Below are 57747 nucleotides of genomic sequence, written 5' to 3'. Positions count from 1 at the left end.
AGGGCTCAGCTTTCCAAATTTGTTTTCACCACCATATGAAGTAGTGCTACTGGGAAAAGGTTTTGAACATGCACAGAGTGTTTTCTGCTTTCACAGCCTCTCATCATACTTTATGGATCAACACACTAATCCAAGGACAGGTGATTCTGGCCTCTAGCAAGTTTTTAGTGGGTGGGTGTGTATGTGTGTGGTGTGTGATGGTGTGTCACTCCTTTCTTGCCACTTAAAAAGAATGGAAAACATGAGCATCGGAAGAGCTTATATTCACCAGATGGTGGCCCTATGAATCGGAAGGTCTCTTCTGTGGAACTGCTGGAGCTGGCATCTTTTGGAAAAGCAACAACAGGGTTTTTTTGTGTCTGTAATACGTATGGGGTATCTTTAAAATATCCACACCCTCAGCTCATGGAAGAGAACATAGGCAGGGGAGGGGATGAAAAAGAGATCCTAGATACTCTTCAAGGTGGAATATTCCCAGAAAGATTTTTAAAAAGCATGGGGGTAGGTGGGTCAGAAACGTCATACCTTGAGAAGCATCATCATCCTCAGCATTTTTGGTAAGTCTGCATGTCTTATAACTGTGTTTGTCCCCAAACTGTTCCTTTGCTCTCACTGCCATTCAGCTGTCTTGCAGAGTGGTAGGGATGGATTTGTTTGTTTCCCTCAAACCGTATGTCTCTTTTGAAGAAGTGGAGGCAGATAGTGGTTTTTCAAAAGAGCCGGTGAAAATTAGCAAGGAATCCATGTGGGAGAGAATGCAAAAGCTTAAAGGAAATTTTTGGAAATAGCCAAATAACAAACCCTCACACCATCTTCCCATACTGAATTGATGTGTGTGCTACAACTAGGTCTTGACAGCAACCTGGGATGCAGAAACAGAGCAAGTGAATTGCTTGGTGGCAGGAAGATAAAAATGAGGGGGAAAGCTTTCCCTGCTTATTATTTTACTTTTATTTTATTTTATTTTATTTTAATTTTTAGCATTAAAAATGTGGAGGACCAAGGCCGGTTGCTCTAATGCCATGCCTTGTGGCATCATTGTGAGATGGAAGGAAGAGGGGAAAGGGGGAAGATGAGGAATATCAACCAGTTCTAAGGAGGTGCAGGGAAAGGAGAGGGAATTGCCAGGCATACAAGAAGAAAGCAAGAAAAAGAGACCGAGAGGAGCATGCAAAGTGAGCGATATTAGAATAATTCAGTAGACAAAACCAGTGCTAATGGCCTTCCTTGAATCCCTTTCCTATTTCTAGGGCAGAGATAGAGGGGTCACCATAAGTCAGAAACAACTTGAGGGCACACAGCAACAGTTGGACAAGTATTGTTGGACTGGAACTCCCATCATCCCTCTCTGCAATCTAGGCCTAATGGGATTTGTAGTCCAGCAACACCTACACATCTCCCTATCAGTGGGCTATCAGCGCTTCCCAGACATTGATCTTACAGATGTTAAGGCCTTTTGATCCCAGAATTTTTGACTATTGGTGGTCCTGTCTATGGCTTTTGGGGATCAAAGTCCAAATCATCTGGAGGACCAACGTATCTACACTTAAAATGTAAACAGGATTGACCATCATGGCTTCAGCTGTGAAACCATGGGAAGAAGCATTGTCTTAACAGAAACTTTTCTGCATCCTCACAAAACTTTAGAACCCGCACCCAAGTGGTCTATGTTTGAAGTGTCGACCCATCGATAGACTGTAGGAATCATTAGCCTGTTTCCCCCCACCAGCCAAAACCCCACCAGCATCTGGCCTGGCATGACAGAAAAAGTCTGAAGAACAACTGGTGTATTTGGATCATTTCACATGCTTTATTTCAGCAGTCAAAATAATTAAAAACATCTCAAATTATTATACATATACAAAATAGGTACAGAATCTTCGGTCGCTCACACTCCCTAGAACATCTGCCTCTTGTTAAAGAGAGGAATGGGTTTGCTTGGAATGGGAAACCCACCGAAAGACAGAGGGGGGGGGGAACCAGAGTCAAAATGGGGGGTAACAGAGGAGATGAGGTGAATGAAGAGAAGAAAGATGAAGAGATGAATGTGTGAGCAGCAAGTGAGGACCATGAGAGAAGGAGAGAGGGTTGGTGCAAGAGTTTGCTTTTGCAGAATGAAAAGAGAGATGGAAAAGGAGAGAAGGATGGTGGAGGAGAAGAACTGGATGAATAGAGTGGAGGGAAGACAAGCCAACAGGGAATCCACACCTGCTTTACAAGAGAAAGACAGAAACTGCTCAGACCTCGATCCCTTGTAGCAATATTTGATTTGTTTGTCTCATCCTGGATTGATTTTTATTTTGCTTGTTTAAAAAAGAAGAATAAAAATAATTAGCACCTTTTGAAAAATTCACAAGTATTGTTGGGCAGCAAGGCACCAAATTTACTTCTCCCCTCCACTAGTCTCATTCCTATAGCACCAAGTGGCCCCCTCTTAGCAACACAATCGCTTGGGGGGGCGAGGTTTTTCTTAAAAAACAGAGTTCACCACCTCAAAAAAAGATTTCCATGGGACCTGAAAAGGATTAGCATAGCAGACAAAGTTAAAATAAAAAATAAAACTAGAAGACACAGTTAGCACCTTGATCTAAACTTGGAACCCTGTTCACTCCCCTCCTGCCCTATGGCAACCTGGTGCCACTAGTCTTTTTTAAAAAAAAACCCAAAACTACCCCAAAAGAACGTGAAAATGACAATGGTGAGGTAGCCGTCCATACAACAATAATATACATTTAACATTACATTTTCTCTGCTTTCTGGTATTTTTACTGGACATTTTTTTCCTTCAGTTGTTCACCAACAAAATCTCTGTAGCTCTTATAAACCTATTTTTTCCTCTTTCCCTGTTTTTTTTGACGAAAAAAGTAACTTTGATCTCTTTCACAGGGACATGCATTATCCACATGTTCTTTTCATCTCCACAATTTCCTGTTTTGAAAACTGCTCTTATTAATATGGGCTTCGTCAAATTTCTATTGCCGATTGAACAAACGAGGGGAAAAAAATGTACATTTTAAAAAGGCTGAAAGAATAATCTTTTCAGTGGTATTGCTCTGTGAAAAAGAAAAGAAAAATCTTTCCATATCATGGTACTGGCAGAGAAAGATGGCTTGTAGGTAAATTTTGGGATTTTTTTTCTCCAACTCCAAGTTAAAAGGGGGAGGACTTATTTTTATAGGGTTGTGATGGGCAGGATCTATGACTAGTTAGCATTACTCATGTTGTTTTGGAACAACAGTTTTTTCAAAACCGGTAGTAGAAATACACAAGGTGTTGATTGGTTTGAACTGATTTGGTCATTTTGGATGGTTTTTATATATGTCTTTCTGGAATGTGCAAATAGTGGTCCCAAGATATTACATGATCTTTTTAAAAAAAGAAGAAGAAGATAAAATTAAACCGTTCTGTCTTCGGGGATTTTTTAATTAAAAAAAATCAAGCAAGTGGATGCATTTCCTTAATTATTTTTGAAAAGTCATTTATTTTTATTTTTTTGGTTTAATGCTTTTTTTGTTTTTTTAACGGAAACGAAAATAGTTTTAGAGATGATGGATAGAAAAAGACACAAATTCAAGTCCATGTGAAATTTCCTTCTTTTTTGGCTGTTTTTTTATTTTATTTTTTAAACTGTCAGGTTTCCTTTTGAGTTTACAAGAAGCAGACGGGTCCAACATCAAAGCCGAATTCCTGGTCTGGGGCACCAACGTCCATGGGAGCCACGTCAATGACGGGCAACCGGGAAGTTTTTGTTGTCTTGTATTCGATGACTGTCTTTCCCCAACTGCCAGTGTGACTCTGCGGAGGAAGGGGAAATAGGAAGAAATCAGACTTCTGTGTACTGCAATAACAGATTTTTAGAGCTTGGGGGAAAAGAAATGGCCTTTGCCCAAACCTGGACTTTTGTGTTCTTAAAACATTGGTTCTATGTCAAGCAGACCTCCCCCATCATGTTTGCCCATTCAGTTTACCCTGCATGAAATTGTGTCATTTTGCATATATTTAGGAATTTTTTTGGAGCAGACATTGGTAGGCTGGCAGTCAGCCTTTCTTGCTCTGTCTGTCAAAACTCTCAAACCACCATTGGCTCCTAGGCCAGACTTCTGCTTGCTGGTTATGGGCCACACAGTTGCTTTAGTGTCAAAAGGCAATATGTGCATTGAAGTTAAATACCATATGTATATCTATATCTACAGAGAGGGGGGGGGGATCCTGTCCTGACCCAAATGGTGGAAGCAATTAGAAGGTCGAACAGGTGCTGCTACATCAAGATATACACAGCATGGGCACATGGTAGTCTCTCATGGGTTCATTCAGGGAAATCTAGAGAGGCTTTCCCGCCATGTGCCATGCTGCAGTGCACACAAGAACCCAGTCTACCTGCTTGTAGAGAAATATTTCATCACAGAGACTGCATTTACTGGAGAATCTACCTGCTGCAACCCCAGCTTTTCCACTCACTGCCTATCTTTGTTTTCCTAGATTCTGCCTTAGTTCTGATATACCCATTGCCTTTTCCATGGGCTTTACTTACTTACTAACCTCAGTTCAGAGCATGAACAAAAGTTTTAATAATAGGTACTGAGGTGGCAAGGAGGCCCTCCTCCATTATTGAAAAACTGTAGCCTGCATCAAGACTTCTTTTTATGTAGGGAACAACTGAAAAGCAGTTGGTGGCATCCCATCCACCACATCTTGCTCCAGTCTGACTGACCAAAGGCCCAAGGACTCACCGTGCAGCCATCCTCAGTAACTCCATAGGTGAAGCGGCTGTTGCCTTCTGCTCTGATCTCAATCTCGTTGGAGCCCTGGAGGAGCAGAGCCTTCTTCAAGTTGCCAGTCTGTTGGTCCATGTAAGCCACACTGTTCTTGCAGTGGTAGGTGATGTTCTGGGAGGCTTCAGTGGACATCAAGCGCAAGAAGGTCAGTTGGATGGCAACATCGGCTGGGTTGGAATCTTCACCACCATATTCGAACTGCCAAGAGCAAGAGAGAAAAGTAGAAAGCAGAAAGTGGTTAGTGGTTACGTCATCTCCTCTAAGAATCTCCCTGCAAATCTATACATTTAGTTGGCCTCTTTGCTTTCTACCCATCCAGGGTGTCCCTGGTGATAGAATAGGAAAAATCTGACTTATGGGAAAAGCCAGAAGAGGTCTTAGTGTCATGTAGAGAAAGATAGGGCAATGAATGGCTCTTCAATCTCCCTTGAGAAAGGCTCACTGACTTTCCCTGTTGCATCTTCTCTAAATTAGCCTACTCTAGCATGTCAAGCTGCATTTTGACAACTGACTCTTCTTTGCCTTGTGAGACAAAATAAATCTCTGGAATCGATTGCCTGAAAACTGTTCTAGGCCTACTTTTGATTTCTCCAACACCCCTTCCATCTGATTTTTTTCTTCATAGAACCCATAGAGTTGGAACTGAACACATGGTTTATCAATCCTAACCTCCTTCAGACAGCAAATACTCTCCTCAGCATTTCTTGATCCATAGCAATCATCACTCTTCAACTATTCCAATCTACTGTTATGGACAATTCAGGATATATGGCTGAGAGTGACTTCAAGAGATCACCCAAGCCCTTCTACTGCCTCAAAGGATCAAATCTACCTTGTTTAACCTGATTGTAAAGTAACTGGCCAATGCCTGTTTAAAGTACAAGTTTCACAGTCCTAGCCAAGCCCTGCCTGTGTCACTGATTCCTGGTCTCACCTGGAAGCCATCGGTCATTGTCTCGCCGAACCAGACATGTTTCTTCTCCTTGGGGTTGTTGCTGATGTACCAGTTCTTCTGAGAGATGGTAGGCTGAGATGGGTAGACACAAGTCTCTCCAGTCTCCATGTTACAGTAGACCTTGATGGCATCCAGGTTGCAGCCTTGGTTGGGATCAATCCAGTACTCGCCTGGTGAGGAAAATTAAGTGAGTATGTTGATGGAGAATGAATTGCAGAAGAAGCAAATGGACTGCTGAGTTCAACCTGCTATACTAGAAGGGGACCAACCAACCTTTTGTCCCCTCTGCTCTTTCATCTGCCACTATGCTAGGAATTTTCAGACGTTGTCAATATTAGCCAAGAAAATATCTACCTAAACGTTACTAAGAAATATAGCCTATCAGCTTAAGGGCAAGCAGATAAGAGAAATATATTTGTATGTCCATGAAAGGCTTCAGGGTACCAGGGAGGTGGTGCCAAGTATTATTTTTAAAAATATAGTTGGGCCATTATTCTAATTGTATTCATGACATTTTTTCTCCTGGAGAGAAGACTGTCAGGGAAAAGACTGAATGTCCAAAATTGCTAGTCCTCTGCAGTTAACTCACTCTCTGAGAAATATCTTAGCAAAGAGAGAAGCTTCTTGTAAGATGAATAGTTCTGTATAAACCAAGCAATTCATACTAGGGAATAGGCTGCATGAAAAGATGCTCAGAAGATATCTACTGATACACTGGCAAGTCTGTTGTGATGGAAAATTCATTTGTGGCTTTTGACCTGAGTTAACCAATGTGACTGATTCTGTAAACAAACTCAGAGAGATCAATAGGCAGTGAGGAAAGAAGTGAAGTGAGAGGAAAAGAAAGAGCTGTTCTGGATGCATAGGACAGAATTGCTACAGAAGTAAGGAAGATTCATGGCATTAAGAGAAATAAAACTATTTTTCTTTCTATACTCACCGCTCTTCCAGTCTCCATGGCACATCTTCAGGTCACGGCAAGTGCGGGCTGGGTTCTTACGGGTTCCCTCAGGGCTACGGATGTTCTCAATCTGCATGGACAGGCTCTTGAGGGTGGTGTCAACTTCCAGGTCACGGTCACGCATCACATTGGCATCATCAGCTCTGTAGTAGCGACCGCCATCGTGAGCTTTCTCTTGAGGAGGCTGGGGCATGAAGCTGAAGTCAAAGCCACCGCTAGGTGGGCCTGGGGGACCAGGTGGGCCAGGAGGTCCAGGAGGACCCTGAAGGTGGAGAACAAGAAAAAAGAAAAGTTGGAGACAAAGATCTCAACTACCCAATGCATCCCAGCTGTGGTACTTCTACTTTTAGATGCAATACGTACAGCAGGGCCAACATCACCAGTACGACCACGGGGACCAGGTGGGCCAATGGGACCAGGGAGACCATTCAGACCATCTTTGCCAGCGGCACCAGCAGAGCCAGGAGGACCCTGTCAGGAAAAGAGATCACATATGTATTGTTAGTGGGGCACTGACTTGAAATGAAGAAAAATAATAATAACCCACAGATGCATTGAGGTCTACATGTACCCATCTGAGTTTCAGTCCTTGAAGGCTTTCCCCCAATCTGCCTGTGAGCTAATGACTGAAGGGCTATTGTATTTTCAGCATGATATAATGTACAATTGGTGGGCAGGGCTGGGTTGTGCACATGGCATTACTGCAATTAATTGATCTTTGCAGTGATTCTCACATGGGGATTGTGATGGGATGAGTTTCGGTACAAGGGAATGTTGTGCCATCAGTCCCCTGCAATCAGATTCCCCTTTATTCATTTACTGCTTCCTAAACTTCTAAGTTAGGGAAGATAGGAAAGTATCATAGCAGACATCCCCTCATTCTCTTTCAAACTACTCGGGTCACTTCACAGTTAAACCAATAGTAAATACTTTCCCTGAAACAGATGCCTCTAAACTCTTTCCCATTCCATTTGCTTTTCTATATGTCCCTTATGCCACTCTTGTGGCTAATGAGACAACCTAATAATATCACACTGCTCTTGCACTGGATGTTCAGTAAGAATTTGGAAGTTAGGACTCCTCACAAAGGAGTTTTCTTTTTTTAAAAAGCTGACAATCATTTGCTTTACTTTCTGTTCTTCAGCTATCTGTCTCTACTCCAAGACTGCCATCAAATGTTCCTTCTCTTTTAAACAAAGAATAAAAGAGAACTATCCAGACACACATTAATATACTGTGGATTTGTCTCCTGCCTAGACAGCAGTGTTTTACAAACCAGTGCTATGCCTGTTTACTCATAAGTAAATCTAACTGTATTCTGTGGAGCTTCCATACATGTTTGCAAAGGATTTTCTGGAACTTCAGTTACTCAGGTAACTATGCTATGAATCAAATATGCAGCATTTTCACAATGTAACAAATAGATGACTGCTCTTCAGTCTTTATTTGATGGCTTCTTGCATAATTTTTCACTTCTCCCAAGTCCATTTAATATTTCCAGTGTTTCCATCAAGGGTACAAAACTGTACTACTTACTCTTGGGCCAGCAGGGCCAGAAGAACCAGAGGGACCTTGTTCACCAGGAGAACCCTACAGAAGAGAAAGAATAGTCAGTTCAACATGATGTTAGTTATCCTGGCAGAACCGAATTTATTGTTGGGTTGGAAGAAAACTAGTCATATTTATTAAAAGTGATGTAATAATGACTTGGCCTGAAAGTCATGGAAGGGTATGTGTTAATATGGCCTATAGATCAGACTTGGCATGTCACCCACAACGGCTAGAATCCTGTTGGTTAGTCTTGAATAGACACATTGAACCAGTTGTTGCATGATGTAAATCGGTAAATCCAATTGATTTAATGGATCTATTCAAGTCAGGAGTAACAACAGGATTTAGGCCAATGAATGGTTTTCTGATTGGCACACTTTGAAACTTCACAAGACCTCTCCTGCTGGCAGAGAGATTGGCTCAATGCTATGGTAGGCCTGTACACCTCTTACGTTTATGCAAGATAGTAGCTTTTCTGCAACCTGATTTCTAGTTCTTGTAGGGATAGAAAGATCTAGAATGAAAATCAATGCATGCAACCAGTTGTATTTGCATGAAATATATTGGGCATTCTTACAAATATTAGATAAAATACTTGTCTTTAGGAATGAGAAAAAATTTAAGTGTATCTATGTAAAACACACTATAGTACTTGGGCTTTTTAGACGTCTTAGACAAAATTTTTGTCCAGTTATCAGTGTCATAATTTTCCCCCAATTTTATATGGTACAACTTAAAAAAGTATTTCAGTGTGCCATGTTGCTTTGGGACTATGGGGAAATCACATCAACCCAATGTCTATATTTTAACAATGTTGTTACTTCTTTATCAGAGAGATGAACTCAATCCTACTTTGTTTATTGATCAGGAAATGCAGTAACAGTTAAATACTGTTTTACTTTTACCCCTAATGGCCTCAGAAACAGCCTGACAACCTAGGAGGCCTATACATATTTCCTTTCTAGGCAAAGACCACAACGATGTACAAACTCCCTCCAACTCTTCCTCTCTGATTAGGTTTCCACCAAAAGACCTCAAAATGGCATTTCCTTGCAGAAACCAATGGTAGCCTCTTGTTGTTTTTAAAACTGCCTTCCACAAGACGTGGCTTGAGCATAAAACTAAAGCCCCCTGTTTCCCTCAGTGGCTATATGCCACTGGAGAAATCTAAAGGTAAACTGGATAGATAAAGACACATACATCATTCCCTGTTTACTTGTACTCAGAGTCATGTTGCTTTTGAGCCTAACGACTACCTTTAGTAGTCCTTGCTATTTGAAGGCCTATTCTATGCTCTTGTAGGACTCTGTCTTGCCCAGAGATTACCGATGTCTCTACTGTAGGGGTTGGGTAGGAGACTCATCCCCATGTTTAAAACAACTAAAGAGAGTCACACACAAGAGATCACCTCACTCAGGTGCCCAGTCTATGTGGGCAGACAGGCCTGAGGGCATCTCTCTGGGGCCTTGCAACAGTTAAGGCAGCACTATCTCCAAAAGGGAGGGTATGCCAATACTCACAGGGGGACCAGGGGGACCCTGAAGACCAGAAAATCCTCTGTGACCCTTCATGCCTCTGTCACCTTGTTCACCAGTCTCACCCTTGTCACCACGAGGACCTTGTGGGCCCTGGAAATAAAAAGGAAGAATTAAAAGATGAGCAGAAAAAGCTTTCACAAATGCAACACAAAAACCATGAATGGGCAGTTTTGTATAGCTGTGCGGTCACACTCAAAACTTAAAAAGGTTTTACAGTCGGCCCTCTGTATCCAATATTTTGCATCCATGGATTCGATGGCTTGAAAATATATTTCTAAAAAATTCCCAAAAAGATCACCTTGATTTTGCCATTTTATATACAGGACACCATTTTATAACATCATTGTATATAACAGTACTTAAGCATCTATGAATTTTGGTATTTATATTGTGGGGGCTCTTGGAGCCAAACCGCAGTAGATACCAAGGGCCCACTGAATGTTGTCTTGAAGATGGAGAAATTTGCAAAGTCTGACTATATCTAGTCAGCTGTCATACAATGGCAGTCATTTTGAATGCTCCAATAGCAACCATTATATGATTCTTTCAAAATTCTTTTTTTTAAGAAAAAAGAGAAAAGGAAAATCTTAAACTCCAAACTTACAGCAGGACCACGAGAACCAGCAGGACCAGCGGGACCAACAGGGCCAGCAGGACCCTAGAAGAGAAAGGAGAAATGTACATTATACACTGTTAGTTAAGAGTCTTCACTTGGAATTGGCCATGTGGACTGTTCCTTGTCATAGATCATATTTTTTACTCTAAGAGAAGCAAAGCATTTTTTTACAATGAAGTACTACCCTTAATTTCTCTTCTACTAGTGTAACAGACATCGGCCATTTGATCAATAGCAATTAAGTTTTATCAGTCAGAACAGAATGTCTGTGGGTTAGAACATTATATTCAAGGTATGGGCAAAGTTCCAGTTTGAAAGGATACCAAGAGAATATGATCTGTAACATGAGACACCTATATGGGGAATACCTAGGAGAATGTCCCACCCCCATGCATCTTCTTTCACTTCTATGAAGAAGAGGCAGAATTAATAAATATGAGATTATATATTCCCAAATTTGTAGTAAGATATTGGAGTGTTCAATGGGATTTAGGCTTGGAAAGTGGGCTCACAATTAAGATCACTAATAAGTAAACAATTTAATTTTTTGGCAGAATCATGATTTAAAACAGATTGAAAGGTAAATATGGCCATAGAAGATACATATATTCTGAATTAATTAAGCCACACACCATGATCTCAGATCACGTGCCTTTAGTGATCGTGTTATACCAAAGAAAAGGACGATGAAAATAGGTGTATGTATGGGATTTTCCACCTCACTGGAAAGATTCTCATCCTTTTGTTTTCTTACTAAGCACGAACATGTAAGCTTGGATGTCTAATAGTCTTTTATATTAATTTATCCAGCACACTGCAGTTTTACATGTGTGGCATAGAGGAATTTTGATCAGGGAAAATGAGAAGGGCTTCTTATCATAAGTTTAATGTTACAGGAACATGAAAGAACACGCCACTTACAGTCTCACCACGGTCTCCATTCTTGCCAGCAGGACCAACAGGGCCGGGGGCACCAGGGGCACCAGGAGCTCCAGGAGGACCAGCTGGGCCAGTCTCACCACGATCACCCTATTTGGGAAATCAAAAAGAAGAAGACCAAATTTCAGAATAGTGTAAAAGTCAGCCTACTATTACAAAGTTACCCGAATATGACTGCCTTGCAACATTGGTCATCTGCAACGCAACACTCACTCTATGCTTGCACACATGGGTGTATATATACCTCACCTTAGCACCAGTAGCACCATCACGTCCAGGAGCACCTTCTGCACCAGGAGAACCCTATGGAACAAGAAGAATGGGAGACAAAGGGATTGAGAAAGACAGCAGGAAAATGGGAGATCACAACTAAAAGACTTCGTGGATAGGAGTTGGTGATCCACACTGCTACACTGTACCAAAACTTCCAAACTCTCCAGTTCAAATATATTATTTACTTATCACTTATTTTGAATAAAGTCAGCAGATAAGGAATAAATGACCTCACTTAATAAGGATACTTCACTAGGATTTATAAACATGTGAAGCCGACTTTCAAGCTCACTTTTCTCTACTTCATGTGGGTAACATCCCTCCAACATCTCAGACAGAACCTTTTCTCAGTTATTTTTTTTTTTAAAGTATATTTCCAGGATTGAACCTGGTGACCTTCTGCAAATGAACCATATTTCTAGTTGCTCTGTCATTCTGCAACTTCCATTAATCTATTAGGCCCAATGTTCTTTATCTATTCAGGTTTCTAAAAGAGGTAATCAGTGATGCTTCTACATTTGAAGATGCCAAGGATGGAAAATGGGATGTCCTGCATGCTGCACATATATTCTACCACTCAGCTAGGATTCTTCTCCAGATTGTCCAGTTTAATTCTACTGTTGTTTTTAATTAATGGTAACAGATTTTTATGGAACTGAGGTTCCACAGAGAAATGAGACAAGGGAGCAGACTGAAGAGTACAGAACTCCTATGGGTATACAAAGACTTACCTCACGTCCAGCTTCACCAGGGGGTCCAGCCAAACCAGGGGGTCCCATTGGGCCAGGAGGTCCACGTTCACCAGAAGATCCAGATGGGCCTTGTTTGCCAGGCTCGCCCTGTGAATATCAGAAAAATGAAGATGTGAAGGCAAAGAGAGAGAGATAAAGGAAACTACATCCATACATGACATATGGGCCTTGTTATTTATTACTCCACACAGAATAAGAAGTAGCCCAATCTAAGCAGAGTTTGAATAGTGTTCATGTGTCCAGAATCTGAGAAAACACTAAAGTAACTTGATCAACTGAAAAAGTGGGGATATAATATGCATGTTGCTACCTGAGGCATGGCAAATGCTCCTGCACTGTCAAGTTCAAGTGTGCAGTACTTAAGACCAGATATGTTATTTGGGCAACTGAAACAGAAAATGCCAGAACTACCTTTTTTCCTCACTGGCAATAAAAACACAATAATAATTAAATATACGACAATTTGCTGGTTTTTCATGACATTTACAAGTAGATGCCTAAGGTACCTGCCTCACTTTTTCCAATGGTAGAACCAGCCCTAAGGATGAAACTAAGACTTGGAGGCATATTTTACTAGGAATTCAATGGTTATCTGAATGCATAGTTCTGCTCTTAAGTATTACAACACTGGGAAAGAATAGGCTGTTATTAAGGCATGTTCTTGCTCCAAATATATATTTCTATGGAGCTTTTTGGTGTTTTATAAAGCATACAGCACTCTACTATGAAGTGTGAATTTAATCTGGATTGATTTCTGATACAATCTAATGAGCCCATTTTAAGGCAGGAATAATACATTTAAAGTCTGATGCCATTTCTCAGGTTCAATCTCTTTTAGTTTTGAAAACTGATTTTTACAGACTATTTCTTAAAACAACAACAACAACAACAACAACAACAAAATCTTGTCTTGCTGCTCAGTGTTATCCTTTGCCAATCCATAAATCAAGACATATCTATAACAGAAAGAGATGTAAAAGCAAATCCTAAAGAGATACATGTATACACAATTTTGCAAATAAATTTGAGTTAGGAGAAACAGCTTGAGAACTTTTCTCCTAGACAGAATTCATTTCAGCACTAGTGTGTACAGCTGTGCAGTTTCCTAGTTTATGGAGATATATAGATAGTTCTTTAAAACACAGTTCCAGAAATTTATGAATGTCTGTTTCTAAGAAATGGTTGGGCTCCCAAACAAGGATCAGCCCTCAAAACACAGAACATCTGTCAAATCTATTCTGAAGGCCAAGCAGAATTGCTCAGAGCAGATGAATGCTGCCATATTGTAGAGGACATCCTGCCGTTGGGCTGGGGTTTTAATATGAACAAGCCAGCTTCTCTAGAGATGACAAGAAATGGTTACAGTTTTTGACAGTTTACAGAACTAGCCTACAGATCTTAAACTAGCTTTCTCTTTTTAGTGCCATGTGTATTGAAGGGAAAGGAAAGTCTGGAAACTGAATTGCAAGGCATAGTCTTCATTCCCCAGTGCTTTTGCTCAGGAAATGACCACTCTCAGACTGGGCTCCAGGGTTTGAAGAGGAGGCAGATGCACGTGAGACTGAGAGGCCAGAAGCATTTGAGGCTTAAATAAATAACAATGAATGGCCCTTTATTCTGAGGGGCATGCCTAGCTGCCTTTTGGGGTTTTTTGGGCCTGGGAAAACAAAAAGATCTCTGGGCTAATGCATAATAAAGCGGTCACAACAAGAAGGACTGTTCCCTTTCTGAAGAAAATCCATTATCATCATGTGTTCTAAGCATGAATAGAAATAAAGAGCAGCATTGGATTGGAAAAAGGGTCATTTTGAGGTTTCAGCTGCAAACCAAACCCCTCATTTTGGGAATGCACTATTGGTGTCACTACAGATTTTCATATAAATGTAAAATAAAACGTTAATAAGAGCTTCATATTTTCTCTTGTCATCATATTCCCATTTTCTTTGGGCCTGTTGTTGCAAGTATAGAATTTATATTGAGTCAATGGACTCCAAAGTCTATCCTAGTTGGACTCTGAAAGCCTGTTTTGCTTATAGCCTCAAATCTGACTCACATAAACCCCTTGCCCACCACTGTCTTCCTAAAGAAATGCCCTTGTTTCCCTGTCTTTTTTTGTTTCCTGCCCTGCAGTGTTCAGGATGAAACTAACTCGAGACAATTTCCTCAGAGGTTAGACAGAACTACCAAAGGAAAATACTCACAGATGGTCCAGGAAGACCGGGGAAACCTCTCTCGCCTCTTTGTCCAGGAAGACCAACAACACCACGTTGTCCAGCAATACCTTGTGGGCCAGGAGTACCAGGTGCACCCTGTAGGATGAAGAGAAAAGAGATTTCAGTGAGTGGATAACTGAAGACTGCTTTGGTTGAAGAGACAAGTTTCATCCTCACCCTATGATATACCATTAAATGGATGACAGGTGGAACTTGACCTCAGCATAAACAAGAGGTTGGCATGAATGTGCCCCAGAGCAAGCTGGGAAACAAGTCAGATATCACTATCATGAAACCAGACATTTGAAAAGAAATTCAAGTCTGAGAAATTATTAGCACTTAAAGTTGGGTTGCTTCCAGGGAGCTTCTATGAATTGTGACAGGCAACTTCCACAAAAAGGAGAAACCCAACTGGGATCAAACTACACCATAAAGAGAAACAAGCTATCAGACATTATGTTTACTTACAGCAGGTCCATCACTACCAGGAGATCCCTTCTCGCCAGGAGGTCCAGGTGGGCCAGCAGGTCCAGCTTCACCGGGGCGACCAGCAGGTCCAGTCTCACCACGAGGTCCTTTGGCACCTTCCTTGCCACTTGGGCCTGGTGGGCCGGGAAGACCGATGTTACCCTTTGGGAAAGGAGGAGAACAGTTAGTGACTCTCACAGCTATGGACAAGATGCAAAGTTCCATACAATGATGTTGCAATGAAGATTTTTTGGAAAAGGATGCCAGGATGGGTTGTGATCATGTTCAAGGCTGACAAATCATTTTGGGAATGAGAACAACTAGCTACTTCTTTTGTTGTGGCTAGTTATATATATACCTAGATCCTATCTCCAGTCAAAAGGTAGGCCGGTGCATTTTAAATCAGATGCAACTTTTGGGGAGTCTCTGTGGGCAACTTTGAATTGAATATATTGAAACAACTTAAATGAAATGTGTATGAAAGCAGCCAGTGAGATTTTTCTATTGTGGTCTGTCCCAATGGTTCCTAGCAGTTTGGAGCAGGTGCAAGAATCTTGTGTTAACTACATTGGATTCCATAGTTAAAAGGAATGACTATGAAATTGATAGTATAAATATGTCCAAAGTAATACTTTTCCTATCCATTATGTCACTTTCATGTATGGAATTAAAGTGAAATGTCCACAGACTGATGAATCAGCTACTGTCCATAGGTAAAATATGGAATAGAGAAGTTCTGGAATACTGTGAATTCAGAATTAAGACTGAGATGACATGGACAAACTCATTCTTTAAAGCACTAGATTAATTCAGTCACAATTTTTCTGCTAGTTCTCAGAGTTTTTGCCCAAAATCGGAAAACAAAGATAACAAATCTCTACTACATTTTGCAAAATTAGGATACTTTTAAAGCTTCCATTTCAGACTAAAAATATTGATTTAGCTCCAGATGAAGCTAATTGTGTTTAGTTCCCATTGAAATCAATGAGCGTATGTCATGAGTAACTTGTCCCATTGGTTTTCTTGAGTCTCATGTTATGCAGCGGTTTGCCAAATTATTGCCAATAATTCTCAATGGTGTTCTAAACTGAAGTAGGGTACTCACAGATGGGCCAGGGGGTCCAACTCTTCCAGCGGCTCCGGGGAATCCAGTAGCACCCTGTAAAAGGAATGGTGGGGAAAGGTGCATTTTCAATTACTCATTTCTGCAAAAGAGAACTCTCTATTTAGCGTGTAGTAGTGGGATCAATGTAATGATCTGTATTTGAACCTAGTCTTGGTTCAGGAGCTTCTTTGCAGTGCCAAGTCTCCTTCCCTGAAAAGATGATCTCCCAGCCCTTCTCCCAGAAAACACTACTTTTTCTATTCTGTATGGAGATTCTGAAATATCAGAGAAAAATCTCTGGGTCTTGCCAACTGGGGAGCCCCATACATGTACCACCTAGCTCATTATATCTGTGCTAAGTTATTTGCAATCAGCTAGTGCTCAGTTTCAACTACAACTTCCTAGGGGCAAGCTCTGGAATGTGATTGTTTTCCTGTTATATACCATATAGGATCATATCGGTTAGTGGGTATCTTTCAACATGTGCAATACCCCCCCCCCCCATGAAGCATTCAGTCCCTTTAGACACAGGATAACTATTTTGTTTTTCTCATCTGTTATCTCTCTGAGCTACAGTTGCTTCTGTTCTTTAGTTTGTTCATATGGCACATTACTGATGCTGAGAATTCCATTAGTTTCTCCACCCACAGCCTGTTCTTAAATGTACTTGAATGAACTGGGATTATTTTCCTTTGGCTACAAAAATGCAGTGTTGGCCAATGGGAATAATGATCCAAATGTATGTCAGGGCATTTATTGTTAATGTATCCCATTTAATAATGCAGAAGGCACTACTTACAGGGGGTCCAGCACTTCCACGAGCACCTTTGGGTCCAGGAGCACCAATAGCACCCTGCAGTAGGTATAAAGAAGTTAGCATTAAAACAAAGCTAGATGACATTAAAGAAAACAAAGTGAAATTTTACAGGAAACTGAGGGAAACAAAGGATTGCTTACAGCAGGGCCGGGAGGTCCAGTGGCTCCAGCAGGGCCGGGAGGACCAGCATCACCTTTAGCACCAGCATCACCAGGTTCACCTTTAGCACCAGGTTGTCCATCAGCACCCTGTTGAAGTAAAAACAGTATTAGATGGTTAGCAACAGAGGAAAGGAGATTGAAAGATTAATGCAGCTTAATCAGTTATGCCTCTGCCTCTGCATTATTCAAGTCTGTCTGACTCAGCCATCTCTTTGAACCTGAGGAGGCATATGACCTTTAACAGTCTGTACTCATTTCCAAGACTATGCTTCTCTGGAGCTGTCAGATGGGATTAAACAGGAAGAAGTAGAATCAAAAGCTAGCTTGCTCAGCTAAAGTTCCAGATGTACCTCATCAACTGCTTCCCCCCTGATCTGTTGCCCTCTAGAAGTATTGGTCTAGAACATATCATTTCCAGACATTGGCTATCATGACTAGAGATGATAGGAGGCATAGTTAAACATACTTGGAGGGCAACAGGGCAGGAAACCTGACTTACATGTTGGATTCAAATCTTTATATTTCAGTGGACAATGATTTTGACCTGCAAGATGCAGGTCCAAATTGCCACTTCTCAGCTGTTTGCTCCCTGGATTACTTTGGAGCCAATTGTCAGCACTTTCTTAGGCTAGCCAACTGCAGAGAGTTGTTGGGAGGAGAAACAAGTCCTTAACAGACCCAGAAGGGTCTTGAACCAGTTGTGACTGAACCATCATTTCTGAGCTGAAACCCAGATAGCAGCTCACTGGGTCCTGAAAAACATTCCTACCCTGAATGCAACTAGGTGACTTGCTGTCTGGATCCCTGATGATCTGAGCATCAATGATAGGATACTGAAAAAAGACATTTGCCTATAGGCAACATATTAATTCATATCTCTTTGATCCCTGTAATGATGAACTAGAGTATGTCCCAAATAAGAAATTTTGTTTGTTTTATTTAATTGAACAATTTCAGTAACCTGGAGCATTTCATATTCCCTTACCAGAGGTCACTGCATAATAATCCCTTACTGTTTCTCTGGCAGTCAGAGTTGTCTTGCCTATTCATTGTGTCTTGCCTGTTCACCATATTACTTTCATTCCACAGCAAAAGAGATAGTTTGTTTACTCTCTACCTTGCCCCCAGGATGGAGCAGACATTAACCCTGATGGTTCAGTAAGGAGAGAAAGTTTGCCATCATACTCACAGGGGGGCCAGCGAATCCAGCAGGACCAGCAGGGCCAGGCTCACCACGATCTCCCTGGGAAGGAAAAGAGTGAGATAGACATACAAGGTCAGTGACGGGAGGTAGAGAGGAAGGAAAACAGGAAAAGGAAGGATGAAATGAAGAAAGGAATGAAGAAAAGAGAAAGGGAAAGAGAAGGAAAACCGGAAAGGGAAGGATGAAATGAAGAAATGAAGGAAGAAAAGGAAAAAGGAAAGAGAAGGAAAGACTGGAATGAGGAAGTGGTCTAAAAGAGCATACTTACAGGAGCACCACGAGCACCAGTTGGGCCGGCAGGGCCAGAGGGACCAGCTTCACCCTAAGTGAAAAAAAGGGGGGAAAGGGGGCAACATTAAGTTCCAAAAATCAGAATGAATCACCAACTATTCTGTAGAACCAGGTAAAACCATTAAAACAGAGGAAGAATTCAGGTAGCAGCTTCCTACAAGTTAATTATGTGTGAAGACGATCCTTTTTTAAAAAAACCTGCTTATATATATGCTACTGTCAGCTGCTTTGATAAAACTGGCAGGGAATACAGTGATTTTTCTCCCCCACCCCCAATCTAGGCTGCTGCCACACTGCAGATTGAATGCAGTTTGACATGGCTTTAACAGTCATGGCTGCATCCTATGGAATCCCAGGATTTGTAGTTTGTTGTGGCACCAGAGCACTCTGATAGAGAAGGCTAAATATCTCACCAAACTACAGTTCCCGGACTTCCATAGCAGTGAGGCATGGCAGTTAAAGTGGTGTCAAACTGCATTAATTCTGCAGTGTAGATGCAGCCTCATTCACAGACTCAAATGGATGGCTAATACAACATGTGAATTTAGTACATGGGAACGTTCCCAGAGATCTGCAACAAAATTCCACTTATTCATGGCAATGAATGCAGAAGAATTTGACTAGTTGGGGTGACATTAGGAGCTGGATGTAAGGCACACACAGAGAAGGAAGTCATGTAATTGCAGAGGAGGAGGTAGGAATGCAGCATTCATAGGAATGGATAGTCAGTCTGTTTCTAGTACACATCGGTTTTGCATGTGATCACCAGCTTTTTCCATCCTGATTCTGGATTAATATGTATTATTGTAATAGGCATAGGAATTTTTGGCATGTTTTCTCTCAAAATATGCAATTCTAGCTGTATATATTTTATCTTGAAAACACATTTTAGAGATACATAGTGGTAGTTTTTGGAGCAAAAAACTGCACTGGAAATCTGGAGAAGTGTTAAATTTGAAGGATAGCTGGTTTGCATACTAATCTGAGAGTAGTGAATCATGTCAGTTTGTTTTCAGATATGGACTAAAACAAAAATCCTTGAGTATTGCTGTGGATTCAGTGAAATCCATCTATGCCATTGGCCTCTGGATTCCTTTCTTTAAGCCTAGCCAATTTGTAAGGACCCATAACAGTGTTCAGGATCAGATATTAATCTACATGGTACATTAAGTTGTAGATCTTAAGTGAACAATTAGCAGCTGCTTGCCTCTAAAGCAACCTGGACTTTGGCTCATCACTGTTATCCATGCCCTTCTAGAGGCAAACAAGAAACTTTTAAAACTCATTTCTCCTTATTGCCTACATGTTTCCTCCAGTTCTGTTTCCACATGCAAGACTGACAGTTCTCATTAGAGTTCTTGTAGGACTGGAGCTTTAATTTCTGTCAGCCAGACATAGGCCTCCTACCTGTATCATCAACAATGTGGTTTTGGCAGATTTACACCACTGAGCCTTGTATTCCACCCTATACTGACCCACTGGTGAATCTAGTTTGCAGCTACTGGTTTGAGCCTGATATTTTTTTAAATGGACTCTTTAACATCAATCTGGTCTCTGTGGAATCTACATTCTACTGGCAAGTTTCCTCCTAAATTCAGTTCATTTCACAGGGTCTGAGAGGCGCAGATGAATCCAGAGAAGACCCAGAAAATGACTAGTCTAGATTGGTTAACTGCTGCTCATCTTAAGAACCAGGACCTGATATCAGGGTACAGAACCAGGGTACAAGGGACTTAAATTCTCATTCTCTGGAATTCTTTGGGAAACAAGGCTGCCCAAATTTCTGCACAGCTTTGAGAACTTGAGAAGGCAGGACACTACAGTGTCTGGGAAGGAACAGATTGGCCCTGTCTAACCTCACCTAATCAGAAAACCCGCTGGAGAGAAAATTCAGGTAAGTGCTTGCCTCTCCCAGTGGCAACTACCTGTTCTCTCTGTGGAAGCCTTCTTCAAACTTGCTAAAGTAATGGTGACAAAGCCTGAGCTAAGTGTGCCAAACAGTTCCACACTCTTGTGCACATCTATTTCAGTGCCAAGAGATGCACAAATCAAGGAAAACATGAACCTGACAACTGGATACTGCTAAGATAGAAAGAAGACATATAAAGTCAGAAGAACACTTACCTTGTCACCAGGAGCACCAGATGGTCCAGGTGGACCGATGGGTCCAGTCAATCCTCTAAGTCCATCCTTGCCAGGAGCACCATCAACACCTTTGGGACCTGGGTCACCCTAGGGAGGGAGGAAGACAGAACAGACCATGAAGTATTTAACAGAAGAGACCTGAGCAAGTAATGAAGGAAGGATTCTCTTTGTGACTCAACCTGACTCACACTGGAAGTCTTAAGGGAAATTCTGTAGCCTGTAAATCAACCTGGATTTAAATAATGGAAAGATACCTCTCAAATGCCTTGTCTGGTTCAGAGCATGAACTGGGGGGAGGGAGGGGATGAGTATCTATGCTAATCTTGCCTCTATGTTATGATAGTTCTTACGTAATGCCTCTTTTAGTGAAAGGGATTGTGCTGGGAAGTGAGGAAATGAAAATGTTGGAAAGAAGTTAGTTGGACACTATTTGTTAAATGCAAAGCATTCTTCCTCCCGCTTTTGTATTTCATTGTTTTCCTTCCTTATAAGCATGGTAAGCTGGTCACTGTCATTTTGGTACATTCTCTCAAGGACCAGATACTGTACTTACTCTGTCACCCTTGGCACCAGGCAGACCAGCAGCACCACGTTCACCAGGCATACCCTGGAGGCCAGGAGGACCTTGGTTTCCGGGAGCACCAGGAGCACCAGCATCACCCTAGACAGGCAGAAGTAAGAACACAGAAGTGGATATTGATCAGTTTAAAAAAAAAGACTCTAAAAAGATCCCTTCTGAATTAATTCTCTCACACGTTAGTTCAAATGCACGTTTGTCAAACATCACTTAGCTCCACTGATGCCCACACCTAAATCTTTTAGTGGTCCTAACTAGAACAAAAAACAACGACTCCATCCCACACTCTTTTGTCCAAAGTAATGGCAAACTTCTTCTAAACAAATCTTGTCAAGAAAATTAATTAGAAAGCATATAAAAACAACAGCAACAACAATGAGGCCCATTCTTAAGATTATGCTGGGTCTCTATATTTCTAAAAAAACCCCCTATCCTTCAACTATCTCATCACAATCATCCCATATTTCTTACCTTAGCACCATCATTACCAGGAGAACCATTAGCCCCACGGGGGCCAGGAGGACCAGCAGGACCTTGGACACCACGTTCACCAGGGAAACCTCTCTCACCCTGGAGGGAATGAAGAAAACTGGTCATAACTCAGAGATCAGAAGAAGCCATAGTGGTCAGATGAATAAACTTAATGAAGACCAACAAAGTGAGAAGATGCTTTTTACTTACTCTTGCACCAGAAGGACCAGGAGCACCAACATCACCAGGGGGGCCCTGTCAAGGGAATAACGACAACAGATTTTTTTTTAGCATTTGTTAAAACCACCTTCATCCAGGTGCAAGAATTAATCTGAGATGAAGCTGTTTGAGAGTCCTGATATACAATAAATAGGTAGGTTCTTCATGACATATTCTAAGACACAATGAATTTTACATCTTTTCCATTGATGGAATTCCAGGAGACATTAGAATCATGGAGTCAAGCATGAGGAGGCAAGATTTGTTCAATGTGATCATGGTTTGTAGGGTGAAGGCACACAGGAAAGAGGAGGAGACAGTAGAGTGCAGATCTGGAAATAGCTCACTAGTCTCATATTGTAGGAAAGACATGACTAGTATGTATCACAACTACAACTGCTGGCTTCTCTAACATTTCATCTTGGAAATATGAAAGGTTTTCTGTCTAGGACCCAACACAGACTTTCTAAAATAGGTGTTGTTGGACTGCAAACCTCAGTATTTCTCACCGCACTCACTATGGCTGGTAAGACTTCTAGCCCTCAAATTTTTGGAGACTGCATGATTCCCAACCCTGCTTTAAAAGGTCAATTTCAGTCTTATAAGAATGGAAAGAATCGCAGAGTTTTGAGCACTGAAAGGTCTTATGAATTTTCAAGCTGTGTCAGCTGTCAACCTGAAAGATTTGCTAGGCCTATACTAGGATCTCCAGAAAGGCAGATCCTCACATATTCCCTCTTCTCTGTACTGCATATCTCAATTCCACTGAAATCTTCCCAAAGTAGTAGGTGGGTTTCAGAGTTACAGTATCTACAATGTTTTAAATCTCTGAAAGTATGATTTGACACTCCCAGCTTTAGTGCAGATGATCTACGGCAACTCTTGCAAAAAACATGGAATCATAAAGTTGGAAGAAATCTTGGCTGACCCATGGATGCAGAAAATCCACTACTACAGCATCGCTGACAGGTGACCAGCCTCTGCTTTAAAATCTCTTATGAAGGCGAGACTACCACTTAGTTCCAAGGTAGTCTGTTTCACTATGATACAATTGGTCAGAAAAGAGAATGTAGGTAGTGACATAGGAACATTTCCTACAGAATGGGATTACTACCACTACTGATGCCTGAGTGATGATGAGCTAGAAGGCCACATTGAAGATGGCTCTGGATGATTATTATCAAATCAATTGGTAATCCAGTAACCTCATGGATACAAATGGTGTAGAAAGCCTTTGCATCAGAAAACCATGGTGCTTCTGGTTTGGCATCACACAGAAAGTGGGGGAGAATCTCCCTGACAAAAGGAAAGGTGATGTGGACTTTATCACAGCTGCACAGATAATAATTCATTACCTCTTCAATAGCACAAAGAGGGGATAAAATCAGGGCAACTTAATCAAAGAGTTCCTAACCATATCATGGGTTGGTATGATCCTGAAGGGCCCTGGAAAGCTGTTCCCACTGAAATTTCCTTAAATCTTCCCTTCATTAATAGCTAGAGGAGGAAGTTGTGTTCATTATGTGTGGAAGTTGCAAATAACATAGAAGAAGCCAATGGGAGAGAGATGTGATTTCCTAAGCCTCCATAGGATGTCTTTGAGACTTTGACAGTGAATTACTCATACTTTTTGCACAAATGCTAAACCAGCTACTCAGAAAATGTAAGCACTATACATGGGGGAAGCAAGTCTTTTCTAGGCCAGGATGCCCAGATCAGACTGGCAGCTATATACAAGCCCAACTGTATTTTTCACACTTGTGCACAAATAGCTGAATTATTTACCTGTTCACCAGGCTTTCCAGATTCACCAGGGGCACCAGCGGGACCAGGAAGACCCTGCAAAAGGAAACCAAAGATTCAAAAAGAGTTAGAATTTATAGGACTGGAAAATGAAGGCAAACAATCATTGCTTGCCAAGAAAAAGTTAGCTGTATCTATGGTTCGGTGATATTTCAGCTTCCTGCACTGCAACAGAGTGATGGCTAGTTTCATGGATGCAGAATCCTTACATTTTCCAGCTCTTTAATGTTTATATTTTAAAAGTACATTCCTATCCTTCATTCTATGAGAAAAAGAATGCCTCTCTACTAGTCTTTTTTCTTCCACTCTTCTCAGCTGCTTGCCAGAAAATTTGCAAGAAGCCCCAGGTTATCTTAAAACCAGGAGAAAGAGAGAAACCATGCAAAACAGAACATGGATATGTAAACATAACACAATTTGTACTGCTTATGGCTATCTATAAATTTGTGTTCTCTGGTTTCCAAATCTGGACCTTTGCTGTGACACAATATATATAGTTCTCACTGTGCTCCTTTTTATATAAAGCCTCTCACCTGGAATCCGGGAGATCCAGCTGGACCTTGTTCACCTCTTTCTCCAGCAGGACCCTGTGATGGGGAAACAAAAGAAGAAGTGTCATGGAGAGGCAGAATTCAATCAAGGTTATCCAGTAGCCATCAAAGGTACAGAAGATTTGATTTAAAAATGAACTTCTACTTACACTTGGGCCAGGGGGTCCCTGAGCACCAGCTTCACCATCTTTGCCAGGAGCACCCTGGGGGAAGAAGAAAAGGAGGAGGAAAAAGAAATCCTTAATGAGGATCTATTGACTGATAGGGTTGGAGATAAATTCATCTTTCTTCTACCCTGATCATCTGCTTTTTAAATCCATTGACTGCTTTTGGTCACTTTCTAATGATGTTATGCATGACACTGATCCATTAACTCTTGTTGTGATTTTTCCACAAACAAGCTCATCACATTTATCCTTTGTTGTTGAACCTCCATGCAACCTTTCCTTTGCCTAATCTTTCATTGCCATCTGACTAGCATACAGGATATCTCTGTTGCACACTCACCACTCCCTTTGCTTGCTGTTTTCTCCATTATATACACTGCAGTCTTTTCAAAGAAGGATCTACCTGACTACATCTATGGTCTATGCAACATCTGGCAAACTTTTGCTGCCCAGTGCAAATTGTACTGCACTGGGCAGTACAGAGCAGGATCAGCTATCACTTCTTCACTGCTTTTGGGCTTGCCGTGTCAACGCAAAGCAAAATCTACCTCAATTTTTGTTTTAAAAACCCTCTGCAGGGACTAGCCCAGACGGATTAGGGAATAAGTGGACAAAAGGGACAAGGAATAAAATACTTACAACAGCACCAACAGCTCCAGGAGCACCTCTTTCACCAGGTTTGCCAGGCTCACCCTAGAAGAAGGAGGAAAAGGGAGTTGTTTCAGAGAATCAACTTTATGAGCCCCAAGCAAGAAATAAGATGTTCCTAGGACTGGAGTTTCATTTCATCCTCCAAACATTGACCTACATTAGTACAGATTCATGATGTGGATATTAAATACATGCTGGATGCAAATCCATGTGCTAACAATGTGCAAATATGGTTATTCTTGGAGTGGGGAAGACTAGAGTGCCCATGCTTCTGAATTTTGGAAAATGGCAATGGCTCAATGATTGTTTTATATTGTAAAACATCATCCTTGAAAATGGAGTAATAAACTTCTGCTTTTAGGGCCCATGTTGGAATGCCACCATATCATGACACTTCTAGCATCCCCCACTTTTCTTTCCTCAGACTCTAGTTCTTCCTGTCATGTTGAAAAACCATGCACTTTCTTATTACTCTACAAATACAAGCACCCAAACCAACAGAGAGATGATAAAGCAGTTTAGGAAACTTTTTGTCTAGCTGAATGACAGTGCTCTCCATGCAAAATCTATGAGCGTTTCATATTGTTGCTCACTGAATGAAAAGCTGAAGTATTAAAAGTCCTTACAGGAAACTTTGGGGCAGTTGCCCTGAAAGTATCTGGTCTGTTAATATGTACTTCCAAAGTAACATTAGCAAACCTGTACAATCTATGCATTATTATACCCTTGTGAGTTAAGGGAGGATCAGTAACCTTATCTGAAGTTGTGAATCAACACAAGTCAATTATTCTCTGCAAAAAATTCCTGAAGACATGTACAAGGGGACATGGATATATGGATATCTAAAAGCATTCTTGAAACCTGTTCAGCAAACTAGAATCATTGCAACCGTAATGTCAATGTAAAAAAATGAAGATTCTGGAAAAAGGGTTCTCTAGAAGAGATTTTTATGTAAACTGGCTTTGTGCATGGTGTGTAAAACTTTGATTTTGCTTTACAGTAATTAACTGCAGATCCAGAATCATAATTAAGGAATGGAAATGGGACCAACAAATTTGACATTTATAGATCCACCAAATTTTGATCCCTCCGGCAGGGAATGGCTGGAAGGCAATTACAATACAGCCAACAGGAGCCATAATTTCAAGACATATTGGAAGCAGAAATTACAGGATACAAACAGTTTTTGAGAAGTCCTGGAGTCCACCATTAGAAACTCTTACAGTATCTGGACCCAACACTATTTGTATTTTGAGAACATGATGTAAAACCTCACTTGAAGGAGAAAACCCACAGTTTGGGGGTCTTGCATTATTACCCAAGGGAATATAAAATCCAGCAGAAGGTTACTTACAGCAGCGCCTTTAGGTCCGGGGAATCCCATCACACCAGCTTGACCTCTTGCACCAGGAGGACCGGCAGGTCCAGGGCGACCATCTTGACCAGCAGGACCCTATAAGAGGAAGAATAAACCACTCATGTTAGGGCAGGAAAAGGAAAAATGAACAAGAGTCCCCATCAGAAAAGGGAGAAAGATTAAAGATTAATGTATTACTTACAGTGGGTCCAGTCTTGCCATCAGGACCGGGGCTACCAGGGCTACCAGTCAGACCCTAAGAGGGAGAGAAGGAAAGAAAATGAATGAGCAGCCTCTTAGTGCATTAGCAAAGAGAATTTGCTAACTAGGAAGAACAGGATTGTTTGGATTGCCCCGTCTTTGCCACTCGAGGCATGGCACTGCATGCTCTGAACCTCAAAATCTTTTCTGATGCTGCGAAAGATGTGACACACAGCTCTGGGGTTGTGCATCCATAGTAGGCCAGGCCCACTGAGTATTCAGGGTCAGTACATTTATTAATTTGTGAATGTTAAAATGGCTGTAATTTATTATTATTATTATTATTATTATTATTATTATTATTATTATATTTGTATCCCACTTTTTCCCCAGGACTGGGACTCATACTATATCTAAAAGTATTTGTCCTGAGAACCCCCTAACTATGTACCTTTTCTGCAGAATGTTTAACCTTTTTAGCAAAACTACAACTCCCAGAAACCCCCAGCCAGCATGGCCAGTGGCCACTGGGATGTTGCAGTCCAAAATGTAACAAAAACTCTTCTAGGATGGAAATATACCCAATTGTGTGAAAGATGTTTCTGTACAACTTTTGGATTCAAAGCTCCTGTTGGAAATGTTCATCTAACTCTTCCTTTAAATAATTGCTCAGAATACCTGAATAGTCAATAAATCCAACACATGTACCCCATAGCTTGTGTTCCTTTCATCAAAGGATGAAAAACTTTTTTAAAAAGCTTTTCCGGCATGTTGTAGATGTCTCTTAAATTAGTTCCAGTTTTAGTAGTGTTTTATTGTTGATTTTCTGGTTTTACAGCAATTCTGGTTTTATGGCAATTTAAATAGAATGGTATATGTTTTTAATTTTGTTTTTTAATCTCACAAAAGCAACCAAGCAACTAGGAGAAAGCAGGGTCAGAAAGAAATTGAGGCCTGTTACAGACAGCCAAAATAAAGCTGCTTCGAGTCACAGTGGAGGTATGGTGTTTCAATGATGCATGCGTCCTAAGAGTCCAGAAGTCGCACCAAAGTCACGCTCCAGACTGAAGTGTGGCTTTGGTGTAGCTTCTGGACTCTTAGGACGCATGCATCATTGAAACACCAACCCTCCACTGTGACCCGAAGCAGCTTTATTTTGGCTGTCTGTAACAGGCCAAAATACGCAGGAAGGTTAGTGGGCCAGTTTGTGTCAAAATCTCCTTACTTTTATTTTCCCAGTGCCATTTGCAGCCATTGCTTCCCCTTCCTTCTGCTTTAGTGCAATTTTAAGGGCTTCATCTACTTTCCAGAGTAACCCAACCAAGGATCCAGGATCATATAATTCAATGTAAGGATGTCCAAGTGCCATGTAGACATTCAGATCTGATTATGTGATGGTGTCATAGGCACATACTTTAATATAAAGCTTGGAAAAATTATATTGGGGGATTCCAAAAAAAGTAACTTTGCAAAGATCTGCTTTGGGCCTATTTCAAGATGCTCATTTTTGTGAAAAATATCCCAAAGAGGGAAATGGAAAGCCATCATAAGAAATCTTCCCTTCAGCTCAGTCAAACTTATTTTATTTCTCAAGCTTTGTTCTCCTATCTCCCAAAATAGAATGATTAAATACCTTTTTGCCAGACTGTGGCAGGGAAGTACTTTGCATACTTTAAAAAATATCTATTGAGGATGCTTTGATTTTGATTTCCTGCATGGCAGAGGGTTGGACTGGATGGTCCTTGTGGTCTCTTCCAAGTCTATTATTCTATGACTCTATGAGTGCAAGTTGTGCAACTAATATAACCAGAGGAATTTATTATTTTCTCACATTTTGTTGTCTAATTCTTTTCTAGGGGCCAAATGCAACACTGGCATGGAAACCTGACATAGAATGTGACTGAGGGGCTAATAGTGGCTAGATCTTTGTGTAATCCATCACATCTCATTCACTCACCTTGGCTCCAGGGAGACCAGGCTCACCAGGGCGTCCAGCTTCACCAGGAGATCCTTTGGGACCAGAGGGGCCAGGAGAACCACGTTCACCAGGGGGACCCTGGAAGAGGAATTGTAGTCAACAGAAGACATTAGATGCAGCAGGTAAATATTGACTAGGGAGAGAAAGAATACCCCAAAATGACTGGAAAATAGATTTCTTGAATGTCAGGAAATCTGATGAGGATAATCCAAGAACTTCCATACAGCAAGTGTACGTTAGGATTTTTGTAGGTATGCAGAAAACAGCATTTTCTGTACACGAAACAGGTTTTCTGTATAGAAAACATAATCTTGGGTATTTACTCTGCAAACTTGAGTATAGCAGATGCATGGGAGGATTTCTGTGGGTGCACAGAAAAGGAGTTTTCTGCATAGAAAATATAATTTTGGGTTCAGAAAATAGCATTTGTCTGCAGAAAATGCACTTTTCTATGCGGGAAATCTCTGTGCTGAAATATTATTTTCCGTGCAGAATAAGTCCTGAACTGTGAGTAATCTTCAAAAACAGCTCAGGTTTTTTATGAGTTTCTTGCAGTGAAGAGAAAAATGGTAAAATGATTTGTTCTTGACTGTGAGAATGACATTTATAAAAATTTACATCTAATGGACATTGGCTTATCTTTCACAATTAACAAGGCTTCTGTGAAATATTAGAGCTAAATCTAAGGATTCGGGGAGGACAAAGAGTTGAGGAAGAAACCGAAACCGACATGGGACTGCCCAGTTACATATGGATGGTTTATACTTCATAATTTTGTGGATGTACAGAAAAATAAAGTACGAGAGAAGGATCATTCCCAGGAATCAATCCCAATTTCTAATACAAGAAATTAGATGCAAGAATTATTCTGACTCTGGTTGCACTTTAGTGAAATGGGCACATGGAGCTCTGGGCACATGGATGTGAAGTAAATCTAGAGAATTCCAATGAGAGAAAGGGGCAAAATGTAAGGAAGAAAACTGAAATTAAAGTAGTCTTGGGGGTGGGTGGGATTTTTGATGCAAGATTTACTACTCTGAAAATTCTCAGGAAAACACATAGAATGTTTGTGTTTGTTTAGGTTTAAACTTTCCATCGTTGGGTTCAACCCACTGAGTATGATCTTCCACAAGTTACTTTTTAGCCTCCCATCTCCAAAATGGAACATTATCCCAGTATTTAAGCTGAATACTTTTAAAAGTATTTTATTTTCATGATTTCCTTTTTGCTACCCACTGCCCTCATTGAAAGGAGGAGATGAAAATAAATAGGATTATTTTGAATGCAGCAGGTTATAGCATGGGCAACCTATTCCTGGGCAGAGTGCCTTTAATCCTACATGGGATGAACAGATATACTCCTCCACACTGATGGTACCTGTTCAGACCATCTGAGATTAATTCAGAGCTTTAAACATTATTTTTTGTTTTACTATAGCTCTCTGAGTGGTGCAGCCAGTATGGTGAGTCCATTTTTCTTTAAAAAAATATTATATTGATCAAAGGAATAAATATTGTGGTAGAGGAAGACTTGAATCACATTGAAAGGGACAAAAGAATCACCCTGAACTCCCTTCTTCTGAAAGCATATTCCCACTGATCCTGGTTTAACAGTATCTACCTCGCTTTACATTCTAAAAGGCTTAGTTGAGACATTTCTTCTCCAAGAGCCATTCCCATCTTCCAGCCCAACCGCTCTACTTTCCCCTTAGTCAGCAATGCCAATCTAAGGTGTCAAGAAACTGAGCCTCTTTTAATTTTATACCTTTCTTCTATAGAAAACAACAGCATGAGAGTAGAACTCACCTTGGGACCAGAAATGCCATCAGAGCCAGGGAAACCACGGCTTCCAGGAGCACCCTGTGAATGAGATCAAGGGACCAGGTTAGTGTTACATAGGTGGCCCAGTGGCTGAAAGGTGAGCTGCAAAGAGGGATTCCCTTATCAAAATAATTGAAGTGGGTCATTTCTTCTGATGTGGACAAGAAGGGGTGATGGGGTGAGGAATTACTGAAGCCTTTAATCACTGGGAAAGGGCCAACAAGTCTATTAAATAAAAGTCTTGCATGGCAGGATTATATACATGTGACTGAAATGAAATCCAGAGTTATGATAACTGCCTTCTCACATGAATTAGAGTTCAGCTGTCATAGCTAAAAGCAGGAATATCAACCCATCCACCCACACTGCCTCTTTCTATTCAGCCCACATAACCCATGCAGGAAAGACTTCAAAAGTGTCTTATTTAGGGTGCAGTAAAGACACCTGCATAGTAAAGAGATTCAGGCACACCATTACAAAAGGGAGCCAGGAAACTGAGAAAAAAAAAAGTTCCCTATGGGAGTAAAAGGATAATAAGGGAAGTCTTGATCTTACAAATCACCTAACAGGTCTGATGAGTTGGCCATACTATGGGCAACTCTTTTACTTTCAAGGTCTCCATTATTTACTCTCTACATCAGCGTAAAGAATCTGTTACTCTTCTGAACTGTTCAACTGCAACTCCCATCAGCCCTAGCCAACACTGCCAGTGGTGAGAGATGTTGGGAGGTGCATCTCTAGTGGGCCACACATTCTTCATCCCTATTCAAAATGGAACCTGCTTTAATGCAGCAGTCATGGGATTTCAGCTCAGGAACAGATGAAAAATCTGGTGCTCATTTCTTGATTCTGTTCTGAATTATTTGCAGAAGAAAGGAAATGAGTACAGACATCCATTAAATGATAAAGAATATCAGCGTCCCACCTATTTTTGGTGTGGGTTTAGAGAGCTAAGAATAGCCCTGCTGGATAACAGCAAAGGTCTGTCTAGTCCAGCATTCTGGACCCACAATGGCTAACCAGATGCCTCTAGGTGGCCTACAAGTAGGACATGGGTACACTAGCACCCTTCCTGTCTGTGTTTCACAATGACTAATATTGAGAGTGACACTATCAGACACTGGAAAAAATAAATAGCTATCAAGGCTAGTAGTAGCCATTCATGTAACTAAGTTTTGATACCAAACAAATGATAGAGGTACCTGCACACCTGCAAATGTAATTTCTTTTAAAGTGTTGCAGTATCCTATACCTATGGAATAGTTTTCCCCCGACAGAATAGCCCTACTCTCTGAGGCTTGCTATGTCTTTTTTATTTGATGTGTTTAGGTTTCAGTGTGTAATTTGACTAACCTAAGAGCCAACGTGGCATAGGGGTTTAGATGTTGCACTAGGACACTGGAGACCAGGTTCAAATCCCTGCTTAGCCATGGAAACTCATGGGGTGACCTCGGGCAAGTCATACTCTCTCATCCTCAGAGGATGGCTAGGGCAAACTCTCTCTGAACAAATCTTACCAAGAAAACTCTATGTTAGGTTCATTTTAGGGTTGCCATAAGTCAGAAATTACTTGAAAGCACACAACAACATTATGTGGGCATAATAGACAGGCATATGACCCATGCACAGATTGGGTTTATTCTAGAAAGGTGGCAAGTGTGTGATCTTGGCAGCCTGAGCTAAAAAGAGACAAAAAGATGAAACTGCTACGTACACGTTCACCAGCAGGTCCAGGCAAACCAGCAGGTCCAGGCTCACCACGGGATCCTCTTTTGCCTTCCTCACCAGGGGGACCAGGGGGACCTTGGACACCAGCGGGACCCTGAAAGAGAAAAGGAAAGAGGCTGAGGTAAGTGTGTGTGTAAGGAAAACAAAGAACAGAACAGAAGTCAAGTTACAAATGCATTCCAGGTGAGATGCACACTCACAGGTTCGCCTTTAGCACCAGCATCTCCTTTGTTTCCAGGAGCACCAGGTTCACCCTAAAGATAACAAAGAGAGACAGAAAACAGCACAATCATTTATGTCAGTCAGTGCAAGTAATGATGCAGTGGACCTATTTCATGCCCTCTCTAAGAATAAGAGACACCCCCCCCCCCAGGTGACTCTCAGCAAGGCATCCATTACCAAAACACTCCAGAGAGGAACGGGTCTGGTAAGATGCTAGGAGTCAGCTGATAATTGATTTGACACCTGCCTAGAAGGGGTTTATGGTAGAAAGCAGTGTCTAGTGGGACAGGATTTGAGAATACACCCATCAAGCAGTGTCAATTCAAAACAGGCATTACAATTAATAAATTCTCTGTGGAGTTTGCAAGCTGAGACACCCTGCAAAATAATTTCAGAAGAGCTGACCTCAAAGCATGCATTTCCACACCATGATGTATCATTTTGATGCTGTTACCCCATCTGCTGCACAGATTTAGGTGCTTTGAAATGCTGTAATTTTCAGACTTTCCAAACTCAGCATATGCTGACAGGGTGGTGTGGTAGGATTCCAAAGTCAGCAAAATATCTGGAGGCTCTATTCCTCTGATCAGGTACAGATTTGGAACTAAGTGGCAACACTATGAGAATGTAGGCACTGTGACTGTTAAACAATCACAGCTGGGGAGGAAGTGATAACGGAAAATGCAAAGGGAGGAATTTCTGAGTTAGTGATATTATTATAGGAATTTGTAGCATCTCCTAGTGGCTAAAGGAGTTGGGGTTTTCCCAACAGCCCACCCAGGTACCCAGCTTTTGATTTGTTCAAAGTCTTTTGAAAGCATGCACACCATAAGTGTTGAGTCAAAAGGTGAGTGAAATGTAGAAGACACTTACGCTGTTACCCTTGGGACCAGGAGCACCACTGGGACCCTGAGGTCCAGCTGGACCACGAGCACCAGGGAAGCCAGGAGCGCCAGCAATACCGGGAGAACCCTAAATGAGAGGGCAGAGATGGTGAGGCAAATGGTAACAAAGGGTGCTGATAACGTAAATGGAAGCACTGTGATGTGGAGACAACTTACAGTGGCACCTTTGGCACCAGGCTGACCATCAGAACCAGGGTTGCCCTGCAGGAGAAAAGGAAGAGAGAAGGATCATAATCAACATCATTGTGAAATAGATTCTGAAACATGTCAGAATGGAAAATAAAAGCAAAAATGAATTGAGAGTGTGGCTTACAGAAGGACCAGCAGCGCCAGCAGGACCAGGTGGGCCAGGTTCACCACGGGCACCTTGTGGGCCTTCACTACCACGAGAGCCTTGGGCACCAGTTTCACCCTGAGCAACAAGAGAAAGAATAATAATGAGTGTAAATACTTTTTCTCAGGTCTGGTGGCAACATGTTTCATCTCAGCCAGTACTATGTCACATCTAATTCTGAAGCTTCTTGTCAGGACTACTGGTTCAGTTCTATAAGGCCTATGATCTGGTTTTGTTGGAGCCTCATGCCCTCCCAGATCCCCAGAGATCAGAGACTTGAGGCCTTCTGTCTAAGAAGTCTTTTCAAGGCCTGTTGTGTTCCACTGACACCTCCTCCTAAGCCCTTTGCTTCAGATCTTCTGTAGTTGTTGCTTTTTTATGGTTCCATCTTATGCTGCCCTAATAACCTTTGAACCCTGGAGATTAAATTGAACATGTAATAATGGGTTGCTTCTTTCTCGTATCAGCATCTTCCCAGAGGTGTGTGCATCAGACAGTGGAGTGGGAAACACACAGTCAGTTTCCCTCTTCTGATTTCTATTACCTATTAAAGCTGACAGAGAAATAACTATGCAGAACCACATTCCTTCTAGTATATAAGAAGTGGACCACTCCAGTCTGTAGAGTCCTCAATCCTGATTCCTTACTAGGGAATTATTAGAGCTTCTCAGTAATATAGGCAGGATACAAAGAGTGTATGGGAGAAGTTTTTAAAAATCAGGCTTATCATTGTGAGGAGCATAGTGACTGAGGAATAGTCTATAATTCATCTCTAAGAGCAAGAAAATACGTGTCTGCTTTGCTAAGAAATCTAAGGCAAAAAACAACTCCATAGAAATCTTCATCTTAAAAAAAAGTGGGCAAAAACTGACACCCACTCCCCGAAATTGGCTCTTTTTCTGAACCATAGCCTTGAAATCAAATGGATGAGGTTTTGTGAGGTTATGAACCTCACAAAAATTACTTTAAAATGTCAAGGCACTCAGGTGTCCTTACCTTAGGGCCAACAGCACCAGGGAAGCCAGGGGGACCAGCTGGACCAGTGGGACCCTGAAAGAAGAAAGAGAAGATATTAAGTGATGATTACACAGTTTTCCTTCAACTATCAGATTAACAGATTCCTAACATTGGCCAACAATGGGCAGCAATGGGCAGAGGTTGGCCTTTGCTTTGGAATAAGAAGAAGGAAACTGGAATGAAACAATTTGTTCCATCCCATAGTCCATTAATTATAGACACAGAATTGTCCTGCAGATTCTTGTTTTGGATAGGCCGAGTGGCTATGGCCAAAATTTCATATGGCCCTTTCTTCTCTACAAGAAAATAATCTGCACTCAGGTAATATTAAGAAGAAACAGAGAAGTAGCAGAACTTTGCAGAAGTACTTACTGGGGGACCAGCAGCACCTGGGGAACCATCATTACCACGAGCACCCTGTAGGAGAGAAGAGGAGAAAGACTTTGAATTGCAGTCAACTTTTCGCCAAGCCATAGAAGAGATGGAAGCTGGTTGTTGAGGCCAGTCCAGCAAGCATCACTAAGATGGAGCAATGCAGAAGGATATACTTACAGCAGGGCCAGCAGGGCCAGGGCGACCTCTCTCACCGGGAAGACCACGGGGACCCTGGTCAGGGGAAGGAGGAATAAGATCAGAGGATGGAGAAAAAGCAGCTTTGCTCGTTGGCTCTTTGTTATGCATTTATCCTTTCTGTTAACTTGTTGTTCTCAAGGACCTACAACCTACAGTATTTCTATAAGTGCAATGCCACCTTCCCATTGGTGGTGAAGGATTCCTTTAGTCATCAGGGGACACAGTGATTGAGAGAGCATTATTTGAAAGTTTTGTGACACCTGGAAGACTAACAAGTTTTATTTGAGGCAAATGTTTATGGTCCACTGCCAATATCATAAGATGTCAGTGTGTCTCTCTTCATACATCTCATGTGCTCCTGATTTGAAACTATTTTTTTTTAATTCCTCATTTCTCCTATGACACCCCCTTCTCACTATATCTCCCTGTTATTCTGGCTGTGCCTGCAACTTAAAGGCTGAGGAAAAATATTTTTATGGAATACATTAAACCAAGTTATTGCCCGGTGGCTTTCCCTACTCATAGGGTACAAACACTCAGTCCTGGCATGTCTTCTCTGGCCTTACTATCTGAAATATCACACAGATATCTCCAGTTGCTCACAAAGTAATACTTCGTCTTGCCTGCTGTGTTTCCTTGATGTTCTTCATGTCAGGATGTTCTATCCCTGATGTAAGAGGCAGCTATCTCTCATTTAAGATTGGATTCAGATGGAATATTTGCATTATATTTCAGGGTTGCTGTGCATTAGCCATCACATAGAACTCATTCATGTGAAAGTTTTTCCCCAGGCACTGTCCATGGAACAAAGTGGGAAAAGAAGCCTACTGCATTGCACACCTTGAGACAAATGAGGCCCATGAAATTTCCAACATTGCTAAAGCATGTTGAGATAAAAAGTTCAACTGAATCCATTCTCAAAGCACAAAGCTTGAAAGGTGTTACCCTAGTATCTAAAACATAGGAAGATGCCTTATAGTAAGTCAGATTATTGATCCATCTAACCCAATAATGTCTATACTGGTTGTGTCAGTATCTCTGTGGAGTCTTAGGCATCACTGTCACTATCACCTGGTATCTTTCAAATGGTCACACAAAGGATTGACACTGAGTCATTCTGCATGCAAAGCCTGTGCTGTACCACTGAGCTGTAGTACAGCGCTTCTCTCTCTCTCTCTCTTGCTTTGGAGAAAAGGAAGCTTCCTCTATTTCTATAACATCACCTATACAACTTTTTGCTGATAACCTAAGCTTGTAAGATATGGATGGATTATAACAATCCACAGAAGAACAATGGCTGCGTATACTCACCACTTGTCCGGGAGCACCATTCTCACCAGGGCTACCAGGCTCACCCTAAGAATGAAGAGAGAACCAACATTCAATACATAATAGAAGGGAATGGAATCTTTTATAAAATGAAGGAGGCCATCACTGAAACAGAATACTCACCTTGGGGCCAGCTGGACCAGCATCACCTTTAGCACCATCAAGACCACTGAAACCCTAAAGTGAATAGGATGGGCGGAAAGAGATAAAAGAGAAATATTAGAATCAAAGAAGTAGGTCTAGAAAAGATGGTGGTTGTCCTATTGCAATAATCAGCTAGGAAAAATTTGGATCCCATTATATATAGCTTAACTAAATCATTTCCATATTAGCAATATTACAGAGGCTACGCAAGCCTACATCTAGTCAGTACCAGGAATGAGAGACCTACTTGGATATAAGAAAGACAGGATATAAATGTATATCCACATGCTCAGCTATCACAAGAGCAACAGTATCCGGATTATTGTTTTAAAGATTTTATTCATTGAGTTTTGTTTAATCAGGATTTGGCTCTCACTGAGATGAGAAAGAAGGACTTCATTTTGAATGGTCACCTTCATGTTTGTAATGAATGCCAGGACTGAGACAGTGAACATCTCTTGGTGGCAGTCACAAGTGGTGCTTGTGTCGTGATGGCACATTATTCCTAAAATCTCCTAAAAGGATATGCCTACTTACTCAGAAGTAATAAGTTAGCGTTGGGATATGTGAATTACAAGATTCCTGATATGAACCAGAGGTTGAACAGTTAGTAAGTACTTACTCTGTGTCCCTTCATGCCTGGCAGGCCAGCAGTTCCGGGAAGACCACGGGCACCCTGGAGAAGAATTAAAAAATATTATGTAGCAGAAAGCAAAGAGAAAAGGAGAGAATCAAACCTCATCCTTCTAAGTATTTGTTGGTTACATGTAGATGGGAACTTTTCACACCAGGGACTGGCATATGATGAACACATCTTTATTCTGTGCTTCAGCAGTAGCTACAAGACTAATAATGTAAAAGCTCTGAGAGATTGAAGTGTGACACATATCAGTATTCTGGTTGGGTCATCTTAGTGGCTCAGTTTTATCCTCCAGCCATGCCTGAATGTTACTGTTGAATTCTCTTCAAGATCAAAGGTTTTGAAATGGGACTACCCATGAAGAGCTCATAATTCCCAATCTGAGAAGGAACCTACTTGCATCCACCTAATCTGAATGTATGAAGTGAATTGGGTCCAGATGTGGCTTTAAAATCCTATCCATTTCATTCATCTTGTGGCCTCAGGTAATTTGCTTTTCTCAGTCTAATCTACTGCCTTGCAAAATTGCTGTAAGGATGAGTTGAAATAGGAATTTCTTCTAAGATATCCTTGCATTAAATAGTGGAGTGGTGTTAGGAAGAGGTTGTGTGCATGTCTAAATAAATAAATTATCCCTCTGTACCAAAGCATCAAGAACTATGATGCTTAAACCACTCCAAACCAATGTTGCTTACCAGTTCTTGGGCAACAATGAGTTCTTTAGATTGCATTGGACTCTACCTCTCATTAGCACCTGACAAAATGCCAATGGCCAGGGATGCTGAGATGTGTAATTCAACAACATCTTTAGGGCCAGAGAGTCACCATATCTAGCCAAACCTGTTCTTTCAAAGGCTCTGCTACAAGTGTTGGAGATTCCATGGCTCTCCCTAGGCAACACAAGCCATGATCAAAGATGCCAATTTATCCTCCCATTAAGCTATCTGTTGTTTGGGTAGTAGTTTAGGGTGTGATTCTTCATAATAGGACAAGTGCTTGACAGCTATCCCCTCATATCCTTGGAACCAGATATCTTACCTGTGGGCCAGGAGGACCACGTTCACCAGGACGGCCAGGTTTACCAGCTTCACCCTTGGAGAAAGAAGAGAAGAGAAGATCTAAGCCAATGCTGGAACAATTATGCTTTACAACCAATTTACCAGAGGAAAAGTATTGATTGAGGTTCTGTCTTTTGTTAAAGCGGACCTAAACTCTTGGTTTCCCATGAAGGACAAATGTTTCCCATGATGGACAGATGTTTAAAGTTTGCAAGGGCCAATCAGAAAAGGACTCACAAACTCAACAAGTGTAGCCTTAAGGTTGATGCCTCTGCTAGTAGAGAAGTGAAAGATGGCCAAATGGATAATGGGCTGTCACAGAAGGGAGGGAACAGGCCTGTTCTCTGCTGCCCCTGAGGGTAGGACCAGATCTAATGGTTTGAAGTTACAGGAGAATAGATTTCAATTGAACATTAGAAGGGACTTCTTGACAGTAAGGTTGTTCAGCAATGGAGCCAGTTGCCTAGAGAGTTGGTGGGGGTCTCCTTCTCTAGACATCTTCAAAAATAGCCTGGACACTACCTCCTGGGGATGCTTTAGCTGCAAATCCTACATTGAGCAGAAGGTTGGAATCAATGGTCCATGACCCCCTTCCAACTCTATGATTCTATGACTCTAAGAAAGAATAAAACACATTGCTAAAGCTCCATCTTTTGGTGATGGGGTAGTGACATAGGGTTAGGAGAATGACCTAGAGTGCAAATGGAGGTTGATATTGCAGACTCCACCAGAGGAAAGAGAATGCAAAGCATCCGAAGGACATTGTATCTCCACTTTCATCAGTCAGCAGTATCTCATGGGTGACTTCCTTAGAAAGGGTCCTGAAGGCGAGAGCCCTCCAGTCACATGACTAGACCCTACTTGATTGTCCTGGAGACAATGCAAGATTGAATGGATTTGTGATGTGCCAATCAAAGCAACTTCAACATTCAAGTCAATGATTTGCCTGGCATTTTGGACACACCCTGTTTTTGGATCATTAAAAATAAAAGTTTCCTTCTCCCAGAAGAAAGACACAGCCACTCACATCATCTCCGTTCTTTCCAGGGGGGCCAGCTGGACCACGGGGACCCATTGGACCCTAGAGAATTTTTTTGAGAAGAAAAAGATGCATTAAAATCAGAACCATGAAGACATTTTCTCTCTCTCTACCATTTATAACCTTGGGAGATCTTTTAAGAAGTGGCCAAAGGAGGGACTTGTCTGTGGTATTCTGTGTTCCCAAGCTCCCCCAAGTGTTGGAATATGTGAACTTCTATGAACAGACTGGAGGATATTCCTTTCTAAGCTGTGCAGCTTGGCAGTAACAATAATGAAAATGCAAGAAGAAAATAAAGAAAAGAAAAAAAAAAAAGGGGGGGGGAATCAGATGGTACTTACAGAAGCTCCAGGCTCTCCGGGTTCACCAGGGGGACCTTGGAAACCTTGGGGGCCCTGGAAGAGTAAAAATAAACCTATGTTAGAAAGAAAAATGACTACGTTCTGCACCTCTATGTATTTTGAGTGGACTGGGGAAGAGCCCAAGAATTTCACTTAGCTCTGAGACCCCCTTTCTCACTGTTTCCCGCCCCTGCCTCCATGCCTTCTTCCAATGGTGCTCTCTTGGCTTGGATCAGTCCCCTGTTTGTGAACTGGCTTTCGGCTTTGCCTGCTGCAAAATATTTTTCTGAATTATCCTATCCTGCTGTTGCCAAATCTTCCACTACTCTTCACTTTCCCGCTGCCCATATCTCTTCCCCAGTACATATTTACCAAACCCCTACTCTTTGCACCCCATATTATAATCCCAATAGAGGTTGTTAAGTTCCCTAGTAAGGATTAACTTGAATCAATGCTCATGGACTCTTGACTTTGCAAAGAAATTAAAGAGAAGAATGCCTCTGAGCATAAGCAGAATGGGCAATAGAAAAACAAGGTCTATCTGTCCAGACTAGGAGAAAAGGTCATGGATTCTGGAAAACTGGTATCCCCAAGGCTTTTTGTTTGAAAAGTGAATCCTAGAATGGAGACGGAGCCCAAATTTAGGGCACACTATTGGTCCCTATGGCTTAAGAAATCACAAAGATATATGGCCACCTCCTATATTATAGAGACGTTTGGCCTCTATTTTTTAAAATGTCACATAGGCATCTCATATCATAGAGAAAAGCAGACTTGGTTAAACCTTCCACTTCTGCTCTTGGCTGCCCAGAAGCCTTGCAGAAGCCTTTTAACACGCATGTTAATGGAGAAGGCCGCTGAAGAGAGGACCAACCATACATGCAATATATAAAAAAGAAATCTCTTACTAAAGCAGTTTCAAATTCTGTGCTAAGATTAGCTGAATTCTGCAACTCTACAATCATTGCAAATTAAATAGAGCTTTTCCTATTCACCATAATCTACTGTTTCTGATATCCATAAAATAGGTAAAATGCTGCACAGGATAGAAAATCCTTGCTCTGTGGGACACTGAAAATGATACTCATTAGTACATACACTGAGAAATAAACAAACTGGGATTATCAGAGTCATGAACTTTGCTTTAAGTACTGTGATGAAGTCTACTTTCACATTGCACCTCGAGGCTGAAATGCCAATGCAGTATATCCTTGTCTAAAGGCTATTGAGAGTTTATTCTCAAGAAGAAGAGAAAAGTACTTACGGGAGCACCAGGAGGACCAGGAAGACCACGAGGACCAGCTGGACCCTAAAAATGAATAAATACATTTTAAAATCAAGCTTAGTGTTAAAGAATAAATGAAACTGCCATCATCCTGTCTTGATGTCAATGAGTTTTTGTGCACCATAGGCCTGGTGTGACAACAACCATATTTTCTTGATGTCACTTTATCATTTCAACTTCCTACCTAACCATATATTTAAGATCTTTCTTTGTTATGAAAGGTTTGGACATCTCTCTCTGTCATTTGCTAAATGGCCTTTCTTCTATATTATCTACATATTTTTTTCATCCTTCTTGGTTCAGGTTCCACATGCATTTTGATGGCATGCCTGCTTTTGTAGTTGCAGTGTTAGTGGCTAATTGTGACCAACAGCTTTCCAGCTGATTGGTGTGTAGTTGTTATTTATTTATTTATTTATATTTATTTATTTATTTATTTATTTATTTATTTATTTATTACCTAAAGTGAGCCTGTAACACAAAATGGGAGGTTCCTACTTGAGGAGAACATCTGAGAAATGTTAAGAAATGCAGGAAATAAATGAGCAAAACCAATAATGTACCTGAACAGCGATTATGCATCGCTAAAAGGCTGCTTTGTTTGAAGTCATATTAATGGTTGCTTTAAATTTTTGAAAATAGGAACTCTCATAGTTCAGTCATAGACTTAAGGCACTATCACTCAGCCTCAGTTCCAGCTTCTTCTATGGAGGTATTATCATAGACCTGAATCTGAATTGGAAGTAATTTTCCAACACTTGGGGAACAACATTACAGATTGGATCTGGATTTAGTCATACTTTAAGCAGACCCACTGAAATCACTGGGACTTAAATCACTCATAAATGACGTAAATGTCACTGATTTTAACACAGGTACTATAATTCTGTTTAAATCTGAATCCAACCCATTGGGATTTGATGGACTATAGCTCCCATCATTCCTGATTATGGGCCATGCTGGCTGGGGCTGATGGGGACTGGAATTCAACAGTTAGTCTCCACTTGATATAAGCACATTACTGCAAATATAGCTCTCATGATTCTTAATTCAATGAATTTATATTCCCACATTCCTTTCCCACATGGGAACTAAGATTTTTAGTTCTTAAGTTACTTGGCCTTTTTGGTAACATGTTTTCAGAAAAAAAAAAAGAAAAAATATGGATATCTTTGATTAGCCGAGTGTATGAGACAAGCATCAGCAGACAAAGTATATCCTTATCTATGTATCTGTCTTAGTATGGCGTTTCAATTCTGTCCTGTGGATTAAGAAACTGACCAGGCCTGGAAGGCTCTTTGGTTTAGATCTCCCGTAGTACACCTGTTTCCCTTCTCAGGTGTGCTTCTCATTTTATTTCTTCTTCACTAAAATCCTCACCTTACATTTTCCCTGAACCATCCCCAAGCCATCAACACTTACCATGGGGCCAGGGAGAGAGAGACCACCGGATTTTTCATCATAACCATAAGACAGTTGAGGAGCGAAGTTCTACCAGAGAAGAGGAAGAAGAAGACGAAGGAAAAGAGAGAGAGAGAGAGAGAACATGTTATTAGGGTTCTTAAAAAGCCAATTTCCCATAAATTGGAGTAATCTAGTTAACTTGGAGAGAGCCAACTTACTCCGCCAAGGCCAGGGGGGCCTGGAGGGCCTGGGGGTCCTGGGATTCCAGGTTGTCCAGGAATGCCATCTCTGCCAGGTGGGCCTGTGGGTCCCTGAAGACAAAGACAAGGAGAAGACATCAATGGGTGTGATGACACCATATTTTAATTTCAGAATGGGCTGAAAATTCCTCTTTCCTCGGGTAAATGTGAACGAAGGCCTGTCTATGCCTTTCCTCCCTGCCTCAGTAGAAAACAAGATTGAAACTTGGCTGGGAAATTTCTGGAGGATCAAACCATTGAGGAATGGTGATGAATTAAACCAAAATGGCCATATGATGCCTTAAAAACAACAAAAATAACAACAACAGTTGGACACTCAGAATTGCTACAAAGAAACTTAATATGAGTCTTGTTTTGTGAAAGTTACAATTACTTCCACCACTCCACACCCAAAACTCTTTTGAAATGATGCCAGGAGTGGGAAGACAATGGAAATATGAATATGCTTTCCACAAGATGGGGAAGAGTGGAAAAGAACAATCTAAGCAGACATGACTTCTTCTCATGTAGAAATGGAAATTTCAAAAGTTTGAATGGTTTGTTATATTTTATGATCATTTCATGCATTTTGTCATCTTCTGCCTTGTCTTTTTTTTTTTTTTAAAAAAGAAATCATAATGTGAGATATCATCAGCTAAAGCTTCATTATGAATACATACCCTTTCTCCTTTTGGGCCTGGCTCTCCTTTAGGACCCTGTCAGATAGGAACAAAATTGCAATTAGTGTGTTAAAAATTCAGATAACAATGCATCCAATGGAATGGACTTTAGGATTGCAAAAAGATAATTTACCTCTACTCCACCTTCTGGGTAGGGTACAGAGGCACCTTGAATACAAAAAGAAAAGTGCTATTAAGAATCTGAACAATCCCTATCCATATTCAACCATAACCACTGTAAAGCCAATTGAACTAACTTAAATTCCACTGTGCCTATCAGAATCAGCCTGGCTTAATTCGTTTAATGTGTTTGAGCAAATCTTAGTGTTGCATAGAATCAGCCAAATGACATTAATGGAATACTGGCTAAGGGAGGACTCACTCGGAATGAACTGGGCTTCTCCTCTTGTTGCTGAACATTGAAGTATATTTTGATAGAACTGGCAACTCTTGTTATTGAAGATACCATTTGGTAATTCAAAGAATATGATTATTTTTTATCAGACAGACTTTAAAGAAATTCACATTCGAAAGGATGGAATCCTGTCAGATTACATCTCAAAGTCTAGTATTTTAACATCAAATACATTTAAGATGACTTTGATGGCATAGTCTAAAGACCTTTGCTTCCCCTTCTCTGAAAAATATTCCTAGCCCTACAGACTTTGCTTTTTTTTTTTTGGGGGGGGGGCAACTTTCATGGATGTATGCAAGCAACACGTACAAATGCATTTATAAAATTATTACATCAAATCTAAATTAATAAATAATCATGAGAGGCAATCAGACCTGCAGCCTTAGATGAAGCAATGGTGTGTCGTTGTTTGCAGTGAAAACAAGGTTTTAGATAATGGGAGATGTATAGATGGTGGGTGGATAGGTGAGTGGACAGGTAAGTTATGGATATATGAACACGATTAGAAAAGAAAGAGGAAGTGATGAATCTGTATGTGGATGGATAGTTAGATGTATGATTACATGTTTATGGACTGCTGAATAAAATGAGAAAAGGAGAGGAAACTGGTATCTTGATGGACACTGGGGTACATTAGTAGAAGATGGATGGGTTTTTTGAGCAAATGGATGAATTAGTGAACTAGATTAGACTAATTAAATATGTTTGTAGACAGAGAACTTGATCCGACTACTGTTAAGAGACATGATAAATGGATGGGTGATTGTGAGATGGAAGGAACTGTGGGCCATTATGATGGGATGAGTGGATGGGAGGAAGGAGGAGTGTAGGTTAGGTCAGTACCTGATTCAGGACAGACTGGACAGCATTCTCCATTGGGGATATAAGGATTTTCACACTCCAAAAGGTTTTCACACAACATTTCATCGCAAAGGACATTGCCGCTGTCACACACGCAGATCCGGCAGGCTTCAGGTTTCCAAACATCTCTGTCATTGTACCTTAGTCCGTTATATGTGCAGCTTCCTGTAGTTGGAACTAAAGAAAGAGACAACAAAAGAAACAGGATGCATGAATGAATTGTTGAAGGTTTGTCTGGAAGCCAGGAAGCACCAGCAGAATAGATGAAGCAACTAAGTCGTAAATGGGATAATCTTTTTTATGATGGATCAACCTGGCGAACACATCTATTTTCATCATGTTATTTCTGATTGTGGGCCTCCCTTTTCCTCCCTTCTCCACCTACACTGACTTCTACATGTGTGTGTGTGTGTGTGTGTTTTAAAACCTCATCTGTTTTTCATCAAGTAAACTCTAGGACACAGGAAACGAGCCAGCCCCTCAATAACTCCTTCCAGTTGCTTTGGAATTTAAACAAAACCTCCGGCCAGTTGTTATATCCAATTGCTAACCTCAGCGTTCTGGAGCCAAAGCCAAACCAAACACATGCACAAAAAGAGAAGGAAATTAACAACCTTCTGAATAGGAAAAGAGATAGGGAGGGAGAAAAGGAGAGAGTCAGGAATTCATACTGAAGGAGGACCCATGTAGAGGAAGAATGGTATCCCGTTGATATTACATGGCCTTAGGAAATCTGATCTGCTGCAAACAATTTTGGAAGGAGGGACAGCCGGTAGGAGGGATAGCCAGCAGGTGGAAACCATGATCAGGGAGGTTCATAAGGCAGGTGGAATGGCCTCCCCACTGGCTAAAATTTTATGCCAGCTTGTTTGGAAATCAACATCTGGTGGACTTGTGAATATTAAATGGAGCATGACTATCCAAACCAAGGATGACATCAAAAAGAAAAATGCAGAAGAGAGATGACACTAAGAAGAAGTAAGGAAATTTTGCTAATGCTTCATTTTTAAAAAGAAAGAAAGAAAATAGAAAATACGAATTATTTCTCCCAATGTGGGGTTAATTTCTTTTAAAACAGAGTACTGGACTCTTGTTATGAATTACTTCGTCAAGTCATTAAGAGCTATTTTACTTTATTGACAGGGGAAGAAAATGAAAGCAACGTCACGATTCTAGAGGATTTAAAAATAAAAAGGGAAGGGAAGGACCAGAACAATTTTGTAACGTGAAACTCACATCTACCAATACCTTCCTGCAATGTTGCAAGAAAATCACATCAGCCACATGATGGCAGCAAAACTCACACAACTGGATACAGGACATCATTTGACCTATTTTCTGCTGATGGTATGTCGATTGTTTTTTCCCATTGAGGATAAAGAGGAATTGTTGACTAACCACAGTTAGTTGTTGATCCCAGGCTCATCTTTGTTCAGTGATGGTCCTGTTCAGGGCCATACTGGAAACCCCACCCCAGGTAAGGCTATATGAATGAGAGCACTTTCCTAGTTCGATGCAAGTCTCCTGGTGGCCACTAGATGTCACCATTGGATTTTGCTAACTGGTGCAAGTCATCCTTCCCAATCCTTTGCTATCCAATTGGCTTTGTCTATGAAGTGATGTCTAGACTTTTTGTGCTTTATAGGTTGCTGAAACATTTTCCTTATGAATCATCGCAAAGTCCTCCCCCCCCCCCTGAACCTAATACTTTCCTGATGGCTTTTGCAGACTTCTTCATGGCAGGAAAATAGCCTCCTACCCTTCTCTCCCGCCTCACGACTGTTCTGCCATAGCTTTCCAAGAATACAGAATGGGTTTTCCATCATTCACTGTACTGCCCCCCTTTCTTGTCCCCCTCCGATGATAATCCACTCCCAGTCCCACCCGCCTGCCCACTTTTACTGAACTTGGCAAGGAAGTGCAGGGTTTCTAATTGATCCAACTTGTTGCTTTGCCCCAAGGGACATGTTTGGAAAGGAGAGAAGGAGGGAGGAGGGGAGGAAAAGAGACCAAAGGAAGCATGCCCAAGGCTATACACAGCTGGTTAAGTTTGCTTTTAAAAGTGGCTCCTTTTCTACACAGAGCACTTCCAGATAACTGGTGAAATGAACACTTCATTCGCCCCAACGCTTTCAAACTTCTTTTCTCTCCCTGCTTTTATGCCAGTCCCAGATGCATCCAGAAGGTCATGAACATTTGTTGACCTTTTGCTCCAGACCAGATATAACATGTACTTTCTTCGCTAGGTCTTATCTTTAGGTTATCCGAGCCACAGCCCTGGGCAACAGGGATTTCACTTAGTTTACCAAACCAAAACATTTCTTTCCCCTACCCTCCTTTGACAAATTGTTCAGCAGGAATGGCTTGATCCCCACCACCGCCACCTCTTGCCCTGCATGCCACTCGATTCTATGCATTTTGGAAGTTGCAGGAATTGCTTTGCATCTCAACCAAAACAGATAAGAAAACCAGGGAAAAGATTTTTCTCCATCCCTGTCTACACCCGACGGCAATAAAAACAGCTACTGAGCATATATGCAGCACTGCGAAGGACATAAGTTACGGATGGTACTTACTGTCTTCTTCGCCTTGGCCATTGGTGAGTAGAACAGTTGCTGCTATCAAAAGCAGTAACCGGGAATCCACAAAGCTGAACATGTCTAAATATTAGACATGAAGACTCTTTGTATCCTGGGTTCTGCTTTAGTGTCCAGTCATACAGGGATGGTCTGACTTATGTAGTTCCACTCCAGACCCCAGCAGAAACTTCCTACTGACTCTGTCAACTTCTTAGGCTCCCCTTTTATACGGTCCAGTGTCCCAGAGGTGGATCCCTTCTTCTCTTGCTTCTGAGTACTGTGGGGGGATCTTGGGCCAGCCCCTTAGCCAATCAGAGAAGCCCAGCCTACCCCCAGACTGCACACATAGGCACCCACTCCCAAAAAGTTGGAGAAGCAAAGCCAAGCCCCTTTCTAACCAATCACAAAAGAATGGACCCTGGATGTCTTCCTTCCCCAAACCAGTGGATTTTCTAGATTGGCAGGAGATTCTGCAGCAGGAGAGAGGAATTTAACTGGGGATATGGTTTGGGTCCCTCTGTGTGTATGTGCTTATGGCGGGAGGGGACATAAGAAAAAATTAAGGGAACAAATTAATGTGGGGGGAAATAGCAGTAACAAGGGGATTTGAAAGTGGAAGGCTCTTGCAAAAGCTGAATCTCAAAAGGCATGCAAGATTAGAAAATTGTAAGGTGGAATCTAGACTGCTTTTGCATGAACTAACAAAGCACCTGTGAAGGTAGGGCAACCGAGGGTGGTATAGAGCAAAATGTGTATTTGTTTGTGTATGCCTCTTCTTAAAAAAAGAAGAGAACAAAATTTCCGGGACTATGCATGCTTTAAGTAAATTCCATCTAATCCTCACTGTATTGGCATTTGATGTAATTATCTTACTCTTTCTCTGTTTAGCTGTTGTCTATAGGTCTGTCTGTCTGTCTTCTCTCTCTCTCTCTCTCTCTGTCTCTCTCTCTCTCTCTCTCTCTCTCTCTCTCTCTCTCTGTCTTTCTCTCCCTTTCATTCCCTTTTTGGAATAACTAAAATTTAATTTTAAAAGAAGGAGTATGTCCAAATTTAGGGACAATTAAAGCATGCCATTAAAAATGATATACAGTACCATACTTTTTTTTTTAGTCCTAGAAGTGGATCCCACCTTCATATTAAATAAGAGAAGAGATAGCTTGAAATTATTGACAGAGGACTGAAAGATGTAGATGGGCAAAACTGCAGGGGAAAGGGACATATTTGCAATTTCAGCAATCCTTTGTGTGGTCCGGGTCTCTCAAAGCATGTTCCTTGATCTTCAAAAGCTTCTCTGTTCTCTCCTCTGTATGCGTGGGAATTCCATTTGTCAATCACAACATACGCGGGGCTCTGGGACAGAATGCCTGACTTAGTAGTGCTTGAGGAAAGAACGTTCCATAGCGGATCTTGATCATTAGCTGGATATTCCATAAAAATCAGTGGAACTTAATGTGTGTGTCCTGTGCGATCAGTAATAGAATGGCAGACGTATGATGTCAAAGAGCCCTTCAGATCATTGCATATACATTGAAACCCACACAAGTTGAAAAACCTTGCACTTAGTATTGTGGATTAGTGTTTCTACACACCATAGCTATGGCCTTCCAGTTTCCACATATATGAAAGTTTCCTCACAGTTAGTTCATTTTTCTACATTATATGGTCCACCTATATTTAAAGATACCCATCTATGAGAAAGCATATAAGTCAGGGCAGAGTTTAAAAACTAGCACATTTAAAACGCCAGCAACATAATATATCATTTTTAAAAAATTTAAAAAAATACCTATGATCCAGTCCAAGCTTTTATTTTATTTTATTTTATTTTATTTTATTTTATTTTATTTTATTTTATTTGTACTGGTGCATGCTAAAATCACAAAGTTTCTGTCTCTTCCCCAACTTGTATAATCGGAATTTCACAGAGAATCTCCTAAAATAATGACTTTCACTAGAAACTAATAAAAAGAACATAGGCTTTGCGTCAATTATTTTTTGGTGGTCTAAGTGGGCAAATCGCAAAATCAAATGGTAAAGATGCTTTCTGACTCAAAGAGAAGCATTCCAAGAATCTCAGGGAAAAATCCAAAAGCTGATTTCTTATTAGCCAGCCACACTCCTCCTGTCTTGTGGATCCTGAGGGCAGAGTCTTTGGGGGGGAAATGGCAAAGATCCACGACTGTTCCAAAGCTCAAAGAGCCACGTTGGTTGGAAAAAGAAGGAGCATCGTGACAACAGCCTACAAGATACTGTGCAATTTTTAGAAGCTGCAATTACTGGTGCATATAAATGCGAGTGTGTGTGTCTTTACCAGACTATGGTAAATGTACCTTTCAATCTCAACTCTAAAATGAGGGCCAGAATGCTTCTAAATGAAGGACATCCTGAGACAAAACACTTGGAAAGAGAGGGCAACTTGAAGGAAAGTAAACATTCCATTTTTAAAAAATGCACAGAGAAGTCTATCTTTGTGTGTTTGTTTTTAGATGAACTGATGGGCAATAGGATTTGGAATCTGTTTCTTTAGGTTTTAAGAATCAGTCTCAGTCTCTCTTTCATGAAACACTAATATTCTGAAAAGTTATAGAATCATAGAACCACAGAGTTGTAAGGCGCCTCCAAGCCCTGCTCATATGCTCATTCAACAAAAAATATTGCAAAGGCTAAGATGTCTCTGAAAATTGTTTAGTGGTTTGATAAGAACACAATAGATTTTAGCAGGCAAATTCTGTGGAAACATAGTAGATACCGAAAATCAGGGACATTGCAAGATTAACGAGGAATTTATTCAACAATCAGTCTCAAACTGGCAATACCCTTAAAATGCAGTTCAGACTATCAGTTTCAACAACTGGAATCACTTGAGTGGTTGTATAGATGGTTAGAGAAGAAATAGGGTACAAAGGGGAAATGTGCAAATGGTTTTCATAAGGTGAAGAAAATAAAAATGGAAGCCTTGATAATGTGTCTATGACTGATACGAAATTTCTAGCTAGTTTGCATGAGGAGGGAAACAGAAAGATTTGGAGGGATTCAAGCAGTTCTTTCCTGTCTTAGATCAACCACAATGACTGCATTGGATCTGGCCTAGATTTCTAGGCCATGCAATTGTCTGGGAGCAGTGGCATAAGAACAGAGGACTAGTGGATGGGTCAAAGAGATCCATATGGTTATATATCTGTGTACTGATCATCTCCCCCTTTCAGAAAGTTATCACATCACACACACTTGTACTTGTACACAGGTGTCATTCCAGTTCATCTTGTCTGGCACCAGAGAGACCCTGCCTGTTTAAATAAAAAATAAACTCATTCTGAGCAAGGTGAGCAGCTATGTCAACATGAAACTTGCTCAGGGATGTAGCAGGAGACTCCATGAAGCACCTGTGAGGTGAAGCCCAGGTGGCCCTGTTACTTTCCCTCCCTCTCTTCCCTTGAATATTCAAACTGACTCAAGCTAAATGGCATGCTTTCTAATGCTAGGCAATCCTTACCTAGATTCAGTCTTTGCAAGCCATCTTGGCTCAGTGGGCTTGGGAGAGCAAGGAAGCATTTGCATCGTCTTCAAGTGGCTTTCTCGTGCTTGTAATCTTGTTGCATGTGAAATGTTGGTCTCACACACATACATAGTAGTGTATTTCCCAAAGTTTAGAAACATTCCTGTTTAAGACTAATCTCTCTGAATGCCCCAGCCAATATGGCCAGCTGCTATGCTGGCTGGGAGATTATGGGAGTTGTAATAAAGAAGTAACATTTCCAAGTTCTGGGACCTTTTGATACTACATGAATATGGTGCTATAATTTCACTTGAACAATAGTGGCTGCATCCTATGAAATCATGCAATTTGTACTTCTAGTTTTCCTAGAACTCTCTGGCTGAGAATTCTAAAGACCCCTCCCTAAAATAAAAATCCCAGGAATCCAAGGATGCAACCATGGCAGTTAAAGTGGAATCATAGTACTATAACTGTGTAGTGTGAAAGGACCTCTCATATTGCCCTCTGGGAATACTCACCATAATGGATGGCTACTTTGAAATTCACTTGATAATTTCTTCACAAACAAGTTCATATGAGAACAAATGAGGTTTGGATTTTCATGTGAAGAGAATTCATGGGAAGAGAGAGAAGACATTCAATAAAAGGTTGGCTTGGTTAGTTGTCCCTCTCATATGTTTTTCAGTGTTTTGAGAGTGTTGACTGTAAGGGGTGATATGCATGTTCCAAGTAGGTTTCTCAATCTAATATATCTTACTGCATTTTTACACACCAAACTGGAGAAGAAATTCCTGGTGAGATTGTGGCTAATGTTAACCTAAATCCTATTCTTAGTCCTGACTGAAGCATCTCTATTAAATGAATGTATCTATATATTGATTCACCATCCAACAATCAACTCAATGGGTCTACTTTAGTTGGTACTAACCAACAGAATGCTGCCCTTAGAATGCAAGGAAATGCCACAAATTGGACCATACTCTCCAACTGTCCCAGTTTGGCAGGGACAATCCCAATTAATCCTTTATCATCCCATTTTTTATCTGCTTTTAGAATTTCCCAGTTTTTCTCTCTCCCCTCCCTTACTGCCCCTTCATCCTCAGTTTATTTCAGTTGCTGCAAACTGACTTCAAAGTGCAAATGTCGTTTGCACTCTATTAACTCAGTTGGGAGGGGAAAGAGTCTTGCCGTTCCCAATAGGCTCAGGCAAAAACAAACCGCTGCAGCCTCTCATAGCTTGCTTGGCCACATGTATCCCTGTTTTCATCTGTGGAATTTGGAGGGTAACTTGGACAATTTTGTATTCAAACCTGTTGAGGACAAACGTCACTGGTATCTCTGTTGCTGCACCAGTGGGTGGTGGGTGGCCCATGTTGGAGATTTGTTACAGGGATTACCATTGCAGCATTTCCCTCTTTGATGTGCACTGCCATTTTAACTTGATTGGATGTGTCACTGCTGTAGTCCACTCTTCCTATAAAGAGCGTAAGGTGTTTTACACAAAGATTCCCTGGTTGCATTATTTATTTATTTATTAAATGTATCTCCAAGCCCATGATAGGTGACATAAAAGTAAGAAAACTTCAGTATTAAATCATAAAAATCACAGTTTTATCACAACTCAGAGTACAATACAATTTCAAATCTCTAAGAGTGGCAAATGTCACAAAGCCTTTCAGTTTAAAATCACAGAGAGCAAGTACTTGTTTAAAGTCTCACAACAGCATGCTGAAGCAAGGTTTAATCTAAGACATATAGACGATAGTTGACGATTGTACGGACTGATCAGAATACGACTTACATATCCATCCCATGGATATCTCATGTAATTAAAAATATATGAATCCCTGAGTCAGGGTGGTGTAGTGATTTGAGTGTTGTTTGATTCCCTGCTTGGCCATGAAACCCACTTGGTGACTTTGGGCAGGTCATACTCTCTCAGTCCCACATGAAGGCAATGGCAAATCTCCTCTGGACAAACCTTGTCAAGAAAGCCCTGTGATAGGTTCACCTTAGGGTCTCTATAAGTCAGAAACAACTTGAAGGCCAACCTTCAAGTCCAAAAACTGTGATTATAAGCACACACTCACAAGATAAGTCCACTGAACTCAATAGGGTTGGTGTCTGGGTCACCATGAATAAGAATGTGCTATTACAAAAAGTTGTAAAATAAAGAATATATTTATTCCTATAATTATCTCAGAAAAGGTTCCAAAACAGTGAATGCCCCCACACAGAGAGACAATTTACGTGCTTCCTTTCGATTTCCCTGCAAAAAATGAATTTTACAAAGATCAGAATCAGCCAGAATAATTTCTCCAAGACCCCCTGTCCTCAACTGTTCTGCTTAATTCCTGCAACCCCATACCCATGACCTCCTTAACAGAGTCCATCCATCTAGCATATGGCCTTCCTCTCTTCCTACTCCCCTCCACCTTTCCCAGCATTGTTGTCTTTTCGAATGAGTCATTCCTTCTCATGATGTGTCTGAAGTACAACAGCCTCAGTTTGGTCATCTTGGCTTCCAGAGAGATCTCTGGCTGGATTTGCTCTAGGACCCATTTGATTGTCCTTTTGGCTGTCCATGGGATCCTCAGCACACAGTAATCGGGAATATGATGGCTTGTATGATTCTCACTTTTCTGCTCAGTTGTATATCTTTGCATTTTAGATTTTTTTCTAGTTCTTTCATAGCCACCTTAGGGTCACCATAGTGACTTGATGGCACACAGCCACAACTTTTTCATTCCATCTACACAGGGTTCACAAGCAGGGCCATTTTTCCTAACCTCTCCTTGCCCTTTGAGCAGATTTCCCATTACTACATTTTTATTTTGATGTCTTCAAAACCTACGTGTCTTCTTAAGTCAAAGCGACACGTCAGAAAGAAGAGGCATGGGTTTTCATCTGGCACCTCTGACTCTTATATGTGCGCGCGATGGTATGTGTGTTTTAATAGGCTGTAGTGAAATGCAAGAATACTCCACCAAAGCAACTCAAATTCTTTTTCCCCTCCAGCAACACTACAGACTCCAAATATCTGGCCAGTTTTCAAGGCGGTATTGCTGCATCTCAGACACGTTGCAGGAGAAACTTCCCCATCTCCTCCTCCTCTCATCAGGACTGCTTTTTTGGAAACTTGAAAAAGCTGGAGCCTTTCCAGAATGAAGATGTGTCTTTAATTTTTGCAGCATGACCAAAAAGAAAAGAATGTCATCATATTCTCATGTGTGTGTGTGTGTGTGTGTGTGTGTGTGTAGAGAGAGAGAGAGAAGGCGGAAAAAAATAAGTCTGGGCAAATTTAGGGGGGAAGGAGAGGGACGCCACCTCATCACTTGGAATGAGCAGTTTGGGTTCAGGAATGTGATGGGTATGCTGGAAAATAAAGGAGGAGAGAAAGAATTGGGAAAGAAAGAAAGGGGGGAGGAGAGAGGCGTAAAGTCATCCTTTCTTTAGGAAAAGGAGGCTGGAGAAAGGGAGAGAGAAGTGTGTGTGTGCAAATGGAGAATTCAATGCAGTGGTGGCTAGGCTCTGGACTTCATGTCCTACTGGCATGTAGGGGTTGCTTTAAATGGAAATAGGGCTCACTTCACTTGGTTTAAAATGTGATAAGGAGGCCCACTCAATTTGCTGAATGAGCCTCCAAAATCTGCCATATACCCAATTTGGCAGGGACAATCCCAGTTAATTCTCTGTCCTCCCACTTTTTCAGCTGCTTTTAATATGTCCAACTTTCTCTTTTTTCCTGCCACTTGTTCTCTTTGGAGATTTTCAGAAGAGAGAAAAAAAGCCGGGAGTAAAAGGCATACTCCTGGCAAAGTTGTGCAATTGGGCTGAAGATTTTCAGACACACTGTGCCGATCCAAGACTTCTCCCAGGAAGAACCAGGAATGCTCTAGTGAATGCTCCAGTCTCGGAAATGGTTTGTTGCTGGAGCATTCCTGGATCTTCATGGGTTAAGTCCTGGATAAGCATAATGTTAACTGAAAATCTTCAGCACAATTGCATGACTTTGCCAGAAATATGGCTTTTTCTTCCCCAATTTTCCCATGTCTGATAATCTCATTTGTCTTCATCTTACTTCCGTTGCTGAAAACTAAGGCCCGATACGAACGGGCAACAAGCGACATCCTGGGGCTGAAATTAGGGCTCGGGAGCATGGCGCGACCGCACGCTCCCGAGCTCTACCATGCCATAATGGCATGCTCCCATCTATACGGGGGCCGCCATGATGACGTACACAGTGTCCAAATGGCATGACATCAAGTGGATGTCATCAACACATGCAAGGGTGCCATGTGCATGCCCTAAAAAGAACCTGCACGGCATTTGGTTGCTGCAGTCTCCATGTGGGGCAGAAAGGGGCAGCATCTCGGTGCTCCTTTCTGCCTGTCTGTATCATATCTAAGTTCAAAGTGCAAAAGTAGTTTTCAATCAATTATTAAGGGGAGGGGAGAGGAGGGGGCAGAAACTTGCCCTTCCTTGTACGTTCAGGCAAAAGCAAACTACTGCAAACTCTTCTAGCTTGTGTGTTCTTCTTCATTAATCATTTTTGCCATCTTAACCATATTTGGCCACACATGTCCCAGTTTTCATCCGTGAAATGTTGAAAGGCATGTCCTGATGGCACCATTAGTTTCATTGGATCTCACAATGAATATATCTCTTGGTGACTATTGTGTAGTGGATAAAGTACAGAGCAGGGACTTGGAGGTCCAGGTCTGAGTCCATAATGAACCATAAAATGTAAAGGATGACAGCGGTTTAACCATTCCTTCTCAGGCTGACTTACTTCACAGGTTTGTTGCAAGGATAAAAGTGCATAGGAAGAGAAGAGCCATGTACACTCTTTGAGCTCATTGAAGAAAAGGCAACATATAAATGTGATTAATGAATACCTAAACAAATGGCCTGTTGGCAACTGAGCACTGTCTATCTCACCACAAACCACCTGCAGGAAAACAATTGAGAAAAGTTTTCTTTAATGGATATGTTTGTTTTTGTAAAAAGACCAATACAATTTTCAGAAACTTTCCACTGGTAACACTTAGGTGAATACAGGTAATAAACTTGATCCAGAGTACTGCTTCACTGAATTCAATGAGTTTTACTCATGAGTCGGGATAGACCCAAAAGCGGTTAACAAAAACAACAAAAAATATTTTACAGGACTGATTTCAATATGATTGAATGGCACCCAGCCAGGTTTGTCCAGAATCAGATTTAACAGTGCAACCCTGCCTCTCTGTTTGTTTGTGTGTATATTGTGTCTTTAAATTGCCCTGTTGATTTAGGGCGATCTCATGCATTTTTTAGGCAAAGAATACTCAGAAGTGGTTTGATAGTTCCATCCTTTGAAATATATGTATTCTTTGCTGGTCCTGTATCCAAGTACTAAGTAAGTCCGGCCTGGAAAGAGAGTTGCTTCCCATTCCCACCTGGGCAGCAGCCCCCAAGGCCCAGAAGGAGCTGCTGGACAGCAGAAGCATCCCATCCCCATCAGTGCCAGAGACACCAGGCTGGCAGAAGGTGCAGCTGGGATGTGTGCCATGCAGTTAGGAGGTGATAGCATGAGTTACTGCACTGGAGTGACAAAACCCTGTGATGCCACTGACAATGTTAGAAAAGGGACAATATCTTTCACCATGCCTAAAGCAAGGGAATAATTGAGAGATTGAGAAGGAAACAAGTGGACTCACATCATCTGCTGCCTGAAATAGTTCTCTTCATCCATTTAGCAGTAGGGCCAGCCCTGCCTCTACATTGAAGAAGTTCTTGATATGTTTTAAAACCCTGGGAGATTAGGATGCTGGATCAAGTGGGGACTCCTTCATGAAGCTTTCCACTGCAGAAATTCTCTTTTGCAATTCTTGGAATGTGATAAGAATGGACCCAGATATAACAGAGAGGGCAGTCTTATATCAACTCACTCATCCATCGTGTGTGTTTATGTGTCTTCACATCACCTGTCTTCGGCAAGGAATACTTATTCCTTCCTCTAAAATATAGCCTACAGCATCTGGTATTCATTGGTGGTCTCCCATCCAAGTACTAACCAGGGCTGACCCTAACTTAGCTTCCAAGATCAGACAGGATTTGGTGTCATAGGTTATTTAAGTTTTGAACATTGTGCAGGAAGCATACAACCCCCAAAGGACCACTGCTTACCTGAACTTGGAAAAGTTATTTTTGTTGGTGTTATAGCTGTCTGAAAGAATCTGGGAGCTGAATCTGAAAGAAAGGAATTTGTCATAATGTTAGACAGTGAGTCATGAATAACAATATGCATATGTAATCACTGAAAGAAAGATCAGAAGGGCTTTTTCCTTTCTCTTTCTTCTCCCCCCCCCCCCCCAGTAATTCTGGAAAGTATTAGAAAGTTCTAGTAAAATCTGCAAATACTATCCTTTTACAACTACTGGTTGGGACTACTGCTACTACCACTTAGTACTTTGTATGTGTTTAAAGTGTTCTACGAATATTATCTGAGTGAAACGTGTTCCAAGTTCTCAGAGTACCTTATCTTGGTGAAATATCTCAGGCCAGCATTTTCCAGCACAAAGCAAGCCAAGCCTCAGTATGGGAAATGTGGAAGTTCTCTTCCTCTCCACACACTTGAATTGCCAATAACAGACAGGAATGTGTATGAGGCTGTAATTTTATACCTTTCTAGTCTAGCATGTTGTATTTAATCGCCGCCACCTCCATATGCCTCTCTTCTCCATAACAGACTTATTCCTCAAGTCTTCCTTTCTTCGTGACATATCTTTGCATGGCTATGGACCTTATCACACTAGCAAAATCCCATTCAGAAACAAGATTTAAACTACATTTAAATTTTAAAAACCCTGCAAATGTGGGACGTTTACCACACGACATTCCTGCAAATGTGAAATAAC

The 57747-nt window shown here is 41.2% G+C and overlaps 1 protein-coding gene across 1 annotated transcript; it reads right to left on the bottom strand.

Annotated features, from left to right (window-relative positions):
• Nucleotides 1–1796: 1796 nt before the first annotated feature.
• Nucleotides 1797–47560, bottom strand: COL1A1 (collagen type I alpha 1 chain). The gene is made up of 51 exons (XM_089531662.1): nucleotides 47350–47560; nucleotides 44756–44950; nucleotides 43631–43665; nucleotides 43498–43533; nucleotides 42797–42889; nucleotides 42597–42665; nucleotides 41154–41198; nucleotides 39890–39943; nucleotides 39537–39590; nucleotides 38490–38543; nucleotides 37434–37487; nucleotides 36791–36844; nucleotides 36650–36694; nucleotides 35318–35371; nucleotides 35138–35182; nucleotides 34745–34798; nucleotides 33728–33826; nucleotides 33571–33615; nucleotides 33383–33481; nucleotides 32488–32541; nucleotides 32274–32381; nucleotides 30545–30598; nucleotides 28719–28817; nucleotides 26763–26816; nucleotides 26558–26656; nucleotides 25192–25245; nucleotides 24535–24588; nucleotides 24368–24421; nucleotides 23817–23870; nucleotides 22023–22067; nucleotides 21813–21911; nucleotides 21318–21425; nucleotides 20744–20851; nucleotides 18597–18650; nucleotides 18314–18367; nucleotides 17104–17211; nucleotides 16946–16999; nucleotides 16147–16200; nucleotides 15042–15203; nucleotides 14562–14669; nucleotides 12340–12447; nucleotides 11585–11638; nucleotides 11318–11425; nucleotides 10385–10438; nucleotides 9763–9870; nucleotides 8228–8281; nucleotides 7055–7162; nucleotides 6671–6953; nucleotides 5710–5900; nucleotides 4731–4973; nucleotides 1797–3795 (listed from the first exon to the last, which is right to left on the bottom strand). The coding sequence occupies exons 1-51, from the start codon at nucleotides 47429–47431 to the stop codon at nucleotides 3649–3651; spliced, it is 4362 nt and encodes a 1453-aa protein (XP_089387788.1). The 5' UTR covers nucleotides 47432–47560; the 3' UTR covers nucleotides 1797–3648.
• Between the last annotated feature and the right edge of the window lie 10187 nt (nucleotides 47561–57747).

The sequence above is a fragment of the Sceloporus occidentalis genome, unplaced genomic scaffold, assembly GCF_023333645.1.
Source record: "Sceloporus occidentalis isolate IW3139 unplaced genomic scaffold, rSceOcc1.0.p SCAF_7, whole genome shotgun sequence".
NCBI classification, from domain to species: Eukaryota; Metazoa; Chordata; class Lepidosauria; order Squamata; family Phrynosomatidae; genus Sceloporus; species Sceloporus occidentalis.
Note: the sequence above shows the minus strand (reverse complement) of the source record. Positions and strands in the feature narration are given on the sequence as shown.

Excerpts from the sequence above, each read along its gene's own strand:
- COL1A1 (XM_089531662.1), bottom strand. The coding sequence starts at position 47,431 with ATGTTCAGCTTTGTGGATTCCCGGTTACTGCTTTTGATAGCAGCAACT. Across the intron at positions 15,204-16,146 it reads TTGGACCCCCTGGCCCATCT|GGTAACATCGGTCTTCCCGG; the intron begins GTGAGTACCCTA and ends CCTTTCCCAAAG. Across the intron at positions 11,426-11,584 it reads ATGGTGCTACTGGTGCTAAG|GGTGATCGTGGTGAGACTGG; the intron begins GTGAGGTATATA and ends TTTCCCAAATAG.